This window comes from Microchirus variegatus (assembly GCF_963457635.1).
Source record: "Microchirus variegatus genome assembly, chromosome: 18".
NCBI lineage: Eukaryota > Metazoa > Chordata > Actinopteri > Pleuronectiformes > Soleidae > Microchirus > Microchirus variegatus.
The window spans coordinates 17,435,602-17,507,690 of NC_139819.1; the positions used below are offsets into that span (position 1 = coordinate 17,435,602).

Consider the following 72,089-nt stretch of genomic DNA (forward strand, 5'->3'; position numbering starts at 1 on the left):
GGGAACCACAGGGACAGCTGGGTTCACGGTGCTATTGACCCGAGCAGTGGGACGTCAGTCATGTTGGAACTGAGCAGAGTGTTGGGCGCAATGGTGAAGCAGGGTGAGGATGAGTCATAGCTTCTGACCGCTCTGTGTATGGTGGTGGATTTAAGAACTAAAGTATGTTCCTCTGTGTGGCAGGAAAATGGAGGCCACGCAGGTCTATTATCTTTGGAAGCTGGGGAGCAGAAGAGTTTGGCCTTATTGGGTCGGCAGAATACACAGAGGTGACTTAAGAAGTCCTTCAAGGGTTTATTGCTGAGGGAGGGAATTGTCAGATGATTAACTTTTGGAGCTCAACAAACAAGGAGGTCAGAGCAGAAAGACATGACACCATGGAGTCACAATGAAGTTAGAAAATGACATGGTACCTATTTCAAAAATGGATTTGTTTGAACACAACCTGGGCCCACGGTTGGTGTAGTGATTAGCACTCTTGCCTTTGCAGCAAGAAGACCTGGGTTCCTGGGTTTGAGCCCCGTTTGGAACAACTTCGGAACAAGGGCCTTTCTGCAAGGAGTTTGCATGTTCTCCCCGTGTGTGCATGGGTTTTCTCCGGGTTCTCCGGCTTCCTCCCACAGTCCAAATACACGCGATTTGGGGATTAGGTAAATTGGTCACTCTAAATTGACCGTAGGTGTGAGAGTGTGAGTGAATAGTTGGTTGTCTCTATATGTGGCCCTGTGATGGACTGGCGAACTGTTCAAGGTGTACCCCACCTATCGCCCAATGTCAGCTGAGATAGGCACAGCACCCCTCGCAACCCTCTGGTGGAGGATAAAGCGGTAGATAATGGAGGGATGGATGGATGGATGAACACAACCTGAAACATACAGTAGATGGGGCACAAAAATATGATGATATCGTAGTTATGACATCATGAAAACTACACTATAAAGGACAATCTTACCTTGAACGTGTCTTTTTTTTTCTAGCAATACTTCACCAAGCTCAGTGAACGCACCGTTGCGTACATCAATGTGGATATAGCTGTTTTTGGTAAGAAGCACATCTATCAGCACAATACCTGACGTTAAGATAATAAGAAACATCTCTCAGTAACTCAGTCCTAGGTTTCACTTTGTTCATCTTCTCCTCCTAAGCTAATGCCACCCTCAGAGCCTCAGGGATGCCGTCCGTGCAGAACATCCTCTTCACGGCCGCCAAACAGGTGAACTCTCAAGCTTTTCTACGCAGCATCTTAGTTTCACCAGGATTTAGTTAGGTGACCGTGTCTTTGTTCTACAGGTTAATGCACCTGGAATGGACTCCATGTCCGTGTACGACAACTGGATACGATACAGCAACAGGACAAGCCCAGCCCGTGGTACGATCCCCAAGTAAGGAACTGCAGTTACTTTTAAATCTGTCTTACATTGCATCCTGGGAAAACAGGAATAAACAATGCAATATACCAATAAACTGATGGTTCTTGTTTTCCGTCTGTTCTGTCCTTGTTTAGGGTGGGATACCTATCAGGTGCAGGAAGCGATTACGCTGCCTTTGTCCATTACCTTGGGATCGCTTCAATGGATCTTTCCTACACGTACGACAGGGTAAATAAAAACTCATTGCTTTTTGATTTGACAGATTTTTGTCAAGAGAATCTCTTGTAAACTAATCGAGTCACAGATGTGGTATGGGTTGACTTTTCCGCCCAGATGAAGTATGTGGGCCATATAACATTGTATGACTTTGGTAATAGACCATGCTAATGGTGAATGCTATTATCTATATTCAGTTTTCTGCACAAATCCTGTTCGAGAAAAAAAGAGTGAGAGGACGAGTATGTCAATATAGACGCTATATACAGTATCAGTCCTACAGGAGATAATTGAGACTCAACTCGAACTCTGTTTTTCTCCTCCTCTTTTTGTTTCAATAAATTAAAGCTTTTCTTTCTTTTTTTATATATATATATGTATAAAAACCCAATATATATATAAATATATATATAATAAGTAATTAGAATAGATTAATTAATAATTTTTATTAGTAATAACAATAATAATAATAATTCAGAATTGAAGTGAGCTAATTTCAGTAGACATGTGACTCTTATGATATTGACATTTCTCTCATACAGAGTAAGACAAATGCTCGTATATACCCTGCGTACCACACAGCATACGACACCTTTGACTACGCCTCAAAGTTCATCGATCCTGGCGAGTAATGCTGTCTCACTCATCAATTATTCATGTACTATACATGCAGGTATAATGAATACTATAAATCACCAATCACTAATAAATAATGGTCCCACTTCATTGTTTCCTCTCAGGGTTCTTAAGTCATCAAGCGATCGCCAGGACAGCAGGAAATGTGTTGATCCGACTGGCTGACAGCCTGGTGCTGCCTTTAAACTGCAGTGACTATGCAGAGAGTCTGGAGGAATACCTCAGCTCTGCACTGACCTTATATGAACATCAGCTGAAAGCTAAGAATATATCCATGGGTAAGGACAGTTTGAACTGAAGCAAGGGAAATAATGTTGTACACTAAATCCAGTGATAGAAATGTATGGCAGGTAAATACGTTTCTTCTGGTTTTATGTTTTACACTATCATCTTATTTAGGAGTGGAAATCGCAGGGTAACTCACGATATGAAATGAAACAAATGGTGATACATGGTCCCAAGAACGAGAACGATATCACGATGCAGCATTTCTGCAAAAATCAATACATTGCAAGACACTCATACACCTTTTACAGAGGTTAAATTCCCGGGGTTGTTGTCCAAGTCCAATGTTACATCGTTTAAAGTAAAATCTCCAAAAGCTGTACTGCAGCTTAAAGGCACAATATGTAAGAATGTGGCCAAAAACAGTTACTACACTCAAACTCAAAATACAGAGGTCTTTTAGGTTTCGTTTTCTCCGCCATTGTAGCTCAGACGTAACTGGCAACCCGTGGTTGCTTAGCAGCTGGGACTCTACTGACTGCAATGATTGGTAGATGGTGGTAGGTGGCGCCACATGCCAAAACATGATTTCAAAACATAAACATAATTTGCGCTCAGCAAAATATATTTTTTAATGCAAATGTTTTGGCTGTTGTTGTTGGTGAGTTCAGTTTGTTATATGAACATTATTCCTGAGTCTCTGTGACATATTAAGAGTATTTTACGGCTAGTAGATTTATTACATAATGCACCTTTAAATTAAAATGTCAACCAACAATTTGCACCAAAAGTTATAACACACAAATCAAAAATATAGATATATATATATATATGTAGACAAAAAATATATTGCCATTCCAATGTTCTTTACCACACAATTTCAGCTGGGGCAGATAAAAATGTAAACTGCCTTCAACTATTAACACAGGACTGAATTAGCAGCTACAGGAGATCAGAGATGGTGGGAACATTGTTACAATGACTTGTGTCTTGTTTTAGAGCCGTTAAAATTTGCAGTGGCCAACTTTCGTCGTGCAGCCGCTCACCTGGACCAGGTGATTCATAAGTCAGACCTGGCTAATGAAACGTAAGAGCGCACACGCACGCACGCACGCACGCACGCACGCACACACACACACACACACGCACACACACACACACACACACACACACACACACACATTATTATTACAAAAAAAAAAATGACCATGTAATATTTTCCCCTAACTTCTAAATAATGCACTATTTTGCACTGGTCTCTTTCATAAAACCCCAATATAATACATTTAAATGTGTGGTTGTGACGTGACACAATGTGGCACAAAAAATATTCATAGTACTTATGCAAGTATTGCATATATATATATATATATATATATATATATATATGGATGTGTAAATATATGATCTGCCTCGCTCATCATGTCTTTCTCAGACCACTGAAGGCCAGAAGAATCAATGACCAGCTCATGCTGCTGGACAGAGCTTTCCTGGACCCTCTGGCCTTCCCTAATAAATATGCATACAGGTAAGAGGGTGATGTCTTTACATTGCTTAGAAATAAGCGTAGTTTATTGTTGTGAAGGTAATAGGAGAAACGGGTCCAGTCAGTGTTTTCCTCTCTCTCTCACACAGGCATGTTATCTGGGCCTCCAGCAGCGCCAGCAAACCGACCTTCCCAGGTCTGGCTGATGCCTTTGCCGCGGCGGCGTTATCAAATCAGTCAAGGGATTGGGAAAAAGTGCACTACCATGTGTCAGTGCTGAGCCAGGCCATCGACGGTGCTGCCCACACTCTGGTTGATGTCATTTAGACGAAGAGTATAAGACAGGGGTCTCAAACTCAAATGACCTGGGGGCCAATGAGCATCTATTGTGGTCAAGAGGGGGCCGGCCTATAGAACAAAAAGTGGGAAAAAAACAACTTTTCTCAATTTTGCATCATGATATCATATGTGTATTTAATAATACTATTTATAATGAAAAATGAGTGTATTAATATCAAAAACAGAGATTTATTTTAAATTACATAAATAACAGTGGACAACTGTAATTAAAATCCGTACCAGGAGCCGTTTCGGCCACTGCCATTTGTAGCGTATTTATATATGTAATATGTTGTATATGATACATTTAATAATGGGATAATTATGACCAAATGTCTTATTATTACCGTTATAAAAAACATCGCTAGCAAACATATATTATATTATATTACCTCACTGGCAGCTGTGCCTCAGCTACACACTGTGTTTAAAAGACAGTGAGGTCGTGGGCCATGTTTTCATTATAACATGATATTGACATATGAACTCTCAGACAATCGGCTGAGCTATGATACAGTTATTTATGGATTGAATTAAGTTGGATTTATAAATCAATGACCAATGATGTTTTTGTGACTAGATTAAAACACCTGCAGGGAGTCGGGTCCCCGATACCTACAGTAGACAAAGAGGTGTGAGAACACGGCCTGGAAAGGCAGACTCCCTTGTCTATTGGAGGAACGCGAAAGGGGAGTTGCTCAGGTATAAATGTGAAGGGCTCACTATGCTCTGGGTCTATCTCCAACTAGGATTACTCCTGTGCAGATTGGCCTTTTCTTTGCAAAGAAAATAAATCCTTATCGGACGGCAGAAGTTCTCTATTTCATTCTTCACCAGCAGCAGAGAATTATGGAGGACCATACCTGACATATCAATAAATAAATAAATACAGGAATAAATAAATGCATAAATAAATAAATGCATAAATAAATAAATAAATAAATACAAAAATAAATGCATACATAAATAAATAAATGCATAAATAAATACAGGAATAAATACATAAATGCACCAATAAATGCATAAATAAATAAATAAATACACAAATAAATGCATACATAAATAAATAAATACACAAATAAATAAATAAATATAGAAATGCATAAATAAATAAATAAATGCTTTATATTTATTTCTACATTTATGTTCACCTACATTTATTTATTTATTTATTTCTGTTCATCTACATTTATTTATTTCTGTATTTCTGTGTCCATATGTTAATGAGGTAGAAGGTCCTAACCTCAGTCAGACAGCATGATTGGTCAAATCGGAGTGCCAGACAAAAGCAAAGATTCCCATCCCGAGTCGTGCTACCTGTAACGTTGCAAATAAGCTCCAGTCAGTGCAATGGCCTCGACCGGGAGGTTCAGTTTTTTTTAATAAAAGCAGCTATGATACACAATAGGGATGGGGTTTGCAGACATTTTTAGAGTCGATTGTCGAGGTCCACTGGTTACCGACCCGTCCTCACCTGTTCCATTCACAAAAACGGGCCGTGACTCGTCCTCCGCAATGCGCGCACCATCATGCATCAGCAGGATCAACCTTTTCGTGCACAGCTTCTAACCCCCCCTCCTCTGACCTTGTCCCCTCACACACACACACACACACACACACACACACACACACTCACACACACACACACTAGTGATGGAAATTCCGGCTCTTTTCAGAGAACCGGCTCTTTCGGCTCGGCTCACTAAAAAGAACCGGCTCTTTCGGCTCCCAAGCGGCTCTTCAGGTTGTTTTGTTGCTTTCATTAATTTATCAACAATACAATATAAAATTAATGCACAAATTAATTACTAAGTAAAAAAAAACGTGCTTTTTATTCATATATGTTTATTATATAAATATGCTTTTATTTATACACTCCACATAAAATGTAAAAAATAAATTATAAAATACAAAAACAACTATTTACAATTCAACTTTTAACTATTTCAATTTTCAACTTTTTCCTTTTAAAATGGTTTCCAAATGGTTCCTGGTGTCACTAATTTTCTTACTATGGTAAAGGTATCTACTATACCTTTTCTAATGTGTCGATGTTGTCTCTTCTTTCTCCCTCCTGCTCTGTTCGTGTTACTGCTGCGAGTGTAACTACCGCCCCTCCCCCCGCTGCTCAGCACAAACACAAGGCACACATGCATATTGACCAATCACGTGCGGTGCGAAGAGAAAAAAAGTGAGAGAAAGAGAGAGAGAGAGAGAGAGAGAGAGAGAGAGAGAGAGAGAGAGAGAGAGTGACAAAAAAAAACAAAAAAAAACACGGCTCCCAAGAAAGAGCCGGCTCCCGTCGTTCACTTCAAAGAGCCGGCTCTAAGAGCCGTTTCATTCGCGACCGACCCATCACTAACACACACACACACACACACACACACATCAATGGGGTACAGGCGCAGCACAAACACGCACGCGGGGATTGGATTGGAACATAATGGCTACTTTTTAAAAAAATGTTTTTAACTTAAATGTACAATGTGTAGTATTTATGGGTTTATATAACCCAAAATCCACTTTTTTATACATATTATGTGCTCCTGCATTGTCTAGTCGCTGTATAATAGTTTTTGTTTCATTTTCGTAGTGTTTCAAAGAGTCATGTAAAATAACATGACCACAGACCGCGGTTGCATTGCCACTGTTAGCAGCGAGACGCCATGTTTCTACTGGAGCCTGTAAGGACAAACGCGAGAGAACAAAACAAGCGTCTCTTTACTTGTAGCGGAAGTCCCGCCTCCACTCTCTCCGCTTCGTCTGCTGCGGCCGCGGTAGCTCGCCCTCTCCCTCACCTCACGAACCTCATCTGCTGACACGGAGAAAGACAACGAGGACGACATTTGACCAGCTGCGGATACCTTAGCGCTCAGGGAAGGGAGGGGGTGAGCAGAGCAGCAGGTCTTTGTTGTAAATTTCAGCCTCTCCTCTAGATGGCACTATAAACTACTTATTTTCCCTTTAAAAAATATATACATTTATATATTATATATTTTATAAAATATAAAATAAAATGCTTGAGGGGCTTAACTGAGGCTACACACCTAGGGCTATAGCACCCCCTAGCCTATGGAGTTAGATTTGTGTCTTTATTAATCTAACTCCATACTAGCCCCAGTGTAGCGCCGTCCCAGGGGAGGCCACTGGCAGATCGGCGGTGAGCTGAGCCAAGTCATTCATTATTCGATCCAGACGAAACTGAACATAATCGTTGGTTGTTGCGTGGTTCTCTAAATCGTTCGCTAAAGATCGTAGTTCATTAGCAACCGCTCTTACGAAAAATGCCATCACTAAACCAGAGATTGAGCAGTTGAGTGGGCGGGCTGCTTGCTTACTACATTCCTGTACAGAAATCAGCGCCACAAGGCAGAAGTAGTAGACCAGAATCGAGCACACTTCTGTAACCAATCATGCTGTCTGACTGAGGTTAGGACCTCCTACCTCATTAACATATGGACACAGAAATGTAGAAATAAATAAATGTAGGTGAACAGAAATAAATGAAGGTGAACATAAATGTATAAATAAATATAAAACATTTATTTATTTATGCATTTCTATATTTATGTGTGTATTTATTTATTTCTGTATTTATTTGTGCATTTATTTGTGTATAAGCAAACCCCATCTGAAAATGGTCTGCTCTAAGTCACTGAGGTTTCAGCAGGAAGCAAACTGAACCTTAAAGCTTCCTCATGTGCTCATGTTTGAATAATCTGCAAACAGGACTCTGTTTGTGACCATTAGTGTGCGTTATCAGAATCCAGGGTCCAACCTTATGCCTTCAAATTTGCTCTTGTCAAAACATATGGACACACAATTCTACAAGAGTTTCTAGAGGAATAACAGTTGTAGAAACATATCTTGGTCTAAAAGATTGTTTTGCTATTAGTCGACAGATAAGAACAGATATATACTGTATTTGACTTTACATTTTTTTTTTTTTAACTGTAATACTCAGTTTCTTCTCAAGATCACATTTTGGAATCAAAGCAATACAAAATTGACCTTCCCCCAATTAACAGGGACAATTGTTGAATAATTAATAAGAGAAATAAAAATGTACTTAACTGATCTTCCCCCTGGTGATCAACTGTATCTGAAAGAGGACAGAAAGAGTCTAGTACATTGAAATGTAGCAGTTGTAATGACATTTACATGAACATCAATGATTTGATTATTAGCCGACATTAATATATTCTTATACTTATGATGTTAACATGAGGCACTAAAGCACATTTCTCTTCGTTGGTGTAATGGTAAATTCAATACCTCTGTCTCAGAGCTACATTTGCCCATCACCCATACCTGCCTCACACAGAATACCAGGTCCTTTGTGTAACAGCGTATTGTATATTGTGTATTGTGTAGGGCTGTCAAAATTAACGCAGGATGATTAATTTGTGGAATTAACGCGTACATTTTTTTTAACGCACTTTCTCACTTTCATTGCGCTACGAGTAGACGTGCAGTTTATGAACAGGCAACTGCTTGGGGCCCCGAGCCGATAGGGGGCACCCGACACTCGGAGCCTGAGGGCTGTTACCTAAATGCATCAGTGAGCAGCCACATCCCCGTCCTCCTTAAACAACAATGACATCTCAGTAGGAAACCTCCCTAACGGGGCCCCACATCACCTCACGTTAACCTGTGTGAAGTTATCGTTCTGCAAGTTGTAAATGAAGCTGAAGGAAAATGAAGAGGAGTTATCAATCAGGAAGAGGATGAAGAAAAAAGATAAGAAAGACACAGTTGTAAGTGGCACTACTGCCACAGATAATGATATAATCATAACATCAACAGTACATGACTGCACTTAACAGCTGGCTCCCCGATGTTTACAGTGGACAAAGAGGTGTGAAAGCACCGTCCGAAAAGGTGGAGTCTTTGTCTATTGGAGGAATGCGAAAGGGGTGCTGCCTAGCTATGACCTGGAAAGGCAAACCTCTTGTCTATTGGAGGAATGCAAAAGGGGAGTTGCTCAGGTATAAATGCTCGGCGTCTTTCTCCAGCAAGGATCACTCCCGTTAAGATTGACCTTTTCTTTGCAAAGAAAGTAAAACCTTGTCGGCCGGCAGAAGTTCTCTATTTCATTCTCCATCAGCAGCAGAGAAATTTCCGCAACAGTTGGACAGTGTCGATTGATTATGATTCACCTCTCCATTACATTCTTCGTCCATTTGCCCTGATATCGATGCAAACGATGAAGACACTGAATTCAGCGTAAACGTATTGATGACGAATCCACACAACAGGATCTGTCAATCAAAAATAACAAAGGACTGGTGCTGCCCAATAGTCACAAGAGTTTATTCCTTTTAAATATACATAGACTTTTTTCCCCATATTAAATTACCCCCCCCACTCCCTTTTCCTCCATCACTCTCGGGTCTCCACTTCCTCTGCCTCCATCTCTCCACAGAAAAAGCTTGCCTGGCTGAAAACACACACTCTACTTTGTGCAGTATATTGCTTAAGACATTTGCGAGAACATAAATTAAAAAAATACTACTATTCGTCTTTTCTTTTTTTCCCTATCTTCGGCTCTGACGTCAGAAACTAAAAAGAACAAAAAAAAAAAAAGAAAATCCTAAAAAGATCAAATAAAGAGCACAGTGTCCCTCAGTCTGGCTACATAAAATGTTTTTTTCATGAGGTACCATGACCCTCCTGCTTCACAGTGGTCTGCATTGTGGTGAGTGAAATTGTAAAAGGAGAAAATTGTTCTGCGATAGCTTTCCTGAGTTTGGTCAAATCGTGTTGGTGTGTTTGTCTTTTCACTTTTTGGCCACCTTCACCCTGCTCATTTCGCTGCTGCTAAGAGAGTGTGTAAAGAATGGTGGTGTGTGTAGCGAGTCATCGTCTTATTCACGCCACATGAAGCAATGTGCTTACTGTTTGTGAGTTCTTCCTATCGTGGGGAAAAAATTGGTCCAATGAGGCGGCTGGCGCTGCAGGCAGAGTGAAGGACAGTGTGATACGGCACTAGAGGAAACTCAGGTGTTATAGTCACAAGGCATGCATGTTAACACTGAACGCACAGATACACCACCACAAGTTCTTCGGGTTGTGACATATGTGGCCTGTGCTGTGCGTGATTTGGTGCATTTGTGTGTGTGTGTGCGCACACTTCTTTGTTCAGATGTGGGTGTTTGAAAAAGCCCTGCTTTTAAATATTCCTTTTTTGTTGTTTTTAGATAGATATCAATGCATAAAAGGGGAACTTCTACAGTAACAACCACAATGTGAAATGTGCGCATGTGCGCATGTGTGTTGTGATGACGTCTCATCCAGTCTTATCCAGTTTTTGTGAGTCTGTGTTTCCCTCCCTTTTTCAGGAAGCACAGGAGGGGCTGTGAAGGTTGAAGGGTCAAGCTGGGGTCACATACGGGGCGAGTATTTAGGGTTTCTTGGCACCTCGGTGAAAGATTTCAGCTCGTAAGGGATCCCCGAGTCCACTTCGATGGATTTGCGGGAGAATAGCAGCCGAATATTGTTGTGCAAGTAGATCTTCCCAGATTTAGAGCTCTGGAATCTGAGGAGGGCAGAACCAGAAGCAAAGTGTTAGCAAAATACTATGTTTTTGCTCAACATAAACTCTCAATTAAAACTAGTGCTGGGTACTAGGTAAAAGACGCGCGTGACGTCATGTTTACGTGCCGCGACACCAGAGTCCAGGCACCGTGTTAGCTCCGTTAGCTGCATTAGCTCCTTTAGCGCTCAACATAAACTCTTAATTAAAACTAGTGCTGGGTACTAGGTTAACGCATGACACGTTTCCATGACGACTGACTGGAAAAAGACGTGCGTGACGTCATGTTTACGTGCCGCGACACCAGAGTCTAGGCACCGTTTACCAGTTAGCTCCGTTAGCTGCATTAGCTCCTTTAGCGCCGTTAGCGCACCTACAGTCGAACTGGAGCGTTCTGTTTATTTAAAAGAAAAGAACACTAGTGTAACTAACCAGCGTACCTGTGTACTGCGTATGTGTGCCTCTGTTTTTAAAGTTTAGCGTTACTTTAGAGACTCATTTTAACAATCCGGAGGCACGTAAACATGATGTCACGCGTGTCTTTTTCCGGTCAGTCGTCATGGAACACGTCAACGTTAACGAACGTAGCGCCCAGCACTAATTAAAACTATCGTCGGTAAGTGGGAAAAACTAGTAATAACACATCTACAACAAAGAAAACTACCTGAGATGCATCAGATAGCAGAGAATCTTCTTCCTGTCTGGAGTTACGCCCCCTGGAGGCACCTCCAGGCCGCTCTCCTCAACTGCCTCCTCCACAGGCACCAGGAAGATTCGGTGGCGCAGGAAGGTCATGTGATTGACAGGCATGTCGACAAAGTTATAGGTCACCAGGAACATCTTCACCACAGTTTTGTTGGGATTAAATAAGGTCTGGGAGATGGATGAAAGCACAGTGGCACACATCAGACATAAGACAGTTATATTAACATCTTAAATGCCACTTTAATTCTTAAATCTGACTTACCACTTGAATGGTCCCTGCTTTGGGTACACTGTATCCTTTCTTCCCAAGCTGTTCAAGGGAAATTACCCCCTTTGAGAAAGAGAGACAGAGACATAGCATTGAAGAAAAAACATTGTGCCGCACAGCAAATGATATTAAATAGCTTAATTCTCAAGATTTCAAGTGAAGGCTGTCGTCAGAAGCTGTCACAAGTATCCCACAACATATAAGCCAATCAGGATGCAACACACAACTGACCAGAAAGGGTGAGGGAGCGCTGTGCTCTGAGATGTCGTAGTACGTAACCTGCACAGGCAGGGTGACGTGCTCCGGGCAATATGACCCACTGGCCCCAATCTCTGCCGTGAAGCCTTCGATCTGGCCCGACGGGGTGAATCGTCCCTTAAGTATAGACTCCTGCAATCAATGGCACAAAGAAGATGATGCACATGAATGGAAGGACAATTTCAGACCTACACGTTCAGGTAATGACAGACTTGGTGCTGCGCTATGGTGTCAGGTTTGGACCAAATTCAGAAACCTTCATTTGTTCATTAGGGCCCGAGCACGAATCTGGCACAAAGTGTGATGAACCTATTGTTCCTGTTGAGATGATAATGATTTTTTTTTTCTTCAACGTTGCGCTCATTTTTGAGGGGGTTAACGTGAATAAAAAATTTAAATTTGCCATGAAGGTCGGGTAGGCAAAACTGCAATAGTGGCATAAGGCCCTACGGTTTATAGTCCCCATGACTCTAGGTGACACAAAAGTGGTCTGATCTGGATTAAATTTGGTGTGCGTTTTAGGCTTAGTCCAAATTTTCTTGAGGAATGTTTGGGGAATTTTTGACCCAAGATAAAGTGGTCAAAATTGCGTAAAAAGCTACATGATTGTTTTTTTTCACATAGTTGTTCCAATTTGACTACTACTCTTTGGTACAGTTGTTGCTCTCATGATTCCAAACAAATTTCTAATGTACTTCCATTAGCTCCGCCCACCCAGAAGTCGGCCATTTTGGAAAAACAAAAATGACTAGTCAATACATTTGAAGGAACTTGTCCTAGCACGTTTGAGCTAGCCCCGCCAAAATTAGTATTATGTTCTAGACAAGTTAATGATTATTATACCAAAGCAGTGTTGAACAGTTATAAAAGTATGCATCAACAACATTGAGTCAAGAGAATGATATCTGGCATCTAATATCAGCACAATGTTACCATTTCACTTCATTTTAAATGTCAACAAATTACGATATTTTGTCTTTGAACTATCAAAGTCAATGCAAGTCAATGCAAGTCATTTTGGCAATTTATTTACTGCAATAACTCAAGTCTTTCAAGCAGCCATTAAACTAACAGCTCCACAAAGTTTGGAAATTGGAATTGGAAATTTCCCCACTGCGGGACTAATAAAGGACTATCTTATCTATCTTACCAATTGCCTTAAAATATTATGCAACATTTTAAAATAAATTTATTCAATGTCCGCGGCTCAAGTTTCTTTCATATTTACGTATTTTACACACCATCATAATTTGCTTGATATTGTCACCAAAGCAGAACTGAGGCTCCACCTACACAAGTTTTACATGGTTTAAAATATGCACACAATGTTGTTATGACACCAACACTGACATTGCCTTCAGAAAGCCATTAAAATAGTTAGTTTGTACCTCAAAGTTGCCAAGTAGCGACCTGCTGATGGAAGATGAGGGCCAGCTGGAACGTGCAGAGCGGCTGGTGTCTGTCTGTCTGCCGCTGCGCAGCTGCCGACTGTATATAACCACAATAACACACATAACAGAGCAGTGGTTAGTGGTTGAGATTACACTAATTTTGTGTTAACCAACATGTCACAGGCCTGTGTGAGTGTGTGTTTTCAAGCCCAAGCACAAAAGCCTTTAATTTAGAATTACCTTCCGCCAACTCTAACTCCCACCTACGTTCCCTATGTTTAATTTGCTGCAGTTAATCTGACTGACAATTAAACCCGTGGCATCTCTACACGTGTGCATGTGTATGGGCTTGTGCTTTTAAAGCTCCCATAGAGTGGTCCTATCACACATATATGTGAGTTATGGAGGTCTACTTACATACATTAACTTGTTTTTATGGTCAAAAACCTCCGAGTTGCTGCAAACGAGCCGATCGAAATATCTCCTCACTGGAGCTCTCGTCAGATGCCAGGTACCTGGAAGTGACGTAATTAGCATGTCAGCTCTCAGAAGTGCAGCTCCCCCTCTGGAACGGTGGATGCACTGCTACTTACTATCAAAACATTGTTTTAACAATGTTTAAAAATGGCTTGGTCCCGACTCCCCACCGCAGCTCCTTTTATGCCTTTGACCCAGAGTCAGGAGACACTGTCGCTTGTGAAACACCTCCACAACGGACGTTATTCTTCTTCTGCGGTTCAATGTACGCAACCGGATGTGCCCGGAGCAGGAGGATCTGCTGTTCGGGAGACGGGATCATTACATAATGATACCAGGCATTTTCAGAGCGCTTGCAGAGGCCAAGAATACAATAAAACCCAGCGTTCTCACCAGTGTCTGAACTGTTTGTTTTGAAAATGTAAGGTAATGGTGCAGATACACACCAAAAAACAGCGTTAATTGGAGCTTCCAGTCTATGGGAGCTTTAAAGCTACTGTCAATAGTGTTGTCCTTTGGCTAACTTTTTGTTAGCACATCCCTCCCTCCTCCCAATGTCATCTCAGTTTGGCATTTATTCAAAGAAACAGCCAACCTTACATGCAGATAGGACCACCTCTTTGTGGAGTGCTGGCTCCTGATTAGACAGAATTGTTGGGATACTGTCTTCTGGGGGTGAAAGTTCACTCTGAAATCTCGCAGCAGAAAAACAGCGGCAGAAAAGAGGATTTCTATCGGCTCGTTTATAGCAACTAGGAGGTTTTTGACCATAAAAACAAGTTAATATATGTAAGTAGACCTCCATAACTAACATTTATGTGCAACAGGACCACTGTCACCTTTAAAGTGAGATGATGTAGGATTTGCTCACGGGTTCCCCCCACAGTTGGTAAACGGTATTGTTTGTTCCAACTGTCATATAATATACAGTATGTCACAAGCTAACAGTACCAGTGCACTCTGAAGCAGGACTTCTAATGTACAGATAACCATGTATTCAGACCAGGTACAGTACCCTATGTTATAGTATTTTATACAAATATGGAAAAATATATAAAAAATTATATAAAAATTGGAAAAATAAAAACTATGCCGTAATGTAGAATGTTATTTGTGTTAGTTATTTTTGTGGCACAGACCCAAAACTAGAAGTTAATGCTACATTGTGTCACTTTAAGACGAAGTTTACCTACAGTGTTAAACAGCCTTAAAGATGATATTTAACATGACTGAACACACAATGGATGACTCACCTTTTCAGCCGCAGTCCACTTTTTAGTCGTCTTCCTGATCTTGTGCAGTCAGTAGCAGTCTTAAAAAAAGAGCACAAACAAAATTATTTGTTTGTTCTGCATCTGTATTTCAGTACAGACTCAGGCACAAGATATTCAATGTATAAATAAGTGAACTGAAAAAGTGTTAAAAAAAAAAGTGTATTTCCGGTGTTCTCTTACTTACTGGGCACTGACTTCTGGATGTTGTGTCATGCAAACAAACATTCCCTGTTTCCACGCTGCTGTTCACAGTAAAGGTCACGCACCTGTCTGATGATTCATCACTATGCAACCATGCACTAACTGTTGGCCACTTGCTAACAGAAAACCTTTGCCTCATAGTTAGCTTTTTTTTTCGGGTAACCCTTGATGTACTGGCTCTCTTGATTAAGTCTTTCCTCCACTGTTCTCTGTACTTCCCTGTCACAACATTGAACCCCTTTTGTTACAACTGACTATGAAAGCTAAGTAGAGAACTAGTGAACCGTTTTGTTAGCACACCCCCATCCGACAAATCCACACACTCATAGCTCCTTCTGGTCCCTCAGTGTTCAAAAATGGCCATTTCACATTCAGAACCAATGTTTAAGCAGGACATATATGTGTGTGTCTGTGTGTGTATGGCTATGTGTGAGAGACACACTACACTCATGTGGGGAACAAGTGACCCTCCCTCAATGAGCTTTTTTCTGGAGCTACCCAGCCTGTTCCATTGTGCTGTGATAATGAGCTGCCATCACTTCATTCTTTTGCTTTCACTTGTTCTCTTGGCATGTCAAGGCTTACCATTGCACACTAAATAGGGATACATCAGTTTATAACCAGGGCCCGGTTTTTGAAGAGTAATCCGCTCGGGTTTCGGATGGACGAATTGGATCAAATCAAAGAATCAAATCTTGAAAATTGATTTTTCAAAAGCAAAAAAAACAAAACAGATTACGTAATCGGATTTAATCACGTGGTCCAATCTTGGTTTTGATCCAGATCAATCCTTTAGTTTGGGTTTTTCAGAACTTTGTAGTAGAATTGGGATCACTTTGATCCAAAAAATCTGAATTAAACTGATAACATCAGAAGGGTGGATTCAGCGTGGATTTCAGGCCCAAAATGTAATTACATTTTTAAATTGTATCAAATAATACTATATTTGGATCATGCAGTATAGCCTACAATATATCCTATTTATTCATAAGGTTTGATTTGTTCATCATTCAGGCTACAGTGATTAGGTAGACTAGAACATATTCAGCCTTTCAGTATAGGCCTACAGCAAAGTATGATCATTGGCCTATCAGCAAATGAGATGACATCCGCTTATAGAGATGCTGTTTATCTGAGCTATGTATACTGAAAAAAAATATTCCAAGTAATTGGTGCATCATCACCGCTGACTCTACTACTCTTTGTTCCATATTCATATACAGTAGTTTCACAAAACTAAACAGGTCCTAAATGTCTTTGGGTGTAAAAGCATGGTGTTTGTATGAAAATGTCGGCGTGTGCTTGTTTTTAAAGTGCATGTCAGTTTACTAACCTTAGCCCGGTCCCATGCAGCGGGCAGCAGGTGGTTCCAGTAAGGGGCAGCTTTGGCATCAGTGCTGCGACATGAGGCAGGGCCAAGTCCTGGAGGCAGCAGGGATAGTCTGCTTCTCTTGGACGTGGAAGGCCCCTCATCCTCTGAGCATGACTCTGCTGTGTCACTTGGGGACAGCAGCCTCTTTTTGGCTGGCCAATGGCCTCCAGATGATAGACGATGACCATTACTGCTGGGCGTCTTCTCCCAGGAAGCCAGACCATTAGAGGAGGATGAGACAGCCTGCGTGGCACTTCGCTCAGGTGGGGAGGATTCAAGTCCAACTTCCCATTCAGTGGCCTCACCTGGTTCCTGCAGCTCTATATGATGTGGGGGGGAAAATGGGCCAGGAGGGCTAGTGGGACTGGCAGGGTTGGGAGTCTCATATGTGGACATTTCATATAAGTGGGGGCTGGGCTGACCTCCTGATGAGCCATTATTGCAGCTCTCATTTCCAGGGTTACTTAAAGAGTAGGTGGGTGTGCGGCCGCCATTACTAGACTCAGTCCTGACTGAGCTTCCGATGGTGTGGCCCTGGTCACAGAGATGCCCATGCGGGTCATACATCGGTGGTGATTTAGGTGAGAGTGGAGCAAACACATCAGGAATCGGCTTGTCGTGATTGTGCTGACTTGCACGACGGGAGGGGGTGTGGCTTGGGGAGAGTGGTGGAGACCTGGGTGACAGCCCCACTTCAGAGTCTCTGAGCTCTGTCTGTGTACAACAGTATACAGAACTGGACCCACCAAGGCCTGTGGCCAATCCCATCCCAACACCTTGAGCTGGGGCTGGCCCACACAGCACTCCTCCCTCCAGCGCCTCCATTTCTGAGAGGTCTCCCAACTGAGGACGCTTATGAGTCAACTGAGGCTCCTCCAGCCCCCTTTTCACTCCTAAGCGAACAGGTCTCTGCTGGGTCTCAGTGTTGGATTGTGTGGAGGTAGAAAATCCCCCCAACTGGGAGAAAATAGAGAGCTGGTAGACCTTTTGGAGCCGCAGCTCCTCCTGGTCAAAGTGTCTTGGTGCCCCTGGTCTGACCTCATGGTCTAGGGCTGTTGTTGGAGGCAGGTCCCCTTCATGGACTGGAAGCTCTAAGGGAGCCTTTTTGTGGGCTAATTCTACATGGATGTGCCGCATGGTTGCTTTATTGGGGTTAAATATCTTGACTAGGTTTTGTGCAACAGGTCAAGTCAGTCCTCACAAGTACCAGAAGGCAAAGCAAGAGGTTTCACAGAAGCAGGGAATACTATAGTTCCTGCTGTAATGTCAAACACAGTGAAAATGGAAGCTGAGCTGCACAGCACCTGAGGACAAAAGCAGAGGGGGAATCAGATTGACTTCCTTACACAAAACATCTTTAAAACATAAGCCTATGATGTCTCTTGTGTAACTGAATAATATATTTGGAGATCGGTGTCTCACCTCTGTGCCAGTCTAATTCTGCCTGTGTGGACAAGCTGCATCTGGAGCAACATCTGGAAATTTTGTCTAGAAATGTCTACTAAAGGAACCCTTCTATCTCCACGGCAGAAGTCACAGAACAACGCCAACATCCCAGGATACGTAAACACGGTACACTAAGGACCTCAGAGAAGGTAGGAGTGAAGAACGTAGGCACAGGAGATATGACCTGAGGAGAAAAAAATTACTGGTTTAAAGAAAACTCCCAGCAGGGTGTTTATGAATGAGGCTCCAGCAAAGTAAGCGAAGTAAAGGACTTGAATTGGTTGAAAAATTTCTATAAAGTTTTACACATTTTATCAACATCTAAATGACTTGGGTGAAGTCATCAGCTGGAGGGCTGAAGCTAACCAGAGGGGTGGAGAGTGTCAGTATTTCAGGGGGAAATGTTTCCTTACCAGAATGGGATGTAACACTACTGGGGCTCCCTCCCTCTGTGATTGGCTGACAGCCAGACAAACTTGCCTTGGTCACCTCAGCGTGGGGTGGGGCATGGCTATGGCATCAGGACAGAGTAATTCCAGCCACAATCCCTGAACAGACAGAAGAAGAAAGGAAATTCAGTTGTCTGTCACTTATGGCACACACAATGCCCGATTTATACATTTCAAATAATTGTAAATTGTCATACCAGTCTACAAGTCAGACAAAAAAAGCACAGTGCCTGCAAAGCACTGAAGAAATAGAATGACACAAATCAAAATTAAATGTGCATTTCCCCAGAAAATGCAGATGAGAATTAAAATGTCCTCTTGCGGTGTGTCTCTCTATCTGAATGGACATGGGGCAGTAACGTCTTCATAATACACTGACCAAATTTGAAGTCAATATGACAACCCCTACCCAAACGACCGTTGAAGTCTGACAGCACTGTCTGCGAGGCTCCAAATTAAGACCGTTATTCATTCCTATCGGTAATTTGTTTGCAGTTTTTTTTTTTTTTTACAATTTGTGTCACCAAAAGTTACTCAAAACTTGACTTGTAAATTCTGTCTCAAAAATGTCATGTTGAAATTTTGGCAGAAGATGAAAATAATTAATAATGAGAACAATACACCTGTAGCATGCTTGTTTTCCAATGTAGAGCAATGTAGAACACTTGTATTTCTTTGCCAAACTGGCACTAATAAGGAGGACAAAAATGGAGAATAATAATAGATGCTTGTTTGGCAATATTCCATTGCCAAATAAGCACTGATAATAAATGAATAATGAAGAGGGATGCTAAATAAGCATTGCCAGATAATCATAATCATACCCTTATAAATTGAGGACTCAACAAGTCTTATCATTTTGTTTTATTTTCACGGTGAAACAAAAGGAGCCACTCATGAAGCATAGAAAGTTAAGCCAATTATTGTAAAGAAAAACCTGGATTAGCCCCATTGTCCTGATCTGCACCAAGATTTAACGGGTCCTTCTAGGTATTAAACTCAGTCAAGTAGTTCTTCTGTAATCCGGCTAATATAACTGACAGACAGAGGTGAAAACACAACACAGAAGAAAATAGATTCTAATGTGTAATGGCCAATGTGAGGGGGTGATATTCCACAGGATGGGAGACTATAAACAAGAACTTTCCCAGTCAAACAAGAATATCTGTTTCATTTAATTTCCAATTCAAATTCACCGGATAAGCTACATGATTTGCCTTTGCAAGAATAATCAACAAATACAATCAATCACCTCCTCTTGTTTTGTCCCTCTAAGGACAGGTGGAGTTTCCTGTGAGAGTGCCCAGGGGACGACACAGGGAGTGGGGGTGGGGGTAATGGGAGAGTCAGCACAGCAGTGAGTATTTATAGTTATTGCCTGTATCAGAGCTCAGTGTGAACGCCCAATGGCTCTTTTAGGAAACCCCACTTGATTGCTGACCTTATTTTGGGGGCTCCACCTAGCAGCCAGAGAGACACTCTGGCTTTACCCCAAGAATTTTGTGATGAAATACTAATTTTTTTGCTAATGTTGGGTCGAAAAGCTGTTATGAACAAAAAGGGAGGAGATGAACCTCCTTCAATACATCTGTGGAAAGTCTTTGATATCAGACTATATTTCTCTGGAAGACGTGCATTAACAGTCAGAATGACCTTTTTACAGCAACGTTTGACAAAGAGGGTAAAGTACCTGGGAACTCAGAGTGCAAGTGCCTGAAATGTAAGACGTTACAAGGACCTTTGAGATCATTGTGCTGGAAGTATTCTGGATTTGCTACATATCTCATATAATCTGTATGCACTGTACTGGACTGTTATAATTTTGAAAATGGCGACTTTGGGAGCAAAAGTGAGTGAAATGAAGTAAAAAGGTTCAGCATTTTCAATTGAACACAGCAGTAACCTGCAGTGGAACAGCTGAGTCCCTCAAAATGAGGCTAGTTATCTGCTGTTTGTGTCTGTTTGCCTGCAAAGGCACACTGTTCTGTGTCAATGTGATACACACCTTCAGGTCAAGGAAGACTGCAGTCATGAAGTCAAAGGCTAATGGTCTTGGGTCAGATGACACACAGCGCCGTCAGGAGGAGGAACATGTCGTTTCATCATCATGAGAGAGGCAGTGTTATACGAGTAAGTGGTACAAGGCTAACATCATGTGCCTGAGGTACATCAGCTGTTGTTAGTTGTTGAGTGGCAACATGAGAACTAGAATGTGAGCGAAACATCTGCAAAACAGGCAAAAAAGTACACGTCTGAACTCAGTCAACTTTCATGGAAATGTGGAATAAAGCCACAAAAGACAAGTGAAAAGAAACTTTCCTTTCGAAGCTACACTGACCTAGAAACCCAGCTCTCAGTAACATGTAGGGAGGTGAAGAGGCCAAGAGTTCACTACAGCATCCTCAGAAAATACCCTGACCTTTGGCCTGCACAACTTCAACACCCAGAAGACACTTGAAAGTTAAATTCAAGAGAACCAACATTAACTTTTACCTTGTGTTTATTTACACTCCTTTTCAGAAGCGAAGCAGATGGAGCAACTGCATGATTCACATTTTATTTGCATGAGCTTCAGCTATTGCTCAGCTCCACCTCTGAAAAATAGCTTGTGGGAGAACATTACAAATGATATAATGTTAAACACGCTTATCTATCTATCTATCTATCTATCTATCTATCTATCTATCTATCTATCTATCTATCTATCTATCTATCTATCGTATATAGGCATAAGGCAGAGCATGAGGTATGTTGCTACTAGGGCTGTCACTTTTTATCCAAAATACTTAAATTCTATTATAGGTATAAAAAAGTTCAAAACATACTGTACCATAAATGGAACATGGATTGTATATAAGCCAAATAAGAGGTTAAAATATAGAGGGCTGCTTTGCTGGTTGCAAAAAGAAATCAGTTATCTCACTTGCTACATGTATTCTTCAATAGCACATGATGTGAATTTGCTGGTGTGTGTGGGGGGATTCATCCAAATATCCTACGAGGTAACGCATGTATCATTCATTAAAACTTGATTTTAGCTCTTGTGGCTACATTGTAATTGCAGAGGTTAAATGCAAATGTATGACTCGGATTGCAGCACGTAACATAGGAGTGAAAGCATCAACATTGTGTTAACAGCTGCCCAAATAACTTCGTTGTCACATCAAATTTTGGGCAGAGCCGCAGTCCCAGCCCCAGGCCTGTGTTTGCAGGGCCGATGAACACTCCCACCCTCACTGTATGTGCAGATTCCCAAACACAAAAAAAGTTTGCAAGTGCTACTTCAGACAATCACCTGTTGGTTAGATTACAGGAGCCATCTGCAGGGTTAGGAAATGTGATGTCACGGACTGTGCTCGCGGGGCTCAAATGACAGCTGACTGTGTCTGTGAGTGAGTGTCAGACAAAACAGGAAAACAAAAAAAAGAGACAGAGGGTGAAGCAAGGAGGGTAACTTCAGTTGTTTGAAACTGATCAACTTTGGAGCGAGGCACAGACACCACACACACACACAAACATCACTCAGGCTGAGCACACTAAGCCAGCTCACTGACATACTTGCTGAGAATGCTGTTTGACATGGGGTCCCTTTCTGTCTCCCTCCCTCTGAACACAGTCTGCCTGCCTTCCTTTTATATGAAGCCATTTTAGGAGACACTGAGTCACGGCCCTGATGACTATATTAAAGCAACATAAGCAAACTTGACTTGACAGCAAAAGAACTTGCGACACTCACCCTGTATGAGAGATGGAGTTTATCTCTGTCTCCCCTTCCTCTTTATTTTATCTGATGGCAGGATGGGTGACTGAGCTGCATTCTCTTTCTCTTTGGATCAGGCTGCCTTCTCTCTTTCCCTCGACTCTCTTGCGTGTCGCCTCTCTTTGCTTCCTTCCTCCTGAATAGGTGGTGTTGTGAAAGACAGAGAAATGTCAAACCGCTCTACCTCCATCTGCTCGTTTTGTCAGGACAGCCTGCACTAGCTGCTTCTCTCGCTCTCTCGAAACCTTGTTTTCTTCCTGTCTACTTCTCTCCACCCTCAGTCACACACACAACTCAACCCCCCTCCACAGAAACTCTCACCCCCAGCCCGTCTTGGTCTTTCCCTCATTCTCCTTTTCTCTCCAGTCCCCCCCTCCCGTCCTCGTCTGTTCTCTCATTCGTGCCCCTCCAAAATATCCCGAATACAAAAGACACTGCACATGCTCTCTTCCTCACTCTCTATCTACACCCAGAGCCTTCCTTTCAATGCATTCTTACTGTCCCACCCGTTCTCTCTCGCTCTCTCTCTTTCTCTGTGTCTCGTTCTCTCGCTCTCTCTCTCTCTGTCTGGTGTGAGTATTTTATTTTTGTGCAATTTTCCCTCAGCTGATAGAGCAAGGTATGCTTTGCTTTGCTCAGCAGTGAAGGCAGTCACAGGAAAGAAACAGATGGGGGTGGGGAGGTGGGGTGTTCATACCAGCTGATTGGTTAGAGAAAAAGGGGGGTCAGATCCAGTGACTGAGTTTTTCATTGGTCAAACAGCGGAGGGAGGGGGAATGTGTCGTTGAAGTCCCACCCACTTGCTCCTGCTCTGCCTGTTCTGCAGAAGGAAACAACTGGACTGAACAACACCTTTTCTTAAGTGTGTGTATGTGTATGTTAAAATGTGTGTCTGAGCAATGATTAAACTGTGGGATCTCTATTATGTGCCATGAGAAATTGAGTGTCCATGTGTTAAAGAACACCACACTATAAAAGAAGATAAAAGTATAGTGCAGGTTTGTGAAGTGTGCTTGCATGAGGTACTGACATCTGACACCTAGTCCTTATGCTTACCCTGTGCAGAGAAGCACTCATGGAGGTTTGCTTGTTTTCAGTTGCTAAAAACACAACTGTCAGTGGAGACACAAGTAAGCCCCAATGGAGGCAACAGTGGATCAACCCCTGAGAGCCATGATAGAGGATTTATTATTTTCCTTTGAGCTTCAGTTTCCTGTCAGAAAAGGCTGTTTAATGTTCAGATAACACAGCATGTAGTAGTTAAAGGTGCATTTTGTAATAAATCTAAAGCAACTGGCCATAAAATCCTCCTAATATGTCACAGAGACTCAGGAGTAATGTTCATATAACAAACTGAACTCATCAACAACAACAGTACAGCCAAAATATTTGCATTAAAAAAATCTTTTGCCGACTGCAAATCATGTTTATGTTTTGAAATCATGTTATGGCATGTGGCGCCACCTACCGCCGTCTACCAATCATTGCAGTCAGTAGAGTCTCAGCTGCCGAGCAACCACGGGTTGCCAGTTACGTCAGAAAACGAAACCTAAAAGAATTTGAATTTATTTTGAATTTGAATGTAGTAACCGTTTTTGGCCACATTCTTACATATGGCACCTTTAAGTGGTTAAAATATGGTTTTCCTTTTACTGGCAGCCCAGTTTTCATTGAGACTATAGTGTTTCAGGCTGGTCCTTGGCACAGGAGGTGCACTTAAGCGGCGATTACACTTACTACAACAGCGTAATGCGCTATCCAACTGTGTCACCATGGAGACCCCTCGATCCCTGAAAGTTCTCCATTGTGATTGCAATTTCCCGCCGATCAGTTGGGGTCGCTACGCCAGACTGGCCTCGTCCCGTGACGCCAATGTTCGGTAACGTCGTTGGTTGTTGTTGTGCTTCCGGCTACAGTGAGCAATAGCGTCCGAGACGGAAAGACCGATGGCAGGCGAATTTAACAGTCTTATTGGACCGATGTGGGACATGGACGAAATGGGAGAAACCCACTTCAGGGACTTCCGAATGTCAGTCTGCCAGTGTTTATGTTGTGATACTAGTCAAACCGGAAAAGTAATTCTGGAAATGATGTTTTTAGAGGACCAATCGCAGCCCTTGCTGCCACTGTTGTCCCTTGACGGAGTGACGGACACTTATATAAATAATAATAATAATAATAATACAAAAAATATATTTAAAAAATAATATATATATATATATATATAAATATTTCATGTAGCCGGAGACGACTGAGAGGCTCTCAGGCGACGTAGAGCACTTTACGAAGGAGTAAAAATTTTAAAATTTTATTCAATGCCAGCAAGAAGTGAGTGCCAAATATCGATGCAGCTCCTCCCCTGTTTGTTACCGTCACAATACTTACACATTAATAGAGTGCAGCCTGCTGCCTAAACAAGCCCAGCCACAGCAAGTTTAACTGCTGCTGGAGAACAGATAGAGAATGATGTGCATGTAAAAAAAAAACGTAATCAGCTGACAACCAGGAGTAGCCCTCTGTGTGTGTGTATCTTGCCATCTGTGAACTAAGAAGGAGCACTGTGTTGACTAGGCAAGAACTATTTTGAACGGAGTCCTGTGGTCAAAGTGCACACACACTGTATGCATGACACACTTGTGACTGATGTCTCACCTCATACACACACACACACGCACAATGTAGGTGGAAACTGTGCTAGTACTGCAAACAAAATACACTTGAATTTGTCAAGAAGAGATGTTTAAAGCAGAACTTCAGTGTGGCTTTAATGACACCGGCACACCTACTTATTTATGGTTTATCCTTTTTTATTTTTAGGAAACCAGTGTTGACTTTTAGACATGTGACACAAACCTACTGTATCAAGAACCCAACATAAACTACTTGTCCTATGAAAGAAATGCTTTAAAAACATTTTCAGATTATTATTATTATGTGAAAAAGAACACAAAATACTGAGATTTCAGTTTTTAAGTGCTTGTTTTAAATGTTTTAAATTTACTTTAATGATTAATATTCAACTATCGAACTTATCGCAGTGAGTGATCACTTAATTTCCCACTGCATGTCCTTGTAGACCTGTGTGGGATGACGTCACATTTGTTTTTATTAGTGTCTGAACTGAGCAGTGAACGGGAGGTTTGAAAAACAAGACACGTCCTCAGATACATGCCTCCAAATATAGAGATGTGGGGACAGAGGAGAAGGGGTGGGGACGTAGAAGACAGAAAACGCCAAACTCGCAGAGGAGGAAGACCTGATATCAGGTCACGCTTCTGTCGTCAGATAGGCTTCGCCCCTGCTTTTTTTTTTTGCTGAAAAGCGTGCAATTATGGGGACTTTCTAATCACAGACAGCACTGTGTGTTAGTTCAAGCGCACTCAAACATACACTCAAACCCGTCTGCACCTTTAAGAGCCAGCACTGCCTTCCATATTTGGGAGGAAAAAAGGGGTGTGTTATGTGTGCTATTAAGACCCTCCTTCGAGGGTGCCCTGAGTGCAGCTGAGGAGAAAGAGGCATTGACAACACACACAAACACACATTCCATCAAACACAAGCCCTGATGCAAACCGGATGCAGGAGAGTGTTTGTTAGGATGTGACAGCACTGGATTTAGTGGTAAGTTACACACACCTATACCTTGTCTTTCAGGGCCTCTCCAAGTGACAGCAGCTGTGGTTTTTTGGTTTGTTTTTTTATTTTCCGGTGGTCCCAGCCTTGACAAAGATGAAGACTTGTTTGACTCAAAAAAAACCAAGGTCTAATTCATTCATCCTCTCAATCGTCAAAGTCAGATGCTGTGAGAATCTAAGCCGCACAACTCACTAATTCCCCCTCTTCTTCTAATAATAAATTCCGACAGGCTGTACACCGAAATGCTGCCCTCCACATTTTTAAGTCCTGAATCACAGTTCTTCCTCCTTCTCAAAACCTGCCTGGTTTAACCCTTAACCCATTGACGCCGGGAAAGCATTGCCGCAATTCTACCATCAAAGCGCGGCTGCGTAATTCTACCATAGATGCCGAGAAAGCAGATAAGTCAATGTTTTGGGGGTATAAGGGTTCCTTGTGACATTGTCCTCTCCTGTGGAACCAACTTCCACTTTCAGTCAGACAGTCTGACTCGGTCTCCGCCTTTAAGGTGATACCTACCTTTTTAACATAGCCTATAGTCGAAGCTAGATCAGGTCCTGATTAGAATAGTCTATCTTATGCTGCCATAGGCTTAGACTGCTGGGGGAATTTCCCATCATGCACTGAGAATGAGCACACAGACTTTGCACGAGCCGCACTTTCTCTACCCCGTCCTCAATTTCTCAACCCTCACCACTTACCCGATGTCCCCCCATGACATGTAGCACATAAATCCACATGTAGCTAGAGATGTAGCACATCTCTAACTGATGTTTAATCTCTTACAGTTCTGCTGACCAGTGAACGACATAAGGTCAGGACAGGAAAGAGGACTCCGTCATCCCCAAGTCTCTGACCACAACAGTCTTCGCTACAGGCTGTGACAAACCCAGTGATCCAGATGGATCCTGCATTTAAGCATTTAAAGACTTTTTACTTTTTATTCTTTGTCATTATGTATTGTATGTTTTGGGTAACATCTACTGCACGTCTGTCCTTCCAGGGAGTGGATCCCTCACCTGTGGTTCTCCCTAACCCTGGATTTCCACTGGACGCGGAACGGCCGCGGAACAGCAGCGGCGCGGTCGCCGTTGCAAAACGCTTCCATTCTAATCAATGAGAGCATTCCCACCGGCGAGCCGCTTCTGGGCCGCTGCTGAGATGCTCCGCAGCGGCCCAGAAGCGGCTCGCCGCGCTGCAGCGCTAGCGATAGGAATCAGTTCTATTTTTTCTGTTGCCGCTGCTGAACCTCATAAATTTCAACGAAGCAGGTCGCACCAGACAGGAAAAGCGACACAGAATCAAAGTAAAACATTTCCGCCCCCTTTTCAAAATAAAACACAATACGCAGGTAATATCGCCTGTCACAACTTCACATCAACATTACGTCGTCACCGCTGCTGTCAGGTAAACAGTCAATTAATCAGAGCGTCTCTGAGAGTCATAATGTATGACGAGAGACTGATTGTTGAAGTGGAGAAACATAAAATCATTTATGACACCAGATCAACAGTTCTTCCACGTCGGAGAATGAAAAGAAGCTGTGTTGTTGTTGTTTACTTTATACACACAGTCTATCGCTGGATCTCGCGAACACGCGTCCTTTCGAGATTATCGCGCGATCTTCCGTGAATACCGCCGGCTCCCAAGGCTCCGCGCCGCTGCCGTAACGCGCCCGGTGGGGATTGACGCTGGGGAGAGGACGAAGCAGAACCGTGCCGCTGCCGTTCCGCGGCCGTTACGCGGCCGTTCCGCGTCCAGTGGAAATCCAGGGTAAGGTTTATACCCTTTTCCCTGTTACAAGGGTTTTTTCCTGGTAGTTTTTCCTTGTTTAGGACAGAGGATGTTACCAACCCTGTGAAGTGTTTTGAAATTTCTTTGAGCAAGCATGGAGGACTTAGACAGTGAAGAGATTTCTGAAGGCAATGATTTTGAGTTTCTCGGCTTCGATGACATCATTGCTGATAACTTTGATCGCGCTGAACCAATCGACCAGGATTTATGGTCAAGACATAATTATGTCGAGGTCGGCGATAATGACGATGAGTTTGAAGGTTTGGAAAGTGACGGAAGATGGAGAATTACAACAAGTGTTTACAACCGTACACCAGGGGTGAAAGTGGATTTACCTGCAGATGCCACAGCGCTGTAAGCACTATCACCATCACTGTTACAGTCATTACATGCTGTTCTTGTTCTTCACAGTCCATCAGGACTAAATCAAGGCACTGACACAAGTTGATATTATTTTCTTACTGCTGTCTAATTGAAAATAGTTATTCACTTTACTTTTACATTTTTTTTTCACGATATATCTAAATAAACTCCAGGAAAGCCACAGGTGAAAGCTCTCAAATATTTTTTGAATTGTGCTCCTATCTGCTACAGAGGCTGAGAAATCAGTCATTTAGTAGGCATTGAAGCTCAGGTTTTAGAGGTCCTTTCTGAAATCACCCATAGGTTTGACAGGCATTTTTTCCAGGCGTTTCAGGCCTTAATGGGTTAATCAAAAAAGTACAATTTTCATGGTGTGATCTGCAGACAGCTCAGTAACAGTAAAATGCTTTTAGTAAACAAAAACATTGATATGGAGAAGAGGTCTACGATTGAAAAAAGTGATCTGGGAAGTCAACTTCCTCCCTTTATGATGTCAAACAAAAATTAAAGCCATTAATTGTCCCATTTCCCCTGCTCCACCATGTACTGACAGGAATTAAGTCTATAGTGTGAATTTAAAACAGGTTTCTCACAACACAAGCTTTTTGTCTTCATGTTCTGTTTTTAGTCAGCCATAGTTTTTTTATTGTCACCACAGCATGTATCCGTCACCACGACGCAGAAGTATGAAGGCTCGAGTCGTCTCCGTGGTTACGCAGTCAGATAACGCATACGCAGTCGGAGAAGTATAATGTGGCCTTTACCCGAGTGGCTTCTACATATTTACATTTCTATAGCATTATAACAATCTAGGGAGATAAACTGTTGCTGTAAGAGAATGTTTAACCAGTTGCCAGTTGATAAATCATTATATAACTTCACTGCTCAGTGGAAAACATCGTGTTTGTGTTGCTTTGCTGATATGATTTGCAAATATAACATAATATGTTATATTTGCAAATCATATCATATCAGAAATCTGTGTGGGCAAAATATATCAGATATTTCTGATCACATTCTGACTGACAGGATGTGTACAAAAATAAAACATTATTTCTACAATGGTTTAAATAAAAATTTACAAAACTTCTGTGCTGGCACACTGAGATACGGTCAGCCGCGAAGGATAGACCAATGTAGTCCTTGTAAACAGGCAAATGTCAGCCCCTGGTTTGAGACATAGAGCATACTCCAGATGACATTAGAGGCAAGGTAGATCCTGACAGTCTTGCCACAACTTGTCAGCCTTCATTTCGAAATACATTTATTAATCCAATTTGCAGCAGTGCAGTAAGATGCATCAATGTAAAAACAATTAAAAACTTCACAGAGATATAAGGTTTTGTGTAATCCTATTGAATCCATCCATCTTCTACCACTTTATCCTCCACATGAGGGTTGCGCAGGGGACCTAGGGCTGACCTTGGGTGAAAGGCTGGGTACATCCTGGACAGATCGCCAGCCCATCACAGGGTGGGTTTTTGGACAAACAACCATACACTCTCACACACACCTACGGTCAATTTACGGTGCTTTCACACCTACAGCATTTGGTATGCACCAAACGTGTTTGGTCCCTTGCTTCGGTTTGTTTGCGTTGGTGTGAATGTAATCTTGGTACTTTGGTGCGCACCAAATCAATCAGTCCGAGACCTGCCTGAAGGGGTGGTCTCAGTCCGCTTTATCTGCCCTACTTTGTTACGGTTCCTCTGGTGTGAAAGCAACCACAGAAAATGGGACCAAACAATATAGTTTAATGCATTATGGATATGAGATGAGATACAGGATTTGACATGACGTGCATATTTTTGTGTCCAAGTCCATTATTAAAAAAAATAATAATAATAATAATAAAAAAACGAATTTAATCTTTTCATGATATCTATCACTTTATTCTATAAAACCTATTCATTTTCCAGTAAATTCAAATAAGTATATTATTTTATGTTTTGGCTTCTCAAACCCCTAAGATGTCAGGTGATGCAGCTGTCCGAGCAAGTGAGCAGACTAATAATAATAATGATAAACTCAAAATAAAATACTCTGGCATTATTTCATGTTTGAAGTCTTTTGAATAATGTTATTTGCCTAATATCAATAGTTTTAAAGCTGCTAAAACAACTGCAAAACTTTTGTCCAGCAATTTAGATTTCCTACATATCAGGGTGGTGCAACCATAAACATTGGACTTTATTTTGAAGTCAAGAGACAATAGCTGTAAACTGAATGTTGCATCAGCCAGAAGACCCCCAGAGATCCTTGGGACTAAGCTAAAAGTTTTGTAGAGCTCGGTCAAATACTGTCTGTGAAATACTGTCAAATAACTATATGTAGGTTGGTACACTTTCCATGTCAGGTGGTCCAACCAATGTAAAACTAGAAAACAATATTTTATCATAAAACTCTTTATTTTTTAAAATAGTGTTCTGTGTGAACTTCATGACAAGGGTGGTAATAATGCTTGCATCCAAACAGAAGCTGTTTAATTTGAGTTTAGTTGCAATTGTCAGGTGGTTCAACCGTTAATCAGGTGGCACAACTGCAAGGAATGTCACTATAAAATGCTATTCAAAGCTCTAAAGTTATCCGTGACACTTGTAGAATGTTTATTAGTTTTGAATTTAAAGATAATACACAAGTTCTTGGAGCATGCGCAGTTTGTAATCAAAGCGCAGTTGTCATCAAAGCACAAAAATGTGTTTTGTATGTTTTAACCTCTGTTTTCCTTTCTTTTAACTGTAACTGATCATCAGAACCTGTACTCTTTGTCGGTTTACAACCTATTACGTTACAGACATGTTCAAATACATTGTTCTGGACTCAGAAATATTCATTACATCTATATTGAAAATACTTTTTAAAAATACCTTTTTTAGAAGCTTTATTTGTCATTGACCCATTTACCTACTGTCCCTCGCCTCACTATAGCTACTTTTTAAATGTAATATTCAGTACTCCAATCTATCTACAATTATAATCTACAATTATCTGTCATTTGCTATGGGGTTGACAGGAATAATGGTGTCAAATCAAGTTGTGCCTGATATGAGAAGAGTGCAATGGGAAGAAATGAAGAGATGGGAGGAGTGTGGCACCCGGAGTCTTGGTGACAGGCCCAGCCAGCTCAGAGGATGGAATGTTCCAGAGAAATATGTTGCCTATTCATGGAGGGAGGACAGAAAATAAAACGTGCTCTCTCCTCACCTCTCCACTCTGTTCCCTCCCAGTCCTCACTTCTTCACCCTAAATCTCACGGCTGTGTTTCCAATAGGGCTACAACTAATGACTGCTTTCATTACTGTCAATAATCTGCATTTTCTCAATCAATCAGTCCTTTGGTAGATTTAAAAAAAAAAAAGAAAAAAAAAGCCAAACCAAATAGTTCAGTGGATTTCCCAGGATTCAGTGCACACCACAGAATAATGCCACAGTTTTGAAGGCCAACAATGACAAAATGCCTGAAAACTATTTTAAAAATCAGAATCAGGCTTTATCTCAATTGAATAACAGTACAGAAGTTAACAGACACAAATGGCATTGAGGCCTTTATGTTAAGATCCTACTTCTGATCTTGAGGCTGAACCTCAATGATCTGTGTTGTAGACTAAAGTCCCCACTTTTCTAACTGTGTAAATTACTTCCTTTGTAGGCATCTCTCGATTTTGAAACACAACTTTGCCTTGTGTGCTTCTTTATCTCCTCTCATCTCTGAGAATTTCTTCTGCATCTTCCTTCAGGTTAAAATCAGTAGCTTTTCATGTTTGGGGAACTCACACAGCATGGTGCTGCCCCACTCAGACTAGCTGATGAAATGCTAATGGAGAACAAAAATCATCAGTTAATCCTGAGATCGGTCCAACACAAACACACAGCACTTGCTAATAATGACAAGTTTTGGTACAGTGAGTGTTGCTGTTCTCTGTATAAACCTAAGGCTCAGTCCACATGTTAACAGATGTGATCATTTATTTTTTAAACAAGCATTTCTCTCTGTGCATCTGTAATACATTTCATGGCATTCTATTTAATAATAGTACATCACAGAAAATCACAAATGTCAGCCACTATGGGAAATTAATTTTGACCAATAATCAATTCAATTGATCCAATTGAAAAGTGTGCAGTTTTTAGCTGTGTTCATTTTAGATCAACTGAATGTAATAACTGATATTATTTGTAATCAAAACATATAAATCCAATATGTAAAATGATATTATAAATTAATTTCCAAGAGTGTGCGTCACATTTATGTGACAAATATGGCATGCAATGGCCCAGTCTTGGCATACAGTCAGAATATGGAAGATGGAATGATGGAAATTAAAATCAGCATAGCATGATGCAAGAATGCTTTTGTGCTAGATGAGAGGAGTGAGACAAATGACAGTATATTGGAAAATAATGGACAGAGGGAACAAGGACACGAGGGAGTGGGGCAGAGAGTGAACAGGTCTTAACTTGATAAGCTCCATGTTGACCTATATAATGTACAGAGATATATCGGCCTTCCAGCATCGCCTCATTGATACTGGGGGTTGTGTGGAAGTGATATCAACGTATGTCTCACAAGCTACATTTGATTTTAAAACTCTGTATTGCCATGGCTACTGGATTTTAGAGAACAATTTGATAAATGTCAATGTAAGGCCCTGAGACATTTCATAATTTATTCATTTTCTACCACTGTATCCTCGACATGAGGGTCAACACCAGAGAGAAACAACCATTCACTCACACTCACACGGATCAGTTAGCTAATATCAGTTAACCTCATCACCAAATTGTATGCATTTGGACTTTGGGAGGAAGTAATGAAACGTCAGTGTGTGAAATTATTTGAGATTTTTAAATTCCAGATACCTAAAATAGTACATTTTATCCAATAAATATTTCAATTTTCCTTATTCCAACCATCTCAAAACTCCTTACCTTTCCCTTCCATGCCTTTTGCAAGTTAAAACCACATCCAGGTGGCCAAGTGCTGTTTAAGAAGCTCACCAATAAGCCTACCTATCCGACACATTAAATTAAAGCAGCTAAGGTTGGTAAGTGTGGCAAAGCTAGCAATATCAGACTACCCTTTGACATAATATGACCAATATAGCCCATACATGGAAATGTGAATTGTGCACTTTCTCGAGAATGACTCTACAACGTGCTCGCTCACCTCTGGCTATTGCCTCTGCTTCAAAGTTCCTCTCTGAGTTGTTGTGGAAAATCACAGTGCAGGTAGTGACTGACTGATCGGTACATCATGTTAACTATGTTTCATTTATATCTGCCACTGCTCCATTCCTGGACAGAACAAGGTTAAGCATTAGAGCATAATCGTCACTGACGTACAAAAGGGAAAACTACAAGAGAAGCTTTGAGCGACATTTCTGGATTTCAAGAGAGGGAGGCATTGTTCCTGTCAGTTATGAGTAAGTTCTGGTTCCTGGTAATGTGTTGAGGCAATGCATCCACAGTTGCATTCATACTTTGTGTAACTATTGATAGCCAGCTTCCCTTCTCTTAAGCTTCACTTAAAGGGGACATATTATACCCTATTTCTCCAAGTGAACCTAGTTCCCATGTCTGTGACATGCTTTGGTCAAAATACCATAAGGATGAAGCACCACAGCAGTTCAATCACCTGCCAAAACAGCCCTGTTCAGAACACTCGGTTAAGTAGTATCACTTTAGGTCCACCTTAAAAAAAATAAAACAAAACTTAAAGGACAGGAAATTACATCAGCCACAGAGGCTACTGGGAGGGGATCGTACCTATGTTCCCCGGGTCCTATGTTCCCCGGGTCCTATGTACCCCGGGTCCTATGTTCCCCGCTTTGTATGTGACCGGGGAACATAGGACCCCTGCTCTAACCCTAATCCTAACCCTACCCTTTTTCAAAAAAAGGGTCCTATGTTCCCCTGTCACATACAAAGTGGACCTTTTTTGGGAAAAACGGGGAACATAGGACCCGGGGAACATAGGTACGACCCCACTGGAACGTAACAGCAGTTAACATTTGGAAAAGTGATAATTTTGCAGGCTCTAGCAGGCACATTGCTGTCATATATAACATGTATCCACTGGACAGATAAATCCTCTGAGGCTGGAAGTTTGTATAGGACTCTGTGCTGCACTGTGGAGCCAAGAATAGAACTTTTCGTGGACTTTGCGGACTTATGGTTTTCGGATACCATTGCCCTCGCCAGCACTCTCGTATGTTTTACGGACAAAGCGGAGCTCCGCAAGACAACAATTCCAGGAATTTAGCGCATTGTGACGTCCCAATGAGTGCGGAAGTCAACATTGTGTGTTTTCTCTACTGTACTTAGACTGAGGAGGACCACAAAAACATGATTGAGTCATCTTTGTTCACACTTTGCTGACTGATAGGGCCTCCAGAGTCCCAAATATATGGATTTAAATGATTAAAAAGTTGATTTTGCGTAATATGTCCACTTTAAACCCTTGATGGGTGAATATTTCTTTAATTAAGAGAGGTCTTTTGGCACACACACATGCACACACACTACTACACACCAGCAGACACTACACATCAATACAGGCCCAGAGCATTGTTGAGTACTGGATCTAACCTACATAATCATCTGTAATCTCCGACATCAAATCCTGCAGAGACACATGCAAGAATGACAACAAGCCTTCATCAACTCAGAGTGGTTAATAGCCACCCCCATCCCAGGCACAGTGAACATCTTAAACAGGAAGAGAACTGCTCTGCATAAAACCATGACTTTATGTTATACTGCAGCTGAACTGCAGGTCAATATTCAGCAGAGGCTCTAACACTGTAAATCCAGGCCTAATCTATTGAGACTGAAGCAGGAGAAGAGACGGGGATGTCATAGTATTACCAGTAATGTCTCATCTTCTGTCCTCAACACCCTAACGAGGCACCAGTGGCTCCATATACCACCATGAGAAAACGCATGGCTGCTCATGACTGCACTCTTGCTTGATTTAAATTGCCTAATGTACTTAGATGGGGAAGAACACTACATATTTCCCCTCCAATTGTATAAGGATCTGACTGAGGATTTTCTCATCCACCCTTTGTTCAATTTCCTTTAAATGAGAGCATTTTAGTACTAAATAAGTTTAGCCACAGCATGATCGTGTGAATGACAAGCCCATGATTGCCGAACAACATGCACCTCACCATAAGGCCTGGTTTGGAGCGAAGCTCTGCATGATGTCACACTCAGCTGAGGACAAAGCCCACTGGTTTCTCACGGAGAGGTGGGGTGTCCACACACACACATGCACACTCACACAAATCTTCTATTTCCATGCATGTGACAAACAGCTGGTGGATTGGTGCACACACGTGTGCTGTATGGGTGATGTAGAGAGAGAGACTGCACATGTGTGCCTAATGCATACATCAATGCTACCATGCCCTGCTTTTCGGGACAATGGAAGGGAGTGCACTGCAGCCAAGTACATTAAAAAGAACAGTACTTACTGACATATTATACAGTATGTTTCAAATATGGCGTTCACTGAAACAAGGGGGACTTCATGGCTAGCATCAGTGCTCCCTTCAATGCATGAAACAATGCAACTCCCATGTGCAATCCAGGGGAACAATACATCCAGTGCTATCCTCTCTCCTGTAAGCTCAATCACCGCCATCCCACTCACACAGCTACATAACTGCACTAGAAGTGCAAATATTACTGGACAAATTAGACTGTGCAGAATGAAACAGTCAACCATCAATGTTGGAAGTAAAAAAAATAAAAATAGCAAGGGTCAAACTTGCACAAGAGCTGCGAGTGTTGCATGTTCATGGTGTGAATTATACATGTATGTATGTATGTATATATATATATATATATATATATATACACATACATACATACATACATACATACATACATACATAAATGCATAAATATGACCCTTTCTAAATCAGGCTGTTTGCAAATCATATTTTCTTTGTTATGTTTTTGTTTGCAAGTACCCCAATTTGAGAATCACTGCCTTACTGCATTTTGCTTTTGTCGTACAACATTAATCTGACAAAAACATGAGAATTACAGACGCACTGAAGTGCTCATTTATCTCCTCCTTGCACAGCCCTGATACGTATTATATATTACTACATGCATGTGCATGCAAAATCACAGTTATGACTATATTCATTAATGCATTTTGATGAGAGGCACAAACCTGTAGTATATCTCTGCTTCTACGCTGTCCCTGCCCATCTTCGAGTCGCATGCAACACCTACACTCACTGATAAAGGAAAGAGTGAGGACAGGGAGACAAAGCAGGGGAACGCCCCCCTCCACCCTGCAGGGATCCTGGCAGGTCATCATCAGCTGGCTTTGAACTGGATTCCACTCATTCTTGCTCACATCGGCAAAGAAAATAACAACCGTGACGACCTGAGTGTTTAACCATTGCACCATTGACCCATCCATGTGCATTAAGGTGAATAAACAGGAACCTTTGTGCTTCCTCCACACACAGGTTCCCTTTAAATATGCAGGAGATTACGGGGTAGCTATAGATTAATCTGGTGATTAAAATAATGCACTCACCTTCAGTAAAACAGGATGAAGTCAGGAAGGTAAACACGATGTGTGAGCATATGCGCCCTGGTGTTTGGCCTCTTTTTTTGTTATCTCTCGCTGCTGCGTTGTCAGAGTCCAGGTAGCTAACGTTCTGGTAGCCGACTTTGAGGCTAACAACGCCGTTGTTCGCGATTGTTCTCGGTGTAAAAAGGCGTACAATCACGGGAGAGTTTCAGCCTCGTTTTGCCCGCTGCCTGGTTGTCTACGTCCTTTCCTTTCTGTGCCTGTATTTGTCTTTTTTCTTTCTGTTCTCGCAGCTGTTTTCGTCGTTTCAGTCTGTCTGAAATGTCCTCTTCTGGCCCTTTAAGCGACAGCGTTTCCGGGGTTTGGCGTGTTCATATAGAAAGGGGCGGGGACTCGTGGCCAGCTGAGCGCCTGTCATTTAACTGATTGGTCGTTGCTCCTCCGCTCAGCCAATCGACGCTCCGGGATTAGGCCGTGTCGACAACATGGAAATTTATTCAAAGAATCCTGCTCCGTGATTGGACCACTGATTAGTCCAGGAAACGCCCAGTACACGTGCTTTTTCAACCCTCCCATTCTTTAGCATGGGAGGAGATTGTTGTGCTGTCACTGGATTTACTCATATTTGACTAAAAACAACGACAATAATCCATGTTCTGATACAATAAACCAGCATTTTGAACAATTGTACAGCACTGACGTTAACATGGTGGTGAAATCATAGACAGCAGCGGCTACGTTTTCTGTCAAACGTATACAGCCAGGGTAATCTCCCTTCCTTTTTTCCTACAGCTTGAGCCTTGTTTGTTACAGACCTAATAATAGATCAGGTACACGTTGTATCCGCATATTGCTTAGCGGCTACACTGAGATCCACGGCCATCTACCCGGAGCCCGAGGAGGAAGAACAGAGAGGAGGAGGGGGAGGATGTCGTGTGGAGATCACAGCTGTGAAGTAGAGATTATCATGCAGTAGAGCAGAGCGTGATGTGAACTCTGAGGGTTTAACGTCATATTGGGCCAGCTTTAGCTGTGGAAGAAAACAAATAATGACCAACTATATATTATATATAAGCACTGAATTTAACTTATTTAACTGATGTTCTAAGTATATATTTATATATAGATTAATGTGTTTGGTGGATGTGAATTGGGGCATAAGGGCCAGCAGTCTAATGGTGAGTTCCAGTTGTAATCTTAAGTCGGAATTTCCGAGTTGAGGGGGCTTTCCGGTTGGATTTCCGACTTGGAAACCTCGACATGGGATTCCAAGACGACTACCAGTTGTACAAACACTGGTACTTGTACTGTTAATTGCATCATCATTGTCATATTTGTTACTAATTTGTTATTAGTAAATCATTTGTTACATTTTCACCCATGGAAATGGAAATCACTGTTTGTGTGTTCCACAGAGCACTAAATGTGAACAATTTCCCTAAAGCGGTAGATAACGGATGGATGGATATCTAAAGCAATCAACATTTGCATACAGTTCTGTGCAAAAGTCTTCGGCCACCATTATAAGTGTTGTTTTTGCAACGCTATAATGACTGTAAAGTATAAATATTTCTCAAGCACTTTATTGGAACTCATCCAGAAAATATGGGCACATTTATGCAGTTTTAAAAATAATTTTACAGGAAACAAAGAAAAACCTTCTAGAGATTTAAGTGTCAAGTATTTAGTGTGAGCGTCAACAAAAGCAATTAATGTTAAACCTGTTTGTCCTTCTATGTCGACAATATCTGCTATGAAAAAGGTATATTCAAGATATATCCATATCCATACAAATAGATTTCTGTTCATATCCATGCTAAAAATGCCAGTATTGCTTTGAATCAGCGACTGTCTTATGCCACCTCCTGGTTAAAAGACAGAACTGTCACATTGTGATCATAATGACATTAGAGCAAAGTAACCTGCAGAACAGTCATGACCTTTGTAGGGGGATGTGATAGGAGATTGTACCTTTCAGTTTTAATACAAAAAAATTACCAGAACATAATTTTATATTTATACATAATGGACATATTTAAGACAATATCTTTACTGCAATTCTCCCTATTTATCTTATAGAGAGGGTTATTTTGGTAAAGCATGGCATCTATTCAGGCAGAGCAACTGCAAAGAAAGTATAAACATCTCATTCACAACTATATACACCACTCAAACAATTCCCACCAAGTATGTTCAGTTTTCAGTGCGGTCAGGATTTGTTTGGTCGTTTTTCTTTGACGCATCTGCACTGCGCTTCCGCTTTCTCTTCTGTCCGTTCTTCTCCCCTTCCTCTTGTCTGAACTGGTGTCTATTAAAACAAATATTAGATTAGTATGCAAATATGTGAAGGTAATACAATGAAATGAAACTTGATACCACAACACAGCAGGGGTAAAATGTACTAGAAGATTTTTTTGGTAGTTTTGATGGTCTTCTTTAAGGTGGTGGGGTAACCAGGTTCCAGGTTTGAACCCGATGGCCAACAGAGCCTTTTTTGTCTGTAATTGGTATATTTTCTTGAGTGGGTTCTCTTCAGGAACCCTGGCTTCCTCCCACAGTCCATGCAAGACATGCAGCTAATGCTGCATTCCAGAGCCCATCCAAACCAGTTGGACGTGGGACTTATCCTACTCGCGAAGTCGGGGCTGATCGACCTACCCCCACTTCACCAAAAATAAGTCAGAGAATAATGGTGGCACCCATGGAGTCACATGAATAGGCTATAAACTTTACTTTTCTGCGTGTAGAGTTGTTTTTTAGACACAGCAATTTTATCACAACTTGTTTTTCATGTTATGGCGTGAAATAATGTCGTCGTCTGTTAGCATGAAGATATGTAGGGCGACGGTAAAAGTATACTCACGACGTTAAATATCGATATGTATTGCTTTAACATATACGGCTTGCTTGTGTATGTAAGTAGACTGAATAGCTGACAGTCAAAATGCCTCTTCAAACAAAGCGAAAGCGCCGTGATCGTCTATGTTTTCTAACATTCAACTTCAATTGCTGGAACGCTTTGAAGTAGGAGCTAGTACAATCCAGGTCCCACATCCAACTGGTTTGGATGGGCTCTGGAATGCAGCATTAGATTAATCAGAGATTTAAAGATGACTGTAGATGTGAAAAAGAGTATAAATATTTGTCCCTACATGTGACTTCCATACACTATTTTATTATTAATTTTCACTGCCTAGAAGACAGCGAATGTTCATCAGTCAAAAGCACCTAAGCAACATAAACATAAAAACAAAAAGGCAATACATAGTTTTCAAAGTACTTGACAGAATGAGATCAGTCATTGTTTATCTCACCGGGACTGCCAGCGCCGGCCACTGTTCCACACTCTGCCGAATGAGGGAAGCCAGTTAGCGTCTGTGTGTGAGCTGTGATCAAAGTTGGCCCCAACTCTGTTTGGTGGAAGCTTCCTCAGCTTCTCCTGCTCCTCTGGCAGAGACAAAAGAGGTGTACATTTTTTTTTTACCATTTGGATTTCTTGACACAATGTCACATTTGAATGAAATAGTGGTGGCAGCATCTATGAATACATAACTGGTCGAGTTGTGTGGGAATTCTAAAGTATAATATAAATTATAAATGAGGAAATATGTGTGTGTGTGAGTGTCCTACTCTGTTTGAGGAACCCTTGGAGCGATGGACCAATTTCTGGATGTGCAGCAGCACTGGAGGTCCCCTCCTGAGGATCGTCCTGGAGCCAGGGAGGGACGCCACCTATGGCACAGTGAGGTCATGTGATTAATATGGATGAGGTGACGTAATAACTGCTGTATGCACACTAAACTGCTGTGCAATCTTCAAAGTGAAATCAGGAAGTGTTTTATTCAGTGAAAGGATATAATAATTACTATACGTTTGAGAAGTTTGTGTGAAGAATATTCTTCAGGGTTTAAGGCAATATTAAACACTGCATATCCCTTTCTGAGAGCATCTATATGCATTAGAAAAATGTTATGTTACTCACCTACGGTCCATTTACCTAATCCCCATATTGCATGTTTTTGAAGGTGCAAAGGCAGGAGTGCTAACAACTACTCCGACCATGTGGCCCCTGATTTAAAGTTTGTTAATGTTTGTAATTCGTTTCTGAAACACTTTTATATTTGTTCAAATCCACCTCATGAATCACCCCAGAATTCCCCTTTAAGCATGCTGAGCACATAACAGATAGAGTACCTGTGTGGACATTCCCACTGTTTGATGAATCCTGCAACAGAAAAAAAGAGGTAATTGTGTTTATGTCCAAAAAGATTGTCATTATTGAACTCTTTTTACAGTTGAGTTTCTACCTGATAGCCTATGAAAGTCAGGCCTTGTCCATTTGCAGCCCACGACGCTTCAACCACTGAGTCGACGAAGCTGCTGCTGCCTGCCTGCTGCTGTGATCCCTGAGATGTGAACTGAGAGCTGTTTCCCAAAGAAGACAAAAGTGAAGTCGTTACAATTAATAATAAAATTAAAATTCCAAAGAAATTAGATAAATTGTCAGCCTTTGTTACCTGACAGAAACCTCTGCCGACTCGTCTGGGCCACTGGGATCATTAACCGACTCCACCTCTGCGTCATGCTGACATCGATTCAGGAAAAGCCAACAGTGGTTCATAGAGGAAGTCTGACTACTAATTCATCTTTTTTCCATCACAATTCTCACGTTAAACACTGAACATAATGGTCTGTGTACCTTCCGTTCATTTGTTTTTCAAAATAAAACCAGAAATTAAAAAAAGAAGAAGAAATAGATAATGACTTGTTTTTCCAATTTCCAATTTTGTGCTGAAATAAAAAATGGATTAAACGGATAACAAGCGTTTCCCGTTTAATCCAATTTAATGGCGGACTGGTGGTGGTTGTTGTCCCCGCCCTGGAGTCCCAGAGCAGGTACACCTACCACCATCTCCTGCCCCACACCCTGGAGGCTCCACAGCGGGGACACTGACCACCAACACCCCGCCTCCCTGGAGCCCCAGAGCGAATACAACAAGCACCACACGCAGACCCCCCAGAGCTCCACTGTTATAAATGTTTCAGCTTTTTACAAATTTTTCACACTATTTACATTAATATTAACGGTTTTACATTATTTTCACTTTCCTATTTTCTACATTTTCACAATATTCCATGCCCCTCTGGAGCTCCACAGCAGGGACAACAACCACCACCAGTCCACCGACCTGGAACCCCAGAGAGGATACTTGCATTCATCAAAATTGGATGAAACGGGAAACACATTTTTACCATTTTTCATTTCAGCACAAAATCGGAAAAACTAGTCGTTTTTTTAATTTCTGGTTTAATTTTGAAAAACCAAGGTACACGGACCCATAATACTATTTAGTTAACATTATATATTTTTTTACTGTGCGATGTGTTGAATTTCAACCACCAGTCACAAATTTCACCAGTCAAACCTATCATTCAGTTGCAAACGTATAAAGAGCAAACACTTATGTCCAGTGATGGATACTGCCACTGCATCCTTGCAAAACAAACCTCTAAAAGAGACTGAAGGACCTCCTGACGACGTTTCTCCTGGGATCGAATATGATCAGCTTGCTTCAGCCAGGAAAAGAAAAACATAAAAAACAGATCAGCAGGTTTCCATTTGGGTTAAAATAGCACTTGCCAATAACTATGCTAAAGGATGCCTCAGAGACATCACACCAGCTGTTTTGACTTGGTTTAATGTTAATGTTACCTGTTTAATAAATTCATCCTCTTTGTCTTCAAATGATTCCAACACATCTGCCACCACAACTTTAAACCTGAGCAAGGAAAACAGTGAATCCATAGAAAGGAAGTAAAAACAACAACAAAAAAAATTTATTAATTGAACTTCCACTCTGTGGGCCTACCTTTCAGTTTCCTCCTTGGTAATGATGACCTTGTCTCGAAGCTTGGGGTCAGCCTTATTATCCCACCAGAACTTGTGTGTGTTCTGTCTGTGTTCTGGGCTGAAAACAAGTGCATTTAAAATGCCAACCAGGAAACAGAAGGAAGAAGATGTTGGTCACATTTTACCATACTTTTACATAAATGTATATTTGTTCATTTGGGCAACATATAGTATGCTGCACTGAAGTATAACTTACGTGGCCATGTGTTCCAACAAGCCTCCGTAGAGCACGGTCATGTTGCCGTCTGTGACATTTCTTTCAACTTCCAGCTCGCAGCAGTAGCACCAGAATGTCTGCTTGTGCTGGGTGCAATCGAACGTTTCTACTTGGGGCTTTTTAAGTGTTCTGCGAGCTTCCTTTACCTGAGAGACAGTGGGGAAAACAAAAATACAGGAACTATAACTGTTGGAGAGCATCTATTATTGGAACTAAACTTAAACTAAACTAAAACGTACATACAACAGTAATTAAACTATGCTAAATTCACAATTGCTTCATGAAGGTGCAAAGGTTTGGAGATTTGTGGTGCAACTAAAACATACTGTAGTGGTGTTGCAATTATTAGGGGTAGATTAAAGAAGTCTCGGTACAGTGGTTTTGGATCAGGACCTGGTCTACCTCAGGTCTATATGAAAACAGTGAAATGTGCCTTTATTGCATTATCACAAATAGAATAACAAATCAGAGACTGTGTTTTAATGAATCTTCAGAGTGTGTAGGATAATCTAGTCCAGATTTCAGAAGTCTAGTTACAGTGATTTTGGTTTTGGATCAGGACCTGGTCTAATGAGGGTCTAGATACAAAACAAATCTCCCCATTAGCATTTTCCCAAATAAAATAAAAGTTTCACAAAATACAACAGTGGGTGTCATGCAAGGTTGATGTCTTACCTAACATGTCTAAACAGACAATCAGTGTACAAACAGTAGCACTGCGCAGCAAGTCAACTTTCCCCTGAATCGGAAGCTAGACAATCGGAGGCTAACTTCAGCGTCGTCAAATATATTCGCTTATTGTCATAGAGGAGATGCTAAGAAACCAGATAACGAGTCTATATAATATAATCATTGCAGCCCTGTGTGTGTAGAAATGTGTATACCCAGGAATTAAATGTACAACTAGCAGCTAGCATCGGGGCTAACACGTAAACATTACGTGATGGAGGAAAACGTGAGCACACAATATCCAACACTAACACGGATAATATCTCGTTAAGCTACTTACTTTTTCTATGAACTTGAGAAGAACAACTCGAAGTCTGCTTTGATGACTTTTCCCAAATATGTGTCCCTTTCCGTTGAACGTCGTCTGCTTACATATGCTGCAGTAATGTGCGCCCATCGATGAAGCGTGTGGGAATCCAAAGGTAGACGAGATTCGAGCTATCACACAACCCGGGATAACACTTAAAATAACCCAGTCTTCTATTGTCTCATTACATTAACGCAAATGATAATAGACAACCGTCAGTATAGTATTCCGCATCAGGGACCGTCTAGATGGGTGTTACACATCCATAGTGTTCCCCCTGGAAACAAGCACAGTATGTGGAACTGTTTAAACCGGAGTGGCGGTAATGCAGCTCATGGTACTTAGTGCCGCAGACCTCCAACGAAGAAGAGTATCTGCGGAAGTGTATTTTTCCTCGGCGGAAGTAAACACTACAGCCAATGCGGCTTATCTCGCTAGCTGGAATAAAGTGGATTAGTCATAGTCAACTTGGACGTTGTTTGCTTTATCCCATGTGCTGTTGATTCTTTGAAAAAATGTCGTCGGTTCTGTGTTTTAGAAAGTTTGTCAACGAGCGCCTAACCGCCGCAGCCGAAGAGATACTCGGTGTCTTTGAAAAAACCATCGTAGTGTACGAGGAGGAGATCGACCGTCAGCGCAGACTGCTGGATGTCGTTTTGAAACGACACGGTAAAGGTTTGTCATACACCACAAACACACACACTATTCATTTATATATAATGTCTGCTATATACCGTCGTTCATGTCGTGGTGTTCGTTGACCTCATGACTTATTTGTGGGTACATTTGTGTACACACCCTGCTAAAGGCCTTTTCCACAGCAGACATTTTGATACGCTTTAGCAAGAAAAGCGCAGGTGTTACTGAGCCAGCTAAATGGACTGCCGCTATTTATAGTTAGATTTTTTTGCCAACATGTTTGATCATTGTCATTTTCTCCCTCCACCGGGTAACATATACACGCCAACACATACTCAAAATAGCTTGACTGAAATAAACATAAACAAGCTGTAACTTCTGTCTCTACTTACGTACACTTAATATGAAGACAAACTTAATATAACATACGTAACACAATTAATTACATTTTGTCACATTGATTCGTGGATGAAAATGAGGTTTGAGAGTGCATTTTCTGAGAAAATAAAATGTGCAAACTTTCATAAATGAGTAATCAAAAAATATATAATAATCGTCTTATGCTAATTGTTTAAAAAAATGTCATATTAGCCAGATAAATGAGTCTAACACTAGTGATTTTCCCACTTTGATAATGTCTGTCATGAAAAAAGCCTATTGTGTGAGACTGGGGTCACATAAGTTATGCATCTCCTGAGATGCACACTGATTGACAACATGGATTTATATGCTTTTCCAATTGATACCATTACAAGATATGGTATACCACAGCATATTGATTAGTTAACCAATTCTAAATAAGTTAGTTATCCTATTTCGCTAGTGAGGATCCTACGTTATTCTAACATTCTACCCATTTCTTTGAAATCAGTTTTTAGGGAAACTAAGATTTGTTTCTATAATTGATGTTAGTTACCTTTGTTACTGTTGCAGAGGATCAAATGAACCTCAAAATGTTCACATTTAAGAATTTATAGTAATCAATTAATAATCAGTTGATAAAGATTTTCTGTTGTCTTTCAGACATCCCGCATTCATCTACCAGTAATGAAGAAATTCTCCTGAACCAGCAGAAACTCTATGACCAGAGGAGGAGCGCCACTCTGAACCAAGTGGACCCACAGGCGTTGGGGCAGCTTTGCTCTGGTCAGGAGAAAGATCATTTCATTCTGCAGCAGGAGACAGATATGTTTAAGTTAAGGCATGCACGAGAGGGGAGTGACTTTAGTGCAGACCAGAATCTGCTTTTGGGTCGTGAACAGATTCGTAATGTGCCAGAAAAAGAGTCACTGACCAGCATCCCAGTTATGGCTGACTCACTGGCCTCAGGTGCACCTGCACCGTACACTGAACATCACTTTTCTCACAACTCTTACCCAGCTCACAGCCAAGACCATGGGAGTGGAAACCATGAGACTGCAAGTACTCATCAGACACCAGAGACAAACAAACCGTTCAAATGTATGGTTTGTTCTGAAGAGTTTCACGACTTCTTGAAGTTAAAAATGCACATAAGGAGCCACACGGGTGAAAAACAATTAAAACGCAAAGGGAAAGCATTTACCCAGAAGGCCCTGGGGATGAATCACACAGTGGTGAAGCCATTCATATGTAGAGTTTGTGGAAAGGAATTCAGTTGTCAGTCAAGCCTCATCAGTCATATGAAAAGTCATTCCGGTGAGAGGCCGTACCATTGCATTACCTGCGGCAAAACGTTCAGTCGTGGAGCAGACCTGAGGAGGCACACCCGAACTCACACGGGGGAGAAACCTTACAGCTGCATCTACTGCAACAAGGAGTTTTCTTACCACTCATCACTTACTAATCATGTGCGAGTGCATACAGGCGAGAAACCGTATAAATGTATGTGGTGTGGGAAAAGATTTGCTCTCAGCACAACGTTGAAAATACACACCCGAGTCCACACAGGGGAAAAGCCATACACGTGTGACTTCTGTGACAAGAGTTTTGCTCACAACACTGGACTCAGGCTACACAGAAGGGTCCACGCAGGGGAGAACCACCTGGTCCCCTAAACTTTAAATCCCCATACAAAAAACTGCATTCTCAATTGTTTTCTCTAATTAATGTTTTCCCTGAACTGAAATTGCATTTTTACTATGTCTACAGTTGTGCTTATCAGTGTAATACTAACTACTTTGTTTTAACTACTTGAGGTGGAAATGAGGAAAGAACGGTATGATAACATTTGACTTGTTATAAGTGGTTTGGTTCAGGTGCAGTGATGGTGTTTTCACAATGGCAAGCACTGGCACAGTTTTTCTTGGTGCTCTCGGTGAATCACCGCCATTTTGGAGCTAAAGTTCAGTTTACGCAGGGCTCTAGAGCAGTGTTTCCCATCCCTCGTCCTCAGCGAACACTGCCCTGCATGTTTTAGATGTTGCCCTCCTCCAACATGCCTGATTCAGATGGTCAGCTTGTTACCAGGCCTCTGCAGAGCATGATGACAAGCTGACCGTTTGAATCAGGTGTGTTGGAGCAGGGCAACATCTAAAACATGCAGGACGGTTTTCCCTGAGGACCAGGGTTGGGAAACACTGCTTGAGAGCAACCAATTTTCTTTGGTGGCACTGGGGCACCTAACGCTTCCACAGTTTCCCCCACCTTGATCAGTGAGTGTCGACAGAACCAACACCGACGGTCGCAAATCGATCGTCTGGCATGCTAAGCACCATCATCATTTAGAGTCTGAGTGTGTGTGCATGTGTGTGTTTGAAGACTCACATAAGTAGACACACTACACTACACCATAGTATAGCAAAGTAGTATTCAGTATAGGAGTTTCATATTTTCAATAATTATTGTTGAATTAAGTTTATATACGCCATTTAACCATGACGGAATAGTCAGGATTTTCCCAGTTGATGATCCAACATGCATGTCCTTCACTATTTCCACTTGCATGTTGTCCTTCCTCTTGTCTATAGATTGTATTGACATGCCCACTTATGAAGTAATGGCTCAAACAAAGTATTTTTGTTTTTGCTGGGAATCCAATTTTCAGGTTTTTAAATTCATTTTTGGTGGGAAGTGCAATTGGAACTGTGCCACAGCTGTGCTGGTGTGAAAGCTCTACGCTGAACCTGTGGTTAGGCTTTGGCACAAAAAGTTCAGGCATGCCTGGAAAAGGTCATGCTTTTCCTCATTGAGTCCATAAAAATTAAATTATGTCACTCACACCTGGTCGCATACTGTATTTCACTCAGTTTGTTACACGTCACCTTAATATGAGAATTTCTGATTATATTTAGCAAAAAAAGCACAGGTATTACTGATTTGATTAACGATGGTTCTGTTCAGTTAACGTAAGGACATAACATACACCATGAAACTAAATGGAAATAGTGTCGTGGGGAATGTAGTCTGACAGAAATATGTTCTTTACGAAACATTACTGAGAATGCAGTTTGAATTGTTGTGACACATTTGGCAAGAAACAGCAGAGCTGTGTTAAAAGCTGGAGGAGTGTTAAAAACTAGATGTGTGGTTCATTTTCATGTTTGCCATGTTGGAAGCATTATAATGTAGATGGGCCTGGTTTTGGAAGATGAGCGATTTGGAAGTAAATTTTACTTGAAACTGACATGTTTGTTTTCCACCGCAGTTTTACAATAAGACCAGAGTTTGGTTTTCGGCCTAAATGTAAAGCTCACCATAGTAACACAGTGGCTCTAGCATCCACAAGAAATGTGTCTCTGTAGCTAAAGCTGCTTACAGTTCTGCACTGGAGTGCAGACATATACCTGCATTTGTCCAGAGGTGCTATATATGAGAAGACAAACATGCACAAAAGTCAGTGCAGACATTTTCCTGAACTCAGAGTGAGAATACAGCAGGGAAAGCTCTGGATGATTTTATAAGAGAGTGAGTGAATGAATGAATGTCCTGTCTCCTGCATGCCAATGACAGTTACGGCCGCCTTGTCTCACCTCAATGTTCTGAAATTCTTTTGTTGTAAAAGGGTATGACTCATTTCCTGTGAACACTAAACTCCAGATATTTTATGAAACCATATTCCCATGGATGACAACCGCACGGTAATAGTTTTAAACAGATTATGAAGCAAGAAAGTCAAACAAACCCATTCCAACCGATTGAACTCTTGTGTTTTGTTGCTCTGCAGGTTGAAGTAGAGTGAGGCTTACAATATATATTACCTACTGCACACTGAATTCTGTTTATTGATCTGTTGCCTTTTATTATTCATAGTCTAAGTGACTGTTGAGTAACGGTTCAAATGTTATTGCAGCATCTTCTATTAAATCGCCTGGAGACGGGGCGTGAAATGTTCACACTCCAAACACACTTGTTTATAATTGTTATGGTTCTATAGTTAATATTCAAGGTAAATTATGTTCAGCACAAGCCACAAATAATAAATACATCAACCAACCAAACCCGGCCTCTATTATCCAAGTCTTTGGGTAGTAACAAGGGGTAATGTTAGTGCTGTAATAATTTCAGTAATTGTTTTTTTAGTGTGTCTTTTTTTTCTTTTTAATAAAAAGTTATCTGATCACAGCCTCGGTGTGAATTTTTTTTGGAGGAAACGAAGAATGTGTCAAACATGAAACTTTATAGGATATCAGCATTTTAAAACAAGGACATGTATTACAGCAGTGTTTCCCAACCCTGGTCCTCAGTGAACACTGCCCTGCATGTTTTAGATGTTGCCCTGCGTCAGCACACCTAATTCTGATGGTCAGCTCTTCATCAAGCTCTGCAGAAGCCTGATAATGTGCTGTTCATCTGAATCAGGTGTGTTGGAGCAGGGCATGTGTTCCCTGAGGACCAGGGTTGGGAAACACTGCATTACAGCAACAATAATCATCTGTCGGCTTCTCCCAGTAGGGGTCACCACAGTAGATGATCTGCGCCCATCTGTTCCACATACAACTGTCATCATGTCCTCCTTCACAACATCCATGAACCTTCTCTGTGGTCTTATTTTCCTTCTGCCCAGCAGCTCTATCTCCAACATCCTTTTTCCAATATAATCACTACCAAACCATCATTAGCTTGTCTCTCTTACTTTATTTCCAAACTGTTGAACCTGAGCTGTCCCTATAATATGCTCATTTCTAATCCTGTCCATCCTGGTTATTCCCAACACAAATCTCAGCATCTTCAGCTCTGCCACCTCCAGTTCTACCACTTGTCTTTTAGTTTAGACATTACCACCTGTCTCCAGGCCATACATCATAGCTGGCCTCACTACAGTCTTGCAGACCTTCTCTGTCCCCTTTGCCACTGTCTGTCACATAGCTTCACTCATCTTCTTCTGCTTTATCCTCCACATGACGGTCACGGGGGTACTGGTGCCAATCCCAGCTGACGGGGTGAAAGGCGGGGTACACCCTGGGCAGGTCGCCAGTCCATCATAGGTCCACATATAGAGACAAACAACCATTCACTCACTGTCAATGTACTGTGCCCAATTTGCCTAATCCCCAATTCTACTGTACAGGGTTCCTACGCAGCATGGACAAGTATGGAATTTAATTAGTGTCATTTCCAGGTCTGGATGGAAAAGGGGAAAGAGGTATGGAAAATTATGTGTGTTGTTTCCAGACTATTATCTCACTTGCTAAAATTAAATATATTAATATATGCAAATCAAAACAAGTTACTAACACAACATAGTCTATCTGTAGATGATACAGGTAGACTATACTTTTCCAGACTTTTTTGAGTCTGGAAAAGTATGGAACTTTGAAATGGGAAATATGTAGGAACTCTGACTGTAAACTGCATAAACAGTTCTTACAGAGAAATCTTAAGCAGCAATCTACAGCAATGTTTGTCAATCCTGGTCCTCAGGACCCACTGTCCTGCATGTTTTAGGTGTTTCCAGAGGTGATTCTAGAGCCTGTAGGGGCCCTAAGCAAAAATTAAACAATAAAATACTGTAGATAGCTTTTAAAAAAACTATATAAACTTAGTAAAAAATACATTACACTGTAAAAAACCCACATTATAAAACAATATAAATATATAGAACAATAAAATACTGTAAATAACTGAAAAAAAACATATATAATCTGAGTAAAAAAGATCTGCATGACACTGTAAATAATCTTGCAGAACGATAACTTTACACAGGTTAAAGTGAGGTGGGGCCCCTTTAGTGAGGTTTCCTACTGAGATGTCATTGCAAATCACCCATTGTTTTTTAAGGGGGACGAGGAGACGGCTGCTCACTGCACATTTCAGTAAAAACAGCCCCATAGACTCCGAGTGTCGGGCATGGATGTATCATATGAACTGGATAGAGCTTCGCCCCTTCACTTCCGTTCATTCCTATGAAGCTGCTCTCTCGCTCACCCAGAGCATATGCCAAAAAAGTTTTTGACCTTCGCGTTTATTTCCGGGTTATGGGGTCCATAGAGCATGCGCATTAGTGTCACTACCATAATGTCTCTCGGTTATGTGAACGAGCCGTCTGCGTTATTGACTTGCTCGGCGCGTACATGAACAGCGAAAGGCATGATGGGAGTACGCTAATGAAGTGCGCTAGCGGATTTCATGAATACCGCCGTCACGTTAACTTTGGCTTTAAACCATGGATTTGTAAATAAATGCAAAACCAACGATAGCGAAGAGAATATAGTAAGCTGAAAAGTACAAAGACGGAGTTAAAGATTAAAACGATCAATAAAAATGGTTTATTTGGGTTAGGACCGTCACTATTACTTTATATGTGTAACAGGAATCATGTTGTTTTTGTCGGTCACAGCTCCACAGTCCACACCGTCATCAGTGTCACGATGTCCGGGACTGAACACAGTGATAAAGTGCAGCATGTCAGTCTCCTCTCCTCAATGAATCCACACAACAGCTCATTAATACATCGATAATACGTTTGAAAATAAATGCTAATGAGCGATGAATAAACAACTAAAACATGCTTTGTCATAATAATTTAAAAATGTAAACGAAACCCCCTCATTGTGTTAATTTATTCACATTTCTCATGAAGTTTTAATGTCGTATGGTTCACTGACAGTATCGCTGCGCTCGTACACAGCTGTGATGTCACTCTGAGAAATAAGATTTGTCTGGGCTTTTTATGGCCTTTAGGAATGTTTTTCAAATATGAAACTCCATTAATAAAAAATATAGAATATAACGATTTATAAAAGCCCGTCTCCATGTCTCGAGGTGTCCTGTGGACACTTTTACACGTGTCTCTTTTACTATTGTGGTCAATGGGAAAATTGTTGCAGTACCCACAGTGGCCACCATGCAAAAATTGTCTTCAAGGCAGAGGGGGCGGAGCTCTATCCAGTTCATATTATACCTCCATGGTGTCGGGGGCCCCCTATCATGTCGGGGCCCCAAGCGGTTGCCTGCCTTGCCTGTTCACAAGCTGTGCCTCTGGGTGTTTCCCTGTTCTAACACACCTGATTCAAACGGTCAGCTCGTCAACAAGCTCAGCAGAAGCCCGATAACGAGCCGTTCATTTGAATCAGGTGTGTTAGAGCAGGGAAACTTCGAAAACATGCAGTGGGTCCTGAGGATCAGGATTGAGAAACACTGATCTACAGTACAAGAAATCCTAATCTTGCCTAGTGGACTTTTAGCAGCACCATTAAAGTTTCCATGTATATCAATCTTGTGATTCATATTCATAATTCTGTACATCATTCTGTAGTTTAACAGGTAAGTTGAATTTACTAAACTGTGCTGTGATTACTAATAGTCAAATTTCACTTGCACATGTAATCAGGCTGCTCAGTCAGTATCATAACCAGACTTCCTCTTCTTTTACAGTACACACACAAAGACTCACTCATTGCAAAATATTTTACTCCAGAGGCTGTGATATCAGATCAAAATGTATTCACATCCTAATCTTACAGAAATATACAAAGTGATAACAGTTGATTAAAATAAAGTAAATCAGCCTCCGTCTCTGTCCGACCACCAACATACCACGCTGTGCTGTGCAGTTATCAGTGTCTGGTGCACTTTGGTAATCAGCGGTTGATGGTGGTTCCAGAGCTGCATCGGCTCCTGTGTCACATTTGGATCACATGCAGCTCACAGGTGGGTTCATTAATCACCAAGTTTCTGTTTTCACAGCTGGTTGCTCTCCTCGTTCTAACCCTCCTCAGCCACCATATCGTTTTCAAACCGGTATTTGTGTAATCATCTTGGATGACGTAGCGGCATTTCATTATGTGACAAATGAAGAATGTGAAAGTAGGTCCAGGAGCTGCAACAGAAAATCTTTAAAAAAATACATTCACGATATACAGTATATTAAAATGTGTTGTTTTTCCACAATATATCTTAAAGCAATGGAGATGATTTTTATCCTCCATCCAGGTCTCAGAGATGAAAGTCTCTTCACCATTGATGTCAGACTGAAGCTTTTAATAAGTTTGACCCCCCCCCCCACCAAAAAAAACCCCAAACAAACTAAATTATGTTTCAAACAATATTCATATGAAATATATTTGTCTTAGTCTGATAGACTTATGTGATTCATTCATTCACTCATTTTACACTTTTAATAACAACACTTCATTTGTAACTTTTGTCTAAATCCTTGTACGGTCATCAGCACTGCAACAGTGAATGAATTGGTCATTTACTACTATGTTACTAAAATATAGTCGACTAAATTCTTATTGTCGAGTTATTGAGTTGTTTCATAAAATGATGTACAGTACCAGAGGTGTTTAAAGCTAAATGCACATTTCCAACATATGTACTGGAAAATATACACACACAAACACGTTTTCTGAAAACAGAAAGATTGGAGTAGATGAAAAGGAAATAAATGAGTAATATATAGGTTAAAGGTGTATAATAAATAATAAAAGAGAGTAGATTAAGCAAGACCGAATGTAATAGTCTGTAGAAATTCTGAAGAAAAAAAGTGATCGTATAGTTATAAAAATATAAAATACTAGACAATAGACTAAAATTACAAAACTTACAAACAGTGATATTAGCTTTGCGAAAAACTCTTTCTTTCACTTTAAACCATGAGTTGGTGAAAACATTAACATGATCATTTAGTTGGTAGATATCACCAAACCTTTGTTCCTTTAATAGTTAACCACCCATGCTCTATGTTTTGTTCTAGATTTCAAATTCTTAAATGTGAAAATTCTAGTTGTTAAAGGTGAATTTTCTGGTTGCTTTGTGCTCCATTATGACAGTTAACTATATTGTACTAAATGACAAACAACAACAATGATAAAGAAAATATTTGAGTTTGAGGGGGAAATAAATCTAAAATTGTTTGCCATTTATGATTGACAAATGACTTCATTACTAAGATTACATAAAATTGCATGCAGTACAGTTTGCACGCACACACACACACACACACACACACACACACACACACACACACACACACACACACACACACACACACACACACACACACACACACACACACACACACGCACAAACATACACACAGTTTGACAAAAACATCATACTGTACTGTCGTCCAAAATTAAAAAAAAAAATTTGACCCAAAATGTTGGTCCAAAATACCAACAAAAAACGCTATACTATACTGTTGTCCAAAATGTGATTTTTTTTTTTTAACAAATTGAGTATAGCATGTTATAGCAACCTAAGGAAGTGATTTCAATGAAAACAAAGTGAGGACCGGCCAAAATGTCCTCACTCCGTAAAAATTACCTCACTTTGTTGGTTAAACCCCCCCCCCACACACACACACACATCTACATGTCTTTAGCACATTGTGGGGACCACGTTAGGGACCGGACATAATGTCCCCACAAGGAAAAATGTTCCCACAAAAAAGGTGTTTTGCCAGGGGATGGTCCACAACACACACACACACACACACACACACACACACACACACACACACACACACACACACACACACACACACACACACACACACACACACACACACACACACACACACACACACACACACAAGCTAATGAGCCAAAAATGGTCACATAAAAGAATAAAAGGATTTTGTATATTCCACTAAATTAAATAAAAGCTTAAAAGGATTTGTGATGACATCCCAAGTTCAAAAACCATGGCTGTGAAATCCATCATGGTTTTCACAAGCTTTCCCCAGCGATTATAACGTTGGCCGGAGCGTCAGTGTGCACTTTAAATCAAAACCATGCTCATTCTGGCCAGACACGCTTGTGCGCTCGCAGAAAGTGTCTCAGTAACAAACCCTGTGATTTATAAACACTTATCTCACCACAGTGGCCGAATCAAAAGCCTGGCAAAAGGGGGACAAATTAACAGAAAGGTATTCAGCTTTTCTAAGGGACCTAATTTTGAAAACCGCAGTATTCATAAAACCACAGTGCACAATTATGTTTTTATAGCTATATAAACTATAATGTTACCTTGTAATTTCATGGTCACTAACATAGCAATTTTGAGACCCCAGTTTTGCTTTGGCTTTGTTTGTTTGCATTTTTGTGACAGAAGTTATGCATGTTTTTTAGAACTGAGCTCTAATTTTCACAGGATGTGGGATTTTTTTTATAAATGTTACATTTGTGACTGGAGATCACATGAATATGGAGCAGCAGTCAGCTGGTGTTCAGCGAATGTTGGCAGGCGGTTTGACTCATATGAGAACTGAAACTATTGAGCTTTCACTGCTAATGGTATAATAAGCTGCAGTGGTGCGGCACCCCAACTGTGCCAAGTCAAAATGCATCTCTCTAACAAGCACCATGATGACATGTGATGTTGTTTTTACAAACTGTGTTCTACTTCACCTTCAGCAAAACCTCCCCCAGAAGGTTTTACTTTCCCTGCTGCACACAAGTGTGTATTGTGTAATGTATTGACATTACCATGCCTAACCTACACTCTTAGAAATAAAAGTGCTAAGTAGAACCATATATGGTTCTTCGGCTTGTCCTCATAGGAGAACCCATTTTTGGCAAAAAAAAGTTCCACCTGGAGCCAAAAAGGTTCCACCAAGAACCCTTTTAAAATCCTTTATTCAGGAAAGGGGTTATAAAGGGTTTTCTGGATCAAAATGGTTCTTGCTGGAACCATTAGTGTTACCAAGAACCCTTTCCCGAAGAGAGGGTTTTTCGGAAGCAAATGGCTCCAGGTAGAACCTCAGCCCTTGTAAGAGGACCCTTTTGGAACCCTTATTTCTAAGAGTGTACCAACCTACTGACCCACCCACCCACGAACCTATCTACCTACCTACCTAGTTAATGACTGCCAACCTAACTACCTATATATCTGCCTGACTGCCAACCTACCTTCTTATAGCTCTCTACCTATCGACCCACCTAACAACCTAATGACCAATAAACCTCCCTTCCTACCTATCTACCTACTTACATGACTACCTATGTACCTACCTAATGCCTGCTAGAGCCAGAGCTAGTAATAGTCTGACACCCTGGGTTGCCAGATAAGACATAGATGGACACACAGTGGAAGGCAAATTAAGCTATAATAGAATAAATACAAAATTGTCACAAAATGGTGAACCATATTTTACACACAAGCCATTATGAGGTAAGAGTATTTCTTAACAGAGTTTCTATGAAATCAGTATAAACATTGAAGCTGGATCTAAGCGAGAGAGCTGATTTGTTGTGGTACCATGAAATGGCAGTCACAAAAATGGCTTTATAAGAAGGAAGGGACTTATGTTATTATCGTAGCAGACCGGTTACTCCACTATGGTTTCATCTTGGCTGCATGAAATAAATGATGGCTTTTAAGTACTGCTGCTGTGATAAATTATAGTGAATGAAATAAGAATATGGAGTTCTCTACAGAAAAAATGACGGAGGAGTTCTAAATGTGGGTAATAATATAACTGTAAAAGAAAACTTGACCTTTGATAAGCAACAGAACAGTTGCAGTTAATGAAGAGGGAGCATTTACTTCAAATCTTTTTTTTGTGCTTAATCTTTTCAATACTGACTTTTTAAAAAAAATTTACTTAAATGAAATGATCACACATGTGAATAGTATTCACGTACAGAGCGTGCTCCAAAATGATGTGGACATGATGATCAAAATAATTGATCGCATACTGAAAACTGAATAAGTTCATCTTGTAAGGTATGTAGGTTTAAAAAAATATAAATAAAAAACTGTATATTTTTAAGAAGGAGTACCTATCCATGGCCACTAGGAGGCAGTAGCTCACCAAATGATCTTTGACTGCTTTTGAGATCCAGTCTACCACTGCATGAAAGAATTGTGAAAATTGTGAGTGTGTCAATTGGATCATGACAAAAAACATTTATATCCTACATATAAAATATAAGGTGTGGAATATAAATATAAATATGAGGTTTATTGTTTTCATTATTGATTGTGTGTACAGGTTGTTGCACACAAGGCAAACAGAGTGTAGATCAGTGTGCTTTGAACACATAACACGCTGCAGTGTTTTTTGTTCCTGCTGTCAAAGTGCAGCTGTGGGGAAGCAGAAGTGAGTCGGCAAAGGTCATAAATCTTCCTCAGCCAAACAACACTGTTGGCTCACTGACCAAGTGACAGGACTTCAAAGAGAACCTCTGTCTCCAAATGAACTTGTTGCCTTCACTAACTCAGGTTTAGCTTTAACAGCTGTTTTAACTGTGTATGTATGTGTGTGTGTGTGTGTGTGTGTGTGTTGTTTTATAGACCTTAAATTGACACCAGCAGGCCACCGACCAGGAGCAGTGACTGACACTTTTTGGATGAAGCTGTCTTATTTGGAAAGGTCAATTTGAAATGCTGATGAACCCCTTTTCTATAGTCCGTGCAACCTTCCACGAAGCCACAGCTAGGAGGTGACGTGAAAGTCAGCTTGCTTTAGATGGTAAATATCACAGTTACAGTTTATTATCAACGCATTTATTTGTGTCTTAAAGACAGCAGGAATCTCACTGTACTCACACAGGAAATAAGTCAGAACAGCCAAATCTAAAAAAGAAGATAAGGGACGGGAACACAAATGTGTGCTCTTTCAACTCCAAGGCAGTCCCACCCATTGTAAGAAACAGAATAATATCTTTAAAGAAGGCTGCAGCGTGAACTCTCATCCCATTTGGCTGAAAATAGAAGTTTTACTTGCATATGGGTATGTTTTTGCTCATAATTTGAGAATCAGACGTGAGGCCAATGAAACAGACACTGAGTGCAGAGAATCTCCTTATATACATTTAAATGTGTCTTCATAGTTAAAAGTTGTAAATTCTTTATTCTGACATAACGTAATCCAATCAGGAGCCAGATCCCCATAAAGGGGCGGACCTTTCTACTCATGAGGTTAGACTGTTGGTAAATAAATGTCCCCCGTCATTAAACTCGTGGAGAGGAGGGCAATGCTAATAACAACAGACAGGGAGTTAGCTCAAAGTTAGCCAAACAATATCACTGACAGCAGCTTTAAATATTGACCTAAGATCCAATCAAGAGTATGATAATAATAATAATAATAATAATAATAATAATAATAATAATAATAATAATAATAATAATAATAATAATAATTTCGGTATTAGTAGTTTGGAAAACACTGATAAATATTTTTTGAGGGCATTTTATGGACCAATCAAATCAATTAATCGCAAACATAGAAGGATCAGCTGATAATACAAGTCCAAACAGTCTTAAGTCCACATTCATCTAAAGGGAACTTAAAGAACTGTACACTTTGACCGACAGGATTTGTCTTTATCGGATCTGTATTTGTGCTAACCTTGACGTATACTTCACCATATGACATTCACCCAGCCGCCCTCGTCCCACCCCCTTCCCTTCCCTCATTTCTCTCCCTTTTCCCATCCCTCGTGTTGGTTGTCTTTCCGTGTCAGAGACTAAGCAAACACAGTCGTGTGTGAGCGGCCTCATAACTCCTGCGTTCCTGAGAGACTTGGAGCTCTCAGACGAGTGCAGCTGTGTCTTCATTTGTCGGCCATGTTCTGCATTCCCAAGATATCTCAAGGAGGCTCCTGGGCTTTTTCTGCATTCTGCTTTGACCCTCCACCATGCACAGAGAGGCAGTGTGTGTGTGTGTGTGTGTGTGTGTGTGTGTGAAGCAAAGTGGGATGCAATTTCAGGTACATGAGGTTGAAACATGGATCACATCCCTTAGGAGGACTTTTGGTAGAAATACAGTTGTTACCATACATAGTTATACCATTTAGGTAGATCCTGAATAACACCAGTTCTCATATGATAAGTATTGACCTGAACAAATAAGGGCCATTTGAAGATGTTAATATATTCTTAATTTCAATCACAGTACCATTAAAAAATAAAAAATAAAATATATATATATATATATGTATAATATACATATATATATATATTTTATTTTATTTTTTGATATATTATATCAAAATATATATTTCGTGAAAACTTTCATACAAAATTCCACCGAAAAAGTCATGATTTCTTCCTCTCAAATACAAAGATTTAATGTTACATGTGAGTTGGACTTAAAATTCATTTTAACTTGTGTTAAACATATAAATAGATTTTTTTTAATTCACACATCCCTACCCACATTACCCCCCTCTATTCGCTCTTCTTGCCCCCTCTTCTATCTCTGTCTCTCTGACTTTTTTTTTCTCTCAGTCTTTTCTTCAGTGTTTCAGAGTCAGCACCCCCCCACCCCCGCTTTCTGTCATTATCATTTTCTCATCTGTTTCTCAGTGCATCTGGCGAACATGAGCTGTGGAAAGACAACAGACAAGTAATGGGAGAAGTGTGTGGGCGAGCGTGTGTGTGAGTGTGTGTGTGTGTACCCTGTCTGCAGATGACAAAGTCAACTGCACATCTTTGTCAGCTAAATCCTTTCTGAGAGTATTTTCACATGAGCTTTGGGTTCTGACACTGAATCAAGAACCACAAAACCACTTGAGTCGCTAAGCTGTCACAACAATGACCCATCAAATCAATCAATATGAACCAACATATCACCAATACATATGTGTCTGTCTGTCCTGTTACACAATAATCACAGATGTGCACGAGGACCATCTCAGGACTTTGTAGCAGCCATTTGAGTTGGACGACTTGTTGACCCTTTGATTTAATCCTGTTTTCAATTTTATGTTTTTGTAAATTCCCTTCATTTTCAACAGTACCAGGCCTAATCTGGGTCTGTGGAGGTTTTGATGGCATCTTTCATCAGGTCATCTGGTCATAAAAACAAATGTGTAGTAAAGTATTAGAGTAAAGTAGATGATATATAAGGTAAAGTGTAATTTAGTTCCTTGCTATGTCTGCATGACATTGGGTATTTTGCTGAAAAGTGAAGCTTTTTTCTTTTGTTGGCCTGTGAGAACTGAATAATTATCAAAACATTGCAGTTTTTCTCTTCCTACCACTCCTCCTGTGGTACTTCAGTCAGTTATTTGTTTTATATCTGTCTTTAAATGAAGTGCTACTCCAGTCTGTGTGGTACAGAAACAGCAGCAACTCTGACTGACACATGCAGGCATGTAGTCAGGCAGACAATCACATTTGTGAGAAGCTAAAATTGTGATTGAGATGAAAATAAGATTGTGAAATCACACTGAATGTTCAGGTTTATTTTTAGCTGCAGAATACACTTCTGAGACGATTCTTGGCATTTTCAGTCATAGATCAACTGCATGCAGCTGTCTCACTTTATTAGAGCAATGTAGTCGTTAGGCCTCCACCTTGCCTCCTCAGCTGTGACTTAAAGCTCCCATAGAGTGGTCCTGTTGCACATATATGTTAGTTATGGAGGTCGACTTACATATATTAACTTGTTTGTATGGTCAAAAACCTCCTAGTTGCTGTAAACGAGCCGATAGAAATCCTCTTTACTGACACTGTTCCTGAACCGCTATATTTCAGACATAAATCTCACCCCCAGAAGACAGAGTGTGTTGTGATTGGCCAGCCAGCGTAGAGCCTTTCCAACTGTCTTGTGATTGGCCAGTACCCGGAAGTGACATATTCAGCACACCCGCTCTCAGAAGCACAGCTCCCCCCTCTGGAACGGTGGATGCCCTGCTCCTCATTATCAAAACATTGTTTTAACAATGTTTAAAAATAGCTTTTCAGATTTCCCGCTGCAGTCCCTTTTATGACTTTGAACCGGAGTCAGACCCAGAGTCAGAAGAAACTGTCGCTCGTGAAACACCTCCACAACGGACGTTATTCTTCTTCTGCGGTTCAATGTACGCAACCTGATGTGCCCGGACTAGTGCCCGGAGCAGGAGGATCTGCTGTTCAGGAGAACCGCTGTTTACGTAATCGGACCGGGTTTTTTCAGAGATCTCGCTGAGCCCGAGATTACAATAAAACACAGCGTTCTCAGCAATGGCTGAACTGTTTGTTTTTAACCTTCAGGGCTTCTTAAACAAGGTAATGACACAGATACACACTAAAAAACAGCGTTGATTGGAACTTCCGGTCTAGGTCCGCTTTAAAATACTCATGACACAGGAGACACAAGAAGTAAACCATACTGAGAACTATACAGTACTATACTCAGATTTGTGAACTCATTTGGTAATAGTTTGAAAGTATTTGTGTGTATGTTTCAGTTACACACCACACCTTTAACTAAAATACAACCATTTTCATCTTCACTTCACAGTGTCACTCAGTGTTTGGCCATCCCCTATACATTTGAAACCTCAAGTACCATCATACCCACACCAGATTTTCGAGATGCAACAGCAGATTATCAGACAAGCTGTTACAAGTACCAACAGCAGAGATCCCAAATCAGTGAAATATTCACGAACATGACAGTGAATGAGGTCAGCTCCAAATGTTACCTCTGCTCTTTGATTCTGCCTCTGAAAGTAATGTATAATAAGTCACAACTCTTTCAAGTTTCTATATACTTGGGCACCATAAGTGATCTGTGGAGACACAATTGTGTGTGAGATTGATTTTGTCTTGTATTTCCAACACTTTTTCTTCGTACTGTAATTTCTGAGGTATTTATTATGGATTAGAAGTTTGCAGAAGACTGTAGCTCCACTGCACATTGCATATTAACCTTTCATGCAGTGCTAATGAATGGTGGGTTTGTGGTTCAGAGCAGTTAGATGCCAAGTTCAGGATGTGATGTGTCTGCCAGTGACCATCACTTACAAAGTTGAGGTACGTTTGTCAAACGAAAACTTGGTCTGAAGTGTAAATAGATGAAAGGTTGTAGTAGTTACTATGCGGTGATTTCTACCTCCGGCACACCTACAAAAAACACTTCAGGAGCCAGCAACCACATCTCGTCCATCTCTCACCTTACATTGCCTGAGGTTTTCCCTTAAACTACCTTTGCCAGCACCTTACAGGCCACAAAACAATAACTGACTTGTGAAAGTGACAAATTGTGGGATTTTGGCAGCATAATGTGGTAAAACACACCTGTTTACAAGGGAGGATCCCACAGAACCACAGACATGTCTCTGACAGTCAATAAGAGAGGAGGAGCAAAGAGATGCAGGAGGAAGGAAGTAAGGGAGGGGATAAAATAAAGGCAGAAGGGACTGCGGCGGGGACTCGCGGGGGAATGTTTTGATAATGAGTAGCAGTGCAGCCACCGTTCCAGAGGGGGAGCTGCGCTTCTCAGAGTTGACATGCTAATTAAGTCACTTCCAGGTACCTGGCCAATCACAAGACAGTTCTGTCTTCTGGGGTAATATTTCAGTCTGAAACAGCGCGGCTGATGAGAGCGTCAGTAAGAAGAGATTTCTATCGGCTCGTTTGCAGCAACTAGGAGGTTTTTGACCATACAAACAAGTTAATGTATGTAAGTAGACCTTCATAACTCTATGTGCCATATAACCACTCTATGGGAGCTTTAAAGGTAGGATGGGAGATCACTTTCTGGAGCATTTTTTTTACTGTATTGCTCAAAATCCTCTTCATACCCTAATTGTAACTAACTGTCACAAAAATGAAAAGGCCTGCACTCACACCTTCCAATTTTAAATGAACGGCCTTTTCACTTTTAATTGATCTTCACCCCAATGAATTGCTGAGAGCCATTGTGTTCCATTTTTTGTGTGGAGAATTAAAAACATACCTTTGTATGACGCTCTCATAGAAGCATCTTGAGAGACGAGAAATCCTATCCAGCACATGTCAGCTCAGGAATAAAGGGTGGAGAGCACAGGGCTACGGAAACACAGAACTCAGCGGCCGGACACACAAAGGACATCTGTTCTTCCATAATGGAAACTTTGTTAGCATTTTTTTTAGTTGCTTCATTAAAGCCGGGGGGTTGTGATATTTCCCATCATGTTAATTTAAAATAACAAAGTGATGGACTCTCTGTTTGGAGCCCCTTTGTTCTGTTTTAGTCACCCAAAATCATGTTGGTCAATCATTATGTTTTCCTTAATATATTTTGTAGGTACATTAACCTTAAACAGAGGGGGCAACAGCCTCCTTATAACCCCTAATGGCAATAGGCACATTTGTGTGGTATTAAGGTTTTGAGGCTTTTACAGGATTCTGTCTAAATAGTTTTGCTGCCAAATATTTTTCCCTTTAAAATTTCATTTTGTAGAGTTAAAGCATTGCTGGATATGGTACATATCCAGAAGACAACCCTGCACAGCATGCACCATGTGTGACCAGGATAAGTTAATTCACTACATATTTCTGTTGCACAAGGGGCCTAGAATGCAGTTTTTAAGTGTTTTCCTACTTAAATAAACTAGATTGGAAACTTGTTGTTGAACTTATTTCGCTTAGAGACAGCTGACAGATGAATTGTGCTTGAGTTGATTTTTTTCTTTTATTAAGTTAGAATTTGCAAATTAAACATTTTGAAAATATGTAAGTACATACTTTGTAGACATTTGGAATAACATGTGGAACGTTTTTTTTGTAATAGTTTGAACATACAGTCATCCAGCTGTTGGATATGGAATGTCCATTCTTGTCCAATTTAAGATCACGATGTGACAACAAGCCAAGAAATGGGTAGGTATGTACTGTATGTACTGTTCTAAAAAATGATATCTGGTAATAACACAGTATTTTAAGGGTGTAGGCAGGAGTAATACCCAGTAATGTAAACAATAAAAAGTTTACATTCTGTTTAGAAAAGAATGTCTGAATATTACATTTAACAAATTGTTTTGCGTGTCATATCAATATTTTACGACAGAGCATTAGGGCCAAACTGCAGAGAAAAATAATAATTTTATATTTTTTACTTACTTTACTTAATATTTTGAGAATAATGTCCTAATATTGCGAGAGTAAAGTTGTAATATTATGAGATTTTTTTAATCATTATTTAGTGTATTAGTATTAAATAGTAACAGAACACAGATGTAACCAGTGATAGCCTGCAGCCATTTCTTCCTCCACAAAATAGAAGATTTTGTCTGTGTGATTCTTTCTTCCAAACAGACTCAGTTTCTTTCACAATCTTTACAAAGTCCTGATGCTAAAAACAAAAATATGAAGTATTTCTTATTCTTTATTATTATCTAATTATGACTTTATTCTCATAATATTTGACCTTATTCTCGAAAGTTTACAACTTTATTCTTGAAAGATTATTATTGTTATTATTCTTTTTTTTTTTTTTAATTCTTGAGTTTTGGCCCGAATACTCCGTCGTGGTATTTTGGAAAGTGACATTTATTGAATTATTTTTTTATTATCTGTGACAGAACATTGCGTAACACAGTGAGTGAGCGACAAGGAGCCAAGTCTGCCAAGATATTAAGCAGCATGCCACAGTTCAAGACCAGATTGACACCAAATGTCGTCCTAGTGTGTTTTTATGTTGTCACACATCTTTTTTTGGGGGAGGACGCTAACTACGATAAAAATAACCACAGTTGCTTCCTAACGATTGCAGGTGCTTTTTGTCCATAAATCACCACATTTATAACTAGGAAATACTTATCATCACACTGTTTCCTCATCTCTACCAAAAGTGCCATGAGCACTACCAATATTATGTTGATCTGTACACATCATTAAATGATTTTGTTTCAGAAATATCAACTCTGTTGTGCTTTGCAAAAATGTACAACCACAACATACAGGATTGGTTTGATAGTTCTCAACCTCTGCTCCCCAATGACAAGCAGAACCCGGTGAATACTTCACACAATGCACGTCTGTTTGTGTGCTTCAGCAGACCATGCCATCGTTTAAATGCACTCACACAATTGACTCATTATGATACACTTTTTCAAGCTGCTCCCACTGACTTCCGTTTATTACAGAGAAATCATTTCCTAAATGCACACTATGCTGTACTGTGGTATTAACTAAATGGAGTATCCATTTATTACAGCAACTGGTGAGGTGCCTATAAGGAAGTATGTATTCCTATAGTGGGAGCTGAAGAAGATTTTTCAGTTATGGTAATGCATGATAAGGCACGTAAAGGCTAACATAATACAAACACTGTGCAACCTCATTAGGCACAACACAAATCAAATACGACTTGTAAAGAGATTCCAGAGTGGCTGAGAGTCATATAACAGCTAATCGTAGCCGTTCTAACCTACCTTTTGGAAACATGTTTGCCAAGTTAGCTGCAAAATACTAGCATGCTAATGCTAACTAAATATGTGCTCGCGTATTGGTGAATGGACACCGACTTCAGTGTTTCAGTACAACACCATAACCTGTGTTGAACCGAGTGAAATGAGCCGCTGCCTACCCGTTGTTGACACTCAACAACGATCACGAACAATCCTGACACGCCGTCAGATGTGCTACCTGGTGTAGCGTGCTGGTGTAGCGTGATAAATCGGCAAAAATTAAAATGACTCCAAAAAACGTCAGTCAAGTATCAAGGATGCACACCATCGGGCCATGCTCAAACCATATCCAAAATTGTAGGGCGATCTGACAAACGGTCAGTGAGATATGCCCGTTACAGACACACAAACACAACTTGCTTTATAGATAGATAAGCACTTATGTTTAAAGGTGCAATATGTAAGAATGTGGCCAAAATGGTTACTACATTCAAATTCAAAATACAGAGGTCTTTTAGGTTTCATTTTCTGACGTAACTGGCAGCCCGTGGTTGCTCAGCAGCTGAGACTCTACTGACTGCAATGATTGGTAGACGGCGGTAGGTGGCGCCACATGCCAAAACATGAGTTCAAAACATAAACATGATTTGCGGTCTGCAAAATATTTTTTAATGCAAATATTTTGGCTGTACTGTTGTTGTTGGTGAGTTCAGTTTGTTATATAAACATTATTCCTGAGTCTCTGTGACATATTAGGAGGATTTTGTGGCCAGTTGCTTTAGATGTATTACATAATGCACCTTTAATGACATTACTTATGGATTTATTAATTCTTTGTATATGGTGAGAATATAATAAATTCAACCAATTACATTAAAGTCCTGTTATATGTTTTTAGATGTTTTTTTAAATCACAAAATCATAAATGTAGATACAAATATTCTTATAGAACAGTCCTTCCCTGATAGGCATTTTTTTGTTCTGATAGCATTGTTTAACTTTGAGGGAACTCGGGAATTAGCTGCCATCTTGATTAGACGACAATCCAACAATCCAGCAATTGGTCCGGCATGAAATAAAATCTCCTCCTCAAAGCACCAATGTGCATTTTGTCCAACTTATCAGTCTGGTACGAGGACTAATAGCAGGGGCTCGTTTGAGTTCCTGTGATTACCTTTGCCTTCATCTGAGTCACTATCTTCTCTACTGTGAAGTGAGGCCAAAAATGTGCAGGCATTGAAGGGGGACTAATGGGGCAAGTTGTGAATGGTCCAGACGGCAATGGAAAAAGATTTTGGTCAGACCTGGACAGTTTATCCAGGCATCTGACAATTACAGGCTCCTTAAAATACAAGTGAACATTTGGATAGTTCCTTCAGATCTTAAGAATAGAAAGGAAATGTCAAATGCTTTCCCACACACAGATGGGGCTAAATGGCAGCCATCTTACCCTGGTCTGATTCAGACGCTGTGTTTCAATTTGTACTGCACTACCATCATCACATTTGTGTGCACACGCATGTTCACACTGAAAGCTTTTATTTTCAAAGTAACCAACCGCAAACATTAAATGTATACAACAAAAAATTACATCAATCATCATGAAACTTGTTATCGTTTATGGCTATGGGCTGTAATGCTTGAGATATTTAAAGGGGACATATTATATCCCATTTCTCCAAGTGAACCTAGTTCCCTGGTGAACATGATGAACATGTCAGTGACATGCTTTGGTCAAAATACCATAAGGATGAAGCACCACAGCAGTTCAATCTCTTTAGGTCCACCTTAAAAAAAGTAAAACAAAACTTAAGGGACAGACATTACACCATCCACAGAGGCTACTGGGAGCTAACAGCAGTTAGCATTTGGAAAAGTGATAATCTGCAGGCTCTAGCAGTCACATTGCCACCATATATAACATGTATCCACTGGACAGATAAATCCTCACTTTGTGTAGAACTCTGTGCTGCACTGTGGAGCCAAGAAGATAACTTTTCACCGCTGCCCTCACTAGCACACTTGCGCGTTTTACGGACAAAGAGGAGCTAACAGTGAGATAACAATTCCAGGAATTTAGCGTATCGTGACGTCCCAATGAGTGCGGAAGTCCACATTGTGTGTTTCATCTCCTGTACTTAGACTGAGGAGGACCACAAAAACATGAGTGAGTCATCTTTTTTCACACTTTGCAGACTGATAGGGTCTCCAGAGTCCCAAATATAAGGATTTAAATTATTAAAAGTTGCTTTTGCATAATATGCCCCTTTAATATATTTATGAACATGTATCACCTGGTGGAGATTTTACTACTTTTAGAAAGAAAAGATATCCTTTGTGTCTTTAGCAATACCCGTTTGGTCACTGTTATTCAGATGTAGCAGTTGCAAGATGCTGGTAAGGTGTGAGAGATGTAGGTGTGAGAGATGTGGCCCTGTGATGGACTGGCGAACTGTCCAGGATGTGCCCCGCCTATCGCCCTCAGCTGACAGTAGAAAATAGATGGATGGAAGAAAATCATAGTGAAAACAAAGCTTATAGATGATTTTTTTTCTATTGCTAATTAATGGTGCAATAAATGTTACATTAAAATTTCAGGTTTAAGCTAAAAACGTGAATTTTTGAATGCCAAAAATGTTTAACTTCATGCCTCATTGACAACAGTGACAAGACAAAAAGGTGACGTAGAGGCTTTGTCACGCAGTCTTCTGGTTGTGTGAGAGTGATGGGAGAATCAACTCACTGCAGTCAGGTGTGTGTGTGTGTGTGGCACTGATTGGCGTTGATCAAGCCCAGGTGTGGGGAGTGTTCATATACCCTGAGTCTCCAGTGCTCTGTGCTGACTCATTGTCTCACCTTCAGATGTAGTGAGAGGTTCACCCTGTGTGTATCTATAAACACCAGCTCAGAACTTTGTGTGTGTTTGATGTCAATTGCCTGTTTCCTGACAGTTGTTTGTTGTGACTTCAGCCTTTTAGGTTATCACTGGATAAAAATATATGTATCTATATCAATGTATGTGTATGCCTTTCGGCATATTTAATAACCTTAAAGCGGACCTAGTTCGGAAGTACAAATTAACGTTGTTTTTTAGTGTGTATCTGCGTCATTACCTTGTTTACGAAGCCCTGAAGGTTCAAAACAAACAGTTCAGCCATTGCTGAGAACGCTGTGTTTTATTGTAATCTCGGGCTCAGCGAGATCTCTGAAAAAACCCAGTCCGGTTACGTAAACGGCGGTTCTCCTGAACAGCAGATCCTCCTGCTCCGGGCACTAGTCCGGGCACATCCGGTTGCGTACATTGAACCACACAAGAAGAATAATGTCCGTTGTGGAGGTGTTTCACGAGCGACAGTGTCTTCTGACTCTGGGTCTGACTCTGGGTCAAAGTCATAAAAGGGACTGCGGCGGGGAGTCGTGACGAAGCTATTTTTAAACATTGTTAAAACAATGTTTTGAAAATTAGTAGCAGTGCATCCACCGTTCCAGAAGGGGGGAGCTGCGCTTCTGAGAGCGGATGTGCTGATTATGTCACTTCCGGGTATTGGCCAATCACAAGACAGTTGGGAAGGCTCTACGCTGGCTGGCCAATCACAACACACTCTGTCTTCTGGGGGTGAGATTTATGTCTGAAATATCGTGGCTCAGGACAGCATCAGAAAAGAGGATTTCTATCGGCTTGTTTACAGCAACTAGGAGGTTTTTGACCATAAAAACAAGTTAATGTATGTAAGTAGACCTCCATAACTAACATATATGTGCAACAGGACCACTCCATATGAGCTTTAAATGACCTAAATGCACTTAAGTTAAAATAAGATAAGACAAGATTGCTTTTTATTATCCCACAGTGGGGAGAGTACGGGGTTCCAGCAGCTCAATAATACAGAGAAAAATACAAAATATTATAAAAAAAACTGTGCATAGAAACACATTAGATAAAATTATACATTATACATATATATACATAATACACAATATTAGGTACTGACAGCAACAGACTACGATGATTGTTGTATGATGTTGACGTGTATCCTCCTCACAAAGAGACCTTTGTGGACAAATACAGGCAACCACCTTAGAGTTTTATGATTCAAATAGGTTGTCTTTTTTTAATAACTGATGTTGGCTGGAAACATAAAGCATACAAGTTGGGAGTACTTAAAGCATCTTTAAACAAAACACCCATCAGTTTTCCAATGGCATTCTACAAATTCTTGTATTTGCCCTAGTGTAGCTCCCAGGCAGCCAGTAGCTTCAGTTCATGTCACCACAGAATCCAAATCCACTTGCAGAGACTTGAAACCTGCTTGAAACACATAAAACATCACAGTGGACACAATTTTAATGTAGCCTAAATTCTTGTTGCTTGAATTTGCAAGTAGAGACAATGCGTTTACTGTTCCTGGTGTTCACACTTGTGTGTGCACAGTTTTAAAACCTAGAGTGCACCTTTGGTGTGGTATAATTACAGATTATTTTTATTCAACTGACTCTTTTATGGTGGGGAAATGAACAGGTTGTTCACTTCAACGTCGACAGAAAGTGTGGCTGCAAGTGTGGCCGCACAGAAACATTCATAACCCTCTTCAGTTTGGTCTGCTGGCAAATGATGAAAGATCCTAATGTGTTCAATTCAGAGAAAACAAAACAAATAGAGTGAATGAATAACACATGGCTTGGTGCATAACTTAATACAGAATCAATTCCAAAACATCTGCAGCAAGTAAGCCAGGGAGACAGAGATAAATAATAATGTAATAAAGACTACAGCTTGAGCAGGTTTTTCAGCGATGTTATAATGCGATGTCTCCAGTCATCTTTAAAATAGGACAGGAAACACATTACCTCTTTTGATTCTTCAATTTCTACAGGTGTGGGTTTAGGTACAGTCCTAATTCACGGTCAATAAATCTATCTGGCCATATAAGGGCATGATATAACATGCACAGTGATATTTGCTACAGGTTTTTGGTTCAAATTATGAAACTTAAATCACAGCTGAAACACCCTTTTGCCGATAATGGAAGTAAAACCTTCTATTTTGAAGCCAAATAATCCTTGGAACCAAAATGGAGCCAGTTTTCTTAATAATGACGTTCATGGACAATTTGATTCAAAATCCATGCTGATCCAACTATCCCCCCCCCCCCCCCCCCCAAAGTACAATGCAAAATGATTCCTCTATCTGCACTGAGAGCTCCTCGGGTAAATGGGACCCAGAGTGAAATAAGCCCAAAGATAGAATGACAGATTTATTGCACCCCAGATGCGCCTGATTTACGAGCATTGTTTAATCTCCAGATTCCAACCACATGAAGGTCTTATATTTAGAGCCTTAATTTATAGAGCTCAGAGAATGCAGGCTTAATGTTTTTCTCTCTCTCTTTGTAGAAGACGATCCAGCACTGTGACTAGGGAGCACAAACAGATGCTTGGATTAACATCGATCTTATAAACAGATGTGGTGAAAGGTTATCTCTTAAACAGGCTACACTAGTTTTGATCAAATACAGGAATACTCCAACTAAACACAGAATCTATCATGGAAACAGTTTTCACTTGTTTTTCCTTCCTTTAATTTTAAGAGCCAAATCTAAATTTTGTATTAATTTATATTCAAAAGTTAGTTTGAAATCCTCTGCTGAATTAATTTTAACTTTTCTTTTTTTCCTGAATTTTGTAGTTAGAGGACATTCCACTCCAAAATAGTCACCAAAGATTGATTTTAGAACTGGTAGGAAGCAGTAGTGTCGCACAAGTAATTACACATCAAAATATGTCTCCAATTTTCTTATTCCCACCCCTTGGCATCATAGGCCACTTCTCATTACCAGATCGGCTGAGCCGAGAGCCCCAGGCGGCTGGTTTTTCCCAGCGTGCTGGTTTTCCTGTGTTGTGGTGGGAGGGTCGGCGGAGGCGACACGGCCAAACGTCGCTGTTTATTTCCATTCTGTCATGTGTGTGAATCTGATTACAGGTCTCTAAGTCAATATTTAGCTTCTGCGGACGGCATCATCTTTGGGTAGTTTATTTTTGCAGGGCCTAGCCACATCTGCTGCCAATGTCTCGTGCAGTAGCAGTCGTGTGCTGCTACCAGGTAGGAAAGCAAACAGTGAGTCGGCAGTCAGTCCTGCGCTGAACGAGTCAGGGAACAGAGTGATGGGTATGAAACCATGGTTCACAGCCAGAAGTCAGACGGGTGTGAGGATGGTGTGGCGGTTTGAGGGATGCCTCAGTGGATCTGATGAGGGGTCAGGAAGGGTCACAGTGGAACATTAATTCCTCCCGTTAGCCTCATTCATATCTGCAAGAAAAACAAACCAGGAGTAAAAGCAAAGGCACACTTACAGATGCATGTAGTGTTCAATTGCACGTTTTGTACACTGGAAGTACATTTTGTACAATTGGAAGAACATCAACTACATTTCATGTGTTGTTTCTCTTTTAATACCCCTTGTCTGATTATCTCTCATGGTGGGTGTCATCTAATTATGAGCCAAGAGGCACACAAGCTTGATGTCTTTTTTGAATTTGGCCTGCGGAGAAAAGGATTTAGTATTTATTGAAAATAAAGAGCAGTATCCTGTATTTCTTCCAGTCATTATATCACAGGTTATTCCAGTAAAGCAGACCACACACACAGTCGCCAGATCTGAAACACCCTCTCTGCTTGTTTGCATGACCTATTATTTAAATTTGAGGGTTCAGAGAATTGTGGATGTTCTGTGCCAAATATGTGCAAGTCAGAACTTCATTAGACTTGGAATCATTTCCACACTGGCTCTTACTCGAAGTAAGTTGGCAAAAGTATGCTCTGTGTTGACGTGCTCTTACATGATACTTAACTGTTGTAACTGCAGATTTGCATTTATTGCAAATATAAATTATCGCATAGTTTTAGACCCCAACCGAAAACACTGGGGACAAAATGTCTCAGCACGGCATTGAAGTTGTGCCAGGTGTAAGAGTCCTATATGACTTTAAAGGTGGAGTACAAACACAGATTAGTCATGCTGTACAAAAAAAAGGACAACTCCCCCCGAAC

At 40.7% G+C, this 72,089-nt stretch overlaps 4 protein-coding genes across 17 annotated transcripts in view; 2 read left to right on the forward strand and 2 right to left on the reverse strand.

Moving 5' to 3' along the window:
• The window catches only part of naaladl1 (N-acetylated alpha-linked acidic dipeptidase like 1), a gene marked incomplete at both ends in the record, with an annotated part of 8,710 nt that extends 4,450 nt beyond the window's left edge, over nt 1-4,260 (forward strand). The window contains 11 exons of the mRNA XM_083904447.1: nt 1-103; nt 184-269; nt 978-1,041; nt 1,146-1,213; nt 1,291-1,382; nt 1,505-1,598; nt 2,129-2,210; nt 2,327-2,500; nt 3,447-3,534; nt 3,883-3,975; nt 4,083-4,260. The exon at nt 1-103 is cut by the window's left edge and continues 17 nt beyond it. Of these exons, the coding sequence (XP_083760573.1) occupies nt 1-103; nt 184-269; nt 978-1,041; nt 1,146-1,213; nt 1,291-1,382; nt 1,505-1,598; nt 2,129-2,210; nt 2,327-2,500; nt 3,447-3,534; nt 3,883-3,975; nt 4,083-4,260 (1,122 nt within the window). The remainder of the gene's footprint in view (nt 104-183; nt 270-977; nt 1,042-1,145; nt 1,214-1,290; nt 1,383-1,504; nt 1,599-2,128; nt 2,211-2,326; nt 2,501-3,446; nt 3,535-3,882; nt 3,976-4,082) is intronic.
• Nucleotides 4,261-9,653: 5,393 nt separating this feature from the next.
• On the reverse strand, nt 9,654-36,931 carry atosb (atos homolog b). Of its 14 annotated transcripts, none has more exons than XM_083904912.1 (14): nt 36,765-36,931; nt 22,385-22,544; nt 22,207-22,325; nt 21,944-22,034; nt 20,654-20,873; nt 18,613-18,747; nt 18,176-18,383; nt 16,715-18,057; nt 15,160-15,218; nt 13,427-13,526; nt 12,012-12,170; nt 11,775-11,843; nt 11,472-11,680; nt 9,654-10,810 (listed from the first exon to the last, which is right to left on the reverse strand). In XM_083904912.1, exons 8-14 carry the CDS (start codon nt 17,888-17,890, stop codon nt 10,657-10,659), a joined length of 1,926 nt encoding a protein of 641 aa, XP_083761038.1. In that variant the 5' UTR covers nt 17,891-18,057; nt 18,176-18,383; nt 18,613-18,747; nt 20,654-20,873; nt 21,944-22,034; nt 22,207-22,325; nt 22,385-22,544; nt 36,765-36,931; the 3' UTR covers nt 9,654-10,656. The 14 variants fall into 14 exon arrangements, with proteins under 14 accessions (XP_083761038.1, XP_083761041.1, XP_083761040.1 ...); XM_083904915.1 differs by lacking the exon at nt 36,765-36,931 and adding an exon at nt 20,987-21,082 and having other exon boundaries at nt 22,385-22,756; XM_083904914.1 differs by lacking the exon at nt 36,765-36,931 and adding an exon at nt 20,987-21,101 and having other exon boundaries at nt 22,385-22,756.
• Nucleotides 36,932-38,954: 2,023 nt separating this feature from the next.
• cenatac (centrosomal AT-AC splicing factor) lies at nt 38,955-44,015 on the reverse strand (the record flags this gene model as incomplete). The annotated part of the gene is made up of 11 exons (XM_083904641.1): nt 38,955-39,069; nt 40,076-40,208; nt 40,392-40,493; nt 40,956-40,986; nt 41,069-41,186; nt 41,279-41,346; nt 42,270-42,332; nt 42,475-42,541; nt 42,632-42,730; nt 42,869-43,035; nt 43,899-44,015. The coding sequence occupies 11 exons, from the start codon at nt 44,013-44,015 to the stop codon at nt 38,955-38,957; spliced, it is 1,080 nt and encodes a 359-aa protein (XP_083760767.1).
• A 425-nt stretch (nt 44,016-44,440) lies between these two features.
• On the forward strand, nt 44,441-46,600 carry LOC310939798 (uncharacterized protein; the record flags this gene model as incomplete). The annotated part of the gene is made up of 2 exons (XM_083904642.1): nt 44,441-44,600; nt 45,588-46,600. The coding sequence occupies 2 exons, from the start codon at nt 44,441-44,443 to the stop codon at nt 46,598-46,600; spliced, it is 1,173 nt and encodes a 390-aa protein (XP_083760768.1).
• Nucleotides 46,601-72,089: the final 25,489 nt, after the last annotated feature.

Excerpts from the sequence above, each read along its gene's own strand:
- atosb (XM_083904911.1), bottom strand. The coding sequence starts at position 17,890 with ATGCGGCACATCCATGTAGAATTAGCCCACAAAAAGGCTCCCTTAGAG. Across the intron at positions 15,219-16,714 it reads CTGCATGGGACCGGGCTAAG|ACTGCTACTGACTGCACAAG; the intron begins GTTAGTAAACTG and ends TCTTTTTTTAAG. Across the intron at positions 12,171-13,426 it reads CGCTACTTGGCAACTTTGAG|GAGTCTATACTTAAGGGACG; the intron begins GTACAAACTAAC and ends CATTGATTGCAG.